The sequence below is a fragment of the Amblyraja radiata genome, chromosome 14 (assembly GCF_010909765.2).
Source record: "Amblyraja radiata isolate CabotCenter1 chromosome 14, sAmbRad1.1.pri, whole genome shotgun sequence".
Lineage (NCBI taxonomy): Eukaryota > Metazoa > Chordata > Chondrichthyes > Rajiformes > Rajidae > Amblyraja > Amblyraja radiata.
The window spans coordinates 58,768,319-58,821,669 of NC_045969.1; the positions used below are offsets into that span (position 1 = coordinate 58,768,319).

Here is a 53,351-nt window from a genome sequence, read left to right on the forward strand (position 1 = left end):
TCCACCAGCTGTGCCACTATATTTTATTTTCCAACACACACAAAATTATACGTTGATAACTTTGGTTACTAAACAAAAAGAAACTATCCATTTTCAGTCTTAAATCTCTAAGTGACGCTATGTCCCCCTTTACAGCTACTGTATGTTTTAATTCAGTTCAAGACTATGGAGCAGTACATTGGCCATAGAGTCGCTGCCTAAAATTGCCAGAGACCCGGAATTGATCCTGAATATGGGTGCTGTCTGTGTGGAGTTTGCTCCTTTTCCCTTTGATCGCATGGGTTTTCTCCGGGTGCTCTTATTTCCTTCCACATTCCAAAGATGTGCAGGAACCTTTTTCAGATCCAACCCAAAACGTAATATTTTCCTTTTGTCCAGAGATTCTGTCTGACCTGTTGAGTTACTCCAGCTTTTTGTGTCTATCTTCAGTTCTTTCCTACATACACACACAATACTATACGATAGAACTTTATTAATCCAACGAAGGAAATTGTGTGTGTGTGCGCGTCTGTGTATATAGTTATATATTCATATATAAATATAAGCTGTTTTGTTTTCTCATTGATAACATTGTTTACAGAGTACTTTGTTTACATATTTTATTGTGCTGCTGCAAGTAAGGATTTCATTGGGACATGAGAGAATAAAACACTCTTGACTCTTGACTTACGTCGCTAATGTGTGGGATAGAACAAGAGTACGGGTGATCGGTGATCGGAGTGCTCAGTGGGCCGAAGGGCCTGTTTCCACGCTGTATCTTTAAATTAAACTAAAACACTAAAACCAGAGGAAATCTAAAGGAGGGCCTCTACCCGAAACGTCACACAATTTCTTCTATCCAGAGTTTCTTCTATGGAGTTCCCCCGCACAATTAAAGCATGGGATAGCCTTCACCCAACCAGACGCAATTAAATTTAAGGTAGTACTTTTTTTCCTCAAGAACCCTTTTTTGTTTAAGTCCAAGTCAAGAGTCAAAGAGAGTTTTAGTGTCATGTGTCCCAGATAGGATAATGAAATTCTTGCTTGCTGTAGCACAACAGAATATGCAAACATAATACAGAATAGGAGATAAAAGTTCACTGTGTCTATATACCATACCCGTTGGGTCCCATGTTCACACGGGAGGGCTGGGCCCCCAACGCAATACTTAACCTCTCCACCAATTCCAATATTGGTGGCCAGTGGGGGGGGGGGGGGTACGGCTTTCTGGAGAGCTGGTATGGGTGTTGTTGGCTGCAGGGACTACTGGTCTCCAGAGGGCTAGTATGGACATTGTGGGCCAAATGGATTCTTGGGGTGGCAACTCAGTCCCTCAAGCCTGATGTGCTGGCAGCTCACTCACAGCTGGTGGGCTGGCAGTTGACTCACGACTATTCCTTGAAATTCCATTTCAAGCAGAGTGCTAGGCCACCAAATTCAAATCAATTTTCCTACCATTTCAAGCAGGGTGCAAGGCCACAAAACTCAGGTTCAGTTTCCTACCACTTCAAGCAGGGTGCACGGCCACCAAATTCAAGTGCAGTTTCATACCACTTCAAGCAGGGTGCAAGGCCACCAAACTCAGGTTCAGTTTCCTACCATTTCAAGCAGGGTGCAAGGCCACCAAATTCAAGTGCAGTTTCATACCACTTCAAGCAGGGTGCAAGACTACCAAATTCAAGTGCAGTTTCATACCACTTCAAGCAGGGTGCAAGGCCACCAAATTCAAGTGCAGTTTCATACCATTCAAGGAGGGTGCAAGGCCACCAAATTCAAATGCAGTTTCATACCATTTCATGCAGGGTGCAACAACACCACATTCAAATGCAGTTTCATACCATTTCATGTAGGGTGCAAGGCCACCATATTCAAATGCAGTTTCATACCATTTCAAGCAAGGTGAAACCACCATAAAACCACACAAGACACCACACAAAGTTCAGTAAGACATTCAGTGTGTTCAGTTGATTCACAGCTCAAAGTTGTGACCTCTCCCTCCCCCATCATACAGAGACTGAGCCACACCCACACTTCAGGGTTTTATAATCCCTCCCCCTTCCACCGGAAAAGGTGTGGCCTTCATGGTGTGATTGACAGGAGAGAGATTCTCAACATTTTTTAAACACCATTTTTTAACAACCATTAGCAGTGCATTTTTACTTCATTAGCAGTGCATTTTTACTTCATTAGCAGTGCATTTTTACTTCATTAGCAGTGCATTTTTTACCTCATTAGCAGTGCATTTTTTACTTCATTAGCAGTGCATTTTTTACTTCATTAGCAGTGCATTTTTTACTTCATTAGCAGTGCATTTTTACTTCAAACCAACAATATTTTCATTTTCAAACCACATTAAGGGCACTCACAGTTGAGTCGACATGTGTTCAGTGTTATTCAGAGCTCAGAGAGATGTGACGGCTTCCTCCATCTTGCAGAGACTGAGTGAGGCACACCACTTCCTGGTTTTATAATCCCTCCCCCTCCCACCAGCAGGGGCAGCAGAGAGAATGGCAAATTATTTTAAAACATTAATATCTCTCTGATTTTTCATCGATGGAAAATATCCTCCGGCCAGGAAGGCCGAGGAGGGCTCTGAGCGAGGTGGCCAAAAACGACGGCCGTAGGTGGCGGCGTTCTCTCGGAAATAACAGCACAGCGAGCCAAAAGCGGTCAAGATCAGACTTTTAGTGATATATATATATATTATACACACACAATAAATAAACAGATAAAATGCAATAGGCTGTTATTTTTCAGAGTTTGGTGGTGATGTTTAAATTCCATTTCGATTATTTTTGGAGGACCAGGAAACCAAGCAGCAAGAGTTACTTCAGGGAGTTACTCCAGCTCCAGCGAGTGATTCTGCATTGGTTTTCAGTGGTCGCGGCGAGTGGACCGCAATGGCAGCCAGATCTCCCACCATGCAAAGGGAGGGAGAAAGTGGCCGACCAGCTGCCGCCCTGCACATGCGCACAACCATGGCCGATGATGTGCTGGTCAAAGATCCTCGCTATAGGATCTTTGGTGCTGGCCATGGTTGTGCGCATGTGTAAGACGGCCGGCCGTGCCGGCGGACGAGGAGCGGGCGGAGACCCGACACACGGACAGCGGGCGGAGACGGAGAGTGTCAGAGAGAGAGAGAGAGAGAGAGAGAAAGAGAGAGGGGGATCGCTTGCCAAGCCGAGCAAAATGGCATGGCTTTTAGGTTGCCCCGCGGGTCTGTGGGTTGCCATTGGCAACCGGGCAACCGCTAATTTCGATCCCTGTGAGGAAGGGTCTCGACCTGAACGTCACCGATTCCTTTACTCCAGAGATGCTGCCTGAGCCACGAAGTTACTCCAACATTTTGTGTCCATCTTTGATAATCTGGTGTATATTATGGATATAATGTAACTGAAGAGTTCAACTTCATGGAGCTGAAGAGGATTCTGAAAACATTCCATATAATTACACTCATCTTTTTTTCAACGCTACGTCAAACTAAGTGGGAAAGTCATTATTTTGTTTGTACTGAATATTTTAATACTTGCACACTTTTTAAAATAAAAATGTTTTTATTGTACTCTTTGCAAAGGTCAGGATATACAACTTTAAATAGCATTGTGAGTTTAAACGTGTCCGATAAATTGGTCTCAGGTATACGGTCAAAAGTCAATGTGAATTTTATATTTTGTTTATTTTCAGAACTAATAAATCTTTTGCAGTTGACATTTGTTAAAAATGAAAGGACTTGCAATTCTATGTTACCTTCCACCCTATTCCAATCAGTCTGAAGAAGGGTAACGACCCGAAACGTTGTCTCCCCATTCCCTCCACAGATGCAATTGACCCGCTGAGTCCTATCTGTACTCTGTGGTTTGCCCAATGATAATATTTGAAAACATTTCAACATGCTGGATGAACATTTCTTCCTCTGCTGCTTTTTGGAAATAATTTTAAGGATTTTCTAGCACAGGCATTGCAGACCAAAGTAAATGTTCTTGAATATATGGTGCCACCATTGTGCAATATCCTGCACCTTCTGCTGGGCGGGAACAGGGAGAAGAAGGAATGACCGGGGTGGGACAAGTCTTTGATTATGTCGGCTGCTATCCTGAGGCAGTGTGAAGTGCAGTTGGAATCAATGGTGGGGAGTCTGGTCTGTGTGATTGACTGGGCTACATCCACAACTCTGCAATTTCTTGCGGTCTTGGGCAGAGCTGTTCCCAAACCAAACTGTGATGCAAACCGATAGTGTGTTTTCTATGGTGCATCTGTAGAAGTCAATGGGTAGCTCAAGCAGATTGCTGCTCAACAGTCCACCCAAACTCCTTCCAACTCACCTTCACCTGTTGCATGTTGTACATCATCCATCAAGGAGTGAGCTACAAGCCAGATGACAAGAAATCCACCACAGGGCAGCACTGGCTGATGTGGCGAGCTTGCAGTAGAAGATAAGAACTACCAACACTGCATACCTCCTGCCCGCAACCAAAATGTGATTGTTCCAAATAATTCCCATGCCTCATTGTTGTGTGACCATGAAGGACATAGTCTACCTGAGCTCCACTTTTGCTCAGGAGCCTTCTTCAAATGAAGAAGGGTGCTGACCTGAAACGTGGACTATCCATTTTCTCACGAGATACTGCCTTTGAACAACCCCCCCTCACCTGTATCCACCAATCACTTGCCAGGCTTTGTCCAGCCTCCCCCCTCTTCCAGTTTTCTCCTTCCACCCCTACCACAATTATAACCATAATCATACTTTATTAGCCAAGTATGTTTTGCAACATATGAGGAATTTGATTTGCCATACAGTCATACCAATAAAAAGCAACAAAACACACAAAATACATTTTAACGTACACATCCACCACAGTGACTCCTCCACATTCCTCACAAGTTCAATCTCTTCCTTTATTTGACCTCCCGCGGTCGGGGGCGTTGAGCTTCCGTTGTCGGGACGACCTTGGCTCCCGGAGCCAGCGGTCGGGCCCCCCGCGTCGGGGCGATCAAGCTGCCGCAGCGGAGGGATCTCAGTTCCCCGCGCCGGGCGATCAGACCCCGGGTTGGGGCTGGTCGAACCTCCTGTGATTTTGGAGCTTCTCGCCATCGGCCTCTACCCGAGACTGCGAGCTCCTCGATGTTGAAATCCACAAGCCACGGTTGGAGCGTCGATCCCAGGCAAGGGATCGCAGGCTCCGATGGTAAGTCCACGGCCCCGCGGTGGGGCTCAAAGTCAGTCTTGAGCAAGGCCTCCAGCTCCATGATGTTAGGCCGCAGAGTGACCGGAGATACGATCCGGAAAACAATCGCATCTCTGGCAATTTAAGAGATTGAAAAAAGTTTCCCCCGACCTCCCCCCCCCCCAACCCCACACCAAACAAACCAAAGAACATTAACACATACTTTTTAAAACACACTAAAAATAGCAAAAAAGACAAAAAGCCACAGACCGTTGGCGAAGCTGCCATCGCCTACAGTGCCACCCGGTGACAAATTGCAGCAAATTGCCCAGACCATCACACAAACCAACCTCTCTTCTATTGAGTCCATTTATACCTCACGCTGCCTAGGCAAGGCCAGCAGCATAATCAAGGAAGGGTCACACCCTGGCCACCCCCTCTTCTGTGATGTTTAAAGAGCAACAGAATATGACTAAAAAGACAATACTGGGAGAAAAGATGAGGTACGAAGGTGAGCTAGCCAAGAATATAAAGCAGGATAGTAAAAGCTTCTTTAGGTATGTGAAGAAGAAAAAATTAGTTAACACCAAAGTTGGACCCTCGAAGACCGAAAAAGGTGAATTTATTATGGGGAACAAGGAAATGGCAGATGTGTTGAACAGGTACTTTGGATCCGTCTTCATTAAGGAGGACACAAACAATCTTCCTGATATAGTAGTGGCCAGAGGATCTGGGGTGACGGAGGAACTGAAGGAAATCCACATCAGACAGGAAATGGTGTTGGGTAGACTGATGGGACTGAAGGCTGATAAATCCCCAGGGCCTGATGGTCTGCATCCCAGGGTACTTAAGGAAGTGGCTCTAGAAATCATGGATGCATTGGCGATAATTTTCCAATGTTCTATAGACTCAGGATCAGTTCCTGTGGATTGGAAGTTATCCCACTTTTTAAGATAGGTGGGAGAGAGAAAACTGAATTATAGACCAGTTAGCCTGACATCGGTGGTGGGGAAGATGCTGAAGTCAATTATAAAAGATGAAATATCCGCACATTTGGATAGCAGTAACAGGATCGGTCCGAGTCAGCATGGATTTACGAAGGGGAAATCATGCTCGACTAATCTTCTGGAATTTTTTGAGGATGTGACTAGGAAAATGGACAAGGGAGAGCCAGTGGATGTAGTGTACCTGGACTTTCAGAAAGCATTTGATAAGGTCCCACATAGGAGATTAGTGGGCAAAATTAGGGCACATGGTATTGGGGGTAGAGTGCTGACATGGATAGAAAATTGGTTGGCAGACAGGAAACAAAGCGTAGGGGTTAACGGGTCCCTTTCAGAATGGCAGGCAGTGACTAGTGGGGTACCGCAAGGCTTGGTGCTGGGATCACAGCTATTTACAATATACATTTGGATGAAGGGATTCAAAGTAGCATCAGCAAATTGCAGATGACACAAAGCTGGGTGGCAGTGTGAACTGTGAGGAGGATGCTATGAGAATGCAGGGTGACTTGGACAGGTTGGGGTAGTGGGCAGATGCATGGCAGATGAATAATGTGAGGTTATCCACATTGGTATCAAAAACAAGAAGACAGATTACTATCTAAATGGCGTTGTTGGGAAAAGGGGAAGTACAACGGGATCTGGGGGTCCTTGTTCATCAGTCTATGAAAGTAAGCATGCTGGTACAGCAGGCAGTGAAGAGAGCGAATGGCATGTTGGCCTTTATAACAAGAGGAGTTGAGTATAGGAGCAAAGAGGTCCTTCTGCAGTTGTACAGAGCCCTAGTGAGATCGCACCTGGAGTATAGTGTGCAGTTTTGGTCCCCTAATTTGAGGAAGGACATTCTTGCTATTGAGGGAGTGCAGCGTAGTTAATTCCCAGGATGGCGGGACTGTCATATGCTGAGAGAATTGAGCAGCTGGGCTTGTATACTCTGGAGTTTAGAAGGATGAGAGGGTATCTTATTGAAACATATAAGATTGTTAAGGGTTTGGACACGCTAGAGGCAGGAAACATCTTCCCGATGTTGGGGGAGTCCAGAACCAGGGGCCATAGTTTAAGAATAAGGGGTAAGCCATTTAGAACGGAGACGAGGAAACATTTTTTCTCACAGAGAGTGATGAGTCTGTGGAATTCCCTGCCTCAGACGGCGGTGGAGGCCGGTTCTCTGGATACTTTCAAGAGAGAGCTAAATACGGCTCTTAAAGATAGTGGAGTCAGGGGATATGGGGAGAAGGCAGGAACGGGGTACTGATTGGGGATGATCAGCCATGATCACATTGAATGGCGGTGCTGGCTCGAAGGGCCGAATGGCCTACTCCTGCACCTATTGTCTATTGTCCCCTCTCCCATCAGGCAAATGCTATAGAAGTGTGAAAACGCACACCACCAGATTCAGGGACAGTTTCTTTCCAGCTGTTATCAGGCAACTGAATCATCTGACCAAAAACGGAGAGCGGTGCTGAACTACTATCCACCTCTTTGGTGACCCTCAGACTATCCTTGATCGGACTATGCTGGCTTTACCTTGCACTAAATGTAATCATGTATTATCTTTCTGCTGATTGGATAGCACGCTACAAAAGCTTTTTGCTGTACCTCGTTACACGTTACAATAAACTAGACTAAAATGCAATATTGGACCCTTTACATTTGTAAAGATTCAATGCCTCTTTTAGATTGCTTTGAAATAAACAGTATTGAAACTGTTGGTGCTAGGGTTTCATACACGTTGATCAACCAGATACAAAAAACAGGCTGAAAAGAAATGGATTTTAAAATGTCCTTAACTTGTCTGATCCTTTACTCAAGGGCCAAGAGTGTGTAAGTGTGACATGCACTGGTAACAGAACAATGACATTCTTACTTGCGGCCGATTTGCAAGCACATTAGTTCAATAATACAAATAAATAATTGATTGATTCATTAATTGAAATAATAGTAAGATACAGCTTGGAAACAGACCCTTGGGCTCACCGAGTCCACACTGAACATCGATCACCCATTCATACTAGTTCTATGCCATCCCACTTTCACATCCACTCCCTACATTATAAGGACAATTTAAGGAGGCCAATTAAACTGTACATCTTTCGGATGTGAGAGAGAAACTGGAGCATCCGAATGAAGCCCACAGAACGTACAAACTTCACACAGTCACACCCAAGGTCAGGATCGAACCCTGGTCTCTATCGATGTAAGGCAGCAGCTCTAATACCTGCACCAACTTGCTGCCCCACTTCATATGGATGCCTGGTGCACCTGGAAAGTGACCCAACTCTAGAATGATTAAGAGAACAGTAAGATGCACTATGCTGAGGGCAGCATAGCTGGTAGAGCTGCTCCCTCACAGCGCCAGAGAGCTGTGTTCGATCCTAGACCTCGGTTGCTGTCTGTGTGGAGTTTGCACATTCTCCCTATAACCGCATGGCTTCCTTCCAGGTGCTCTGTACGTTTTGCTGTGACCTCCCATGTCCCGAAAACGTGCGGGTTTGTAGGTTAATTGGCCTCCATAAATTGGCCCTGGTGTGTAGGGAGTGGATGAAAAAGTGGGATAACACAGAACTAATGCGAACAGGTCTGGACTCGATGGGCTGAATGGCTGTATCTCTCAACCAAACCTAACTTCCTGGCTGTGTTTGTTAGGCACATGACATGATTCCTTGTCGTGCCCATGAAGCGGGTGCACCAAGGTACAAGTTTGCTGCATACACTGATGGTTTGTGGCTTTAGTACCGTAACAGCACAGTCACACGTCACAAGCCACAGCTCTGCATCGGAACTTGGGCTGTGCTGAGTAGTGTTGCATTTGGTAGAGGCGGCTACACATCTCGATACCTTCATTGTACGGCTCAGTTTCGAGGGGAAGAGTCCTATTTAAGAAATAACCTGAAGACTTTTCTCCTGCCGATCCAAAGTAGTATTTTCAAGCTTATTTATTGGCCATCACTGGTAAGTAATGTTGTGGATTTAGTTATTGTATACAAGTTGTATAATAAGTATAACATTTGTATGTGCTTTTGCTCAATGCTGTTAAAAAGATACTTGGACAGCTGCATGGGTAGAAAAGGATTGGAGGAATGTGGACCAAATGCAGTCAAATGGGAGTAGCTTCGATCGGGCATCTTGGTCGGCATGGATGAGATGGATGTGACTCTATGACTCTATGCTCAATGCTATTGGCAACAGTTGAAATATTTCAACATACATTTGATTTTAGATTGGAGGTACAGCACAGAAGCAGGCCTTTCGGCCACTGAGTCCACGCAGACTATAGATTATCCGTTCACACTAGGTTTACGATATTCCACTTGCGCATCCACTCCTTTCACACGAGCAATGTGCAGAGGCCAACAGTCTGAAGAAAGGTCGCAACCTGAAACTTCACCCATTCCTTCGCTTCAGAGCTGCTGCCTGTCCCGCTGAGTTACTCCAGCATTTTGTGTCTAACCTAAAAACCCCCACGTCTTTAGGACTTGGAAGCAAATTGAAGCACCTAGAGGAAACCCACACGGTCACAGGGAGACCACGCAAACTCCACACAGTCAGTAATCCCAAGGTCAAGATCAACCGCAGTCTCTGACGCTGTGAGGCAGCAACTCTATCAGCTGTGCCACTGTGCTGCCCTCAGCATAGTGCATCACACTGATATTTATTTAACGTAAAACTGAACTAAATCGTACTGTATTATAAATTATTGTGTGTATTCAAGAACAGATGAGTTTACAGCCTCTTCAAAATCCAAAGCAAAAAGACTTATATTAAACAAAATAAATAATTTGTTTGAGGGCAGCACAGGGCAGTTTTAGGGCAGCACAGCTGGTAGAGCTGCTGCCTCACAGCACCAAAGACATGTTTTATCCTGATCTCAGGTGCTGTCTGTGTGGAGTTTGCACGTTCATCCTGTGACGCGTAGGTTTCCTCCGGGTGCTCCATTTTCCTCCATATATAGAGGGTGCGCGACCAATCTACAAGCTGTCAACAAAGCAACACCTTACTGCTTTGGAAATAACTGAGCTGAAAAGAATTGTGTCTGTAAGGCTTTCCTGCATTCAGCTGAAATACTCTCCCTTCATCAGAGAGTACAATATACTAATTCATTCAAACAGTACCTGTAGACAGGTAACATTTAATAACAAGGAACTGCAAAAGCTAGTTTACCAAAGGAAGACACAAAGTACTGGAGTTATTCAGCGGGTGAGGCAGCATCTCTGAAGAGCATGGATGGGTGACGCTTCGGGTCAGGACCCGTCTCTTTTCCCAGGCAATAACATTCCTAAAAGATATTAATTAAGCTCCTTGTATTCATTCTACTTTCCCCATGGTGTTCATTAAGTCATACAGCACAGAAACAGGCCCTTCATAAGTTCATGTCATAGGAGCAGAATTAGGCCATTCAGCCCATCGAGTCTATTCTGCCATTCGATCGTGGCTGATCTACTTTTCCCTCTCAACCCCACTCCCCTGCCTTCTCCACATAACCTTTGGTGCCCTTACTAATCAAGAACCTACCAATCTCTGCTTTAAAAATAGCCAATGATTTGGCCTCCAAAGCCATTTGTTGCAAAGAATTCCACAGACCTCTGACTAAAGTAATTTCTCCTTTCTAAAGGTAGGTCCTTTTATTCTGAGCTGTGCCATTTGGTCCAAGACTGTCCCACTAGTGGAAACATGCTCCCCACATCCATTCTATCCAGGCCTTTCATTATTCAGTAAGTTTCAATAAGGTCCCCCCACATCGTTCTAAACTCCAGCGAGTACAGGCCCAGAGCCATCAAATACTTATCATGCGTTAACCCAATCATACTGGGATAATTCTCATAAATCTCCTCTGGACTCTGTCCAACGCCAGCACATCCCTTCAGCTCAATTCATCCATGCCGACCAAGATACCCCATCCAAGTTTGTCTCACCTGCTCGTGTTATGTCCACATACCTCTAAACCTTTCCTATCATATACTTGCCCAAGTGTCTTTTAAATTTAATTTAAATTAAGTTTAAGAATAAGGGGTAAGCCATTTAGAACGGAGACGAGGAAACACTTATTCTCACAGAGAGTGGTGAGTCTGTGGAATTCTCTGCCTCAGAGGGCGGTGGAGGCAGGTTCTCTGGATACTTTCAAGAGAGAGCTAGATAGGGCTCTTAAAGATAGCGGAGTCAGGGGATATAGGGAGAAGGCAGGAACGGGGTACTAATTGTGGATGATCAGCCATGATCACATTGAATGGCGGTGCTGGCTCGACGAGTCGAATGGCCTAATCCTGCACCTATTGTCTATAAATGTTGTCATCGTAGAAGGAAAATGGAACATTTAAAAGAAGCCAATCACAGAGAAAACATGGGAACTCCACACAGATAGTGCTTAAGTTCAGGACTGAGCCTGGTGCTCTGCAATGAGAGAGAGTTTCTGCAGCTACACCTCTGAGATGTTCAAAGAAGACAGCACAGAACGATTATTGAAAATTTACTCAACATGCAAACACATTTCAGATATTAGAAACGCCACAAGAATTATAGCTTTTGGAAGGAGAGAAATAAAAACAAAAGAACTGCAGATGTTAGTTAATACACAAAAGGACTCAAAATGGTGGAGTAACTCAGCAGGTCAAGCAGTATCTCTGAAGAACATGGATAGGTGATGTTTTGGATTAGGTCCCTTCTTCACACTGATTCTTTGGAGGTGGGGAAGAAATTTGGAAGAGAGGAGGAGCAGGATAAGGAACTGCAGATGCTGGTAATACACAAAAGGACACAAAGTGCTGGAGTAACTCAACAGGTCAGGCTGCATCTCTGGAGAACATGGATAGGTGACGATTCAGGTCAGGACCCTTCATCAGAATTTTGGAAGGAACTACACAATAAAAACCACACCACTCAAAATTCCAGAGTAATATTGTCCTCCCCATGTTCAATGCTCCTTCGAAAAACATAACAAAATTTCCAGATAATTTTAGGGAAGACAAACTTGCGTTTAGTTGCTGTTGACTGCTGCGAAATAGATTGTAACTAGTGGTAACTAGTAGGTATTATATGAAGATGGAAAAGTTAGTTGGCCAATCTGAACCACATCCTCTTGCTTATGCCTGATACTTGCTGAAAGTAGCTCACCGCGGTCAGAAGAAACTAGTTTTGAAGAGTTAACCCTTTTGGCACTATTTCTACCCAGCATGTGGTCGTACAATCAACAACAAATGCAGTCAAGGTTTTGCTTGGACGGCTTCATTAGACCCTGCTGTTCTAACCATTTCTGTTAAATTATCCCATGAGAGGCATACTGCACGGAAACAGGCGCTTTGGCCCAATTCATTTATACCGACCAATAAGCCCCATCTATGCTGGTCCCACTTGCCTGCATTTGGCTCAAATTCCTCGCAAAACCTTTGCAATCCATGTAACTGTCCAAGTGCTTTATTAAACCAAAATACTGGGCCTCTTTTAAACGTTGCCATCATTTACTTCAGTTTAGAGATAAACTACAAGGAAACAGGCCCTTTGACCCACTAACCATCGATCCGCCCTCTGTTCACATTAGTTCCAGTTCCACTTTCACATCCACTCCCAACACACCAGGAACAAGTTTAGAGTTCAATTAACCTACAAACCTGCACATCTTTGGGCTGTGGAAGGGAACTGGCGCATCCGGAGAAAACCCACAGGGAGAACGCACAAACTCCACACAGACAGCAGCCGAGGTGCGGATCGAACTGGGTCTCTGGTGCTGTGAGGTAACGGCTCTACCGGCTGCACCACCATGCCAACCACTATATAAATCCAATGTCTGAGACTTCCTTGGACCTTGGATGTCCTTCCACAGTAATTAGTTTGTAACTGCGAGTTTAAAGCATAACTTAAGCCTGCTAAAAATAGAATCGGACACTATCAGTCTCTTCCCCCTACCCCTATCTGACCACAGGAGCCGACAAGAAATATCACACGTCCGCCTTATAGTCGCTCCCATGATCACCCGCCTAGATGTTTGCTCATTGTTGGGCCTGTAGAGGAAGAGGTGCTAAACAAGTAACTTTGACTTGCTAAAGTTCCCATACTGACCTGCCTGCCCTAACCTCTATCTTCATCCACTGCCTCCAGTGTTCCCGATGTAGCCTCTTGAACATCGGTGAAACCAAGCATTCACTCGGTGACCGTCTGGCCGAACACATAAACTCGCTCCACCAAGGACTGTTGGATCTCCCAGCTGCGAACCATTTTAACTCCCCTTCCCATTATGTCATGACCTTTCTTTCCTGGGCCTCTACCATTTTGAGAGTGAGGCCACAGTCAAGCTGGAGGAACAACACCTCATATTCCACTTGGGTAGCTTACAACCCAACGGTATGACATCAAATCCTCCAGTTTCAGGGAACACATCCCCCCTTTTACCCCTTCTCTTTCCTGTCACCCTTATCCTTGTATGCACCCATTTCTCCCACTATGCCACCCCTCTTTCCGCCCACCCCATCCCTTCCACCCATATCTCTCCCACCTGCCTCTCATTTCACTCCTCTCCTTGTCTGATACCCTTTTGTCTCCTTTTCATCGCCAGCCTTCGTCTGCCCATCTGCCAATCAAACCCCTCTTTCCTGTATCCACCTATCACTTGCCAGACTTTGTCCTGCCCCACCTCTCTTTTTCAGCTTACTCCCCCCCTACTCCATCAGTCTGAAGAAGGGACCCAACCCAAAACGTCATCCGTCCATCCCCTCCACAGATGCTGCTTGACCCACTGAGTTCCTCCAGCACTTCGTGTTTTGCTCAAGATTCCAGCATCTGCAGTGCCTTGTGCCTCTGAACGTAGACTTGGAGTTTGTAAAGCAGTTGGCATTGCGAGTTGTGAAGAATTACCTCCTTGTTCCTATTCTCAAATCCTCTGGTTATGAAGGCCAACATACCATTTGCTTTCTTCACTACCTGCTTCACCTGCATGCCTACTTTCAATGACTGATGAACAAGGACTCCCAGATTCCGTTGCCCCTCCCCTTTTCCTAATCTGACACCATTCAGATAATAATCTGCCTTCTTGTTCTTGCCACCAAAGTGGATAACCTCATATTTATCCACATTATACTGCATCTGCCATGCATCTGCCCACTCACCCAACCTATCCAAGTCACCCTGCAGCCTCATAGCATCCTCCTCGTAGCTCACACCGCCACCCAGCTTTGTGTCATCCGTAAACTTGGAGATATTACATAGAAACATAGAAACATAGAAATTAGGTGCAGGAGTAGGCCATTCGGCCCTTCGAGCCTGCACCGCCATTCAATATGATCATGGCTGATCATCCAACTCAGTATCCCGTACCTGCCTTCTCTCCATACCCTCTGATCCCCTTAGCCACAAGGGCCACATCTAACTCCCTCTTAAATATAGCCAATGAACTGGCCTCGACTACCCTCTGTGGCAGGGAGTTCCAGAGATTCACCACTCTCTGTGTGAAAAAAGTTCTTCTCATCTCGGTTTTAAAGGATTTCCCCCTTATCCTTAAGCTGTGACCCCTTGTCCTGGACTTCCCCAACATCGGGAGCAATCTTCCTGCATCTAGCCTGTCCAACCCCTTAAAAATTTTGTAAATTTCTATAAGATCCCCTCTCAATCTCCTAAATTCTAGAGAGTATAAACCAAGTCTATCCAGTCTTTCTTCATAAGACAGTCCTGACATCCCAGGAATCAGTCTGGTGAACCTTCTCTGCACTCCCTCTATGGCAATAATGTCCTTCCTCAGATTTGGAGACCAAAACTGTACGCAATACTCCAGGTGTGGTCTCACCAAGACCCTGTACAACTGCAGTAGAACCTCCCTGCTCCTATACTCAAATCCTTTTGCTATGAAAGCTAACATACCATTCGCTTTCTTCACTGCCTGCTGCACCTGCATGCCCACTTTCAATGACTGGTGTACCATGACACCCAGGTCTCGCTGCATCTCCCCTTTTCCTAGTCGGCCACCATTTAGATAATAGTCTGCTTTCCTGTTTTTGCCACCAAAATGGATAACCTCACATTTATCCACATTATACTGCATCTGCCAAACATTTGCCCACTCACCCAGCCTATCCAAGTCACCTTGCAGTCTCCTAGCATCCTCCTCACAGCTAACACTGCCCCCCAGCTTAGTGTCATCCGCAAACTTGGAGATATTGCCTTCAATTCCCTCATCCAGATCATTAATATATATTGTAAATAGCTGGGGTCCCAGGACTGAGCCTTGCGGTACCCCACTAGTCACTGCCTGCCATTGTGAAAAGGACCCGTTTACTCCTACTCTTTGCTTCCTGTTTGCCAGACAGTTCTCTATCCACATCAATACATGCCTTCGTCTAAATCGTTAATATATATTGTAAATAACTGGGGTCCCAGCACTGAGTCTTGCGGCACTACCTGCCATTCTGTAAAGGACCCGTTAATTCCTACTCTTTGCTTCCTGTCTATCAACCAGTTCTCTATCCATGTCAATACCCTAACCCCAATACCATGAGCTCTAATTTTTTACACTAATAACTTGTGTGGGTCCTTGTCAAAGGCTTTTTGAAAGGTCTGATACACCACATCCACTGGCTCTCCCTTATCCATTCTACTTGTTACATCCTCAAAACATTCCAAAAGATTAGTCAAGCATGATTTCCCCATCATAAATCCATGCTGACTTTGACCGATCCCGTCACTGCTTTCCAAATGTGCTGCTATAACATCTTTAATAATCGACTCAAGCATCTTCCCCACTACCGATGTCAGGCCAACTGGTCTACAATTCCCTGTTTTCTCTCTCCCTCCTTTCTTAAAAAGTGGGGTTACATTGGCTAGCCTCTAGTCCACAGGAATGGATCCAGAGTCTATAGAACATTGGAAAATGATCACCAACGCATCCACGATTTCTCGGGCCACCTCCTTGAGTACTCTGGGATGCAGACCATCAGGCCCTGGGGATTTATGTGCCTTCAGTCCCAACAGTTTACCCAACACCATTTCCTGACTAATGTGAATTTCCTTCAGTCCCTCCCTCCCACTAGCTCCTCAGTCCCCTAGTATTTCTGGGAGATTGTTTGTGTCTTCCTTAGTGAAGACAGAACCAAAGTACTGGTCGGCCATTTCCTTGTTTCCCATTATAAATTCACCTGTCTCTGACTGTAAGGGACCTACATTTGTGTTCATTAATCTTTTCCTCTTCACATATCTAAAGAAGCTTTTAGTCAGTTTTTATATTTCCCGCAAGCTTTCTTTCATGCTCTTTTCCCCCTCATAATTAAGCCCTTTGTCCTCCTGTGTTGAATTCTAAATTTCTCCCAGTTCTCCAGTTTGCTGCTTCCTCTGGCCAATTTATATGCCTCTTCTTTGGGTTTAACACAATCCCTAATTTCCCTCATTAGCCACGGTTGAGCCGCCTTCCCAGTTTTATTTTTACGCCAGACAGGGATGAATAATTGTTGTAACTCATCCACGCGATCTTTAAATCTTTGCCATTGCATATTCACCGTCAACCCATTAAGTATCATTTGTCAGTCTATCCTAGCCAATTCCTGACTCGTACCTTCAAAGTTATCTTTCTTTAAGTTCAGGACCCTCGTCTCTGAATTAACCGTGTCAGTCTTAATCTTATTGCAGAATTTCACCATATTATGGTCATTGTTGCCCAATATGTTGCCTAATTTGCAAAACAAGATTGCTGACTGGTCCTTCCTGATTACACAATATCCAGTCTAGGGTGCCCTGCCCTCTAGTTGGTTCTTCTGCATATTAGGTTAGAAAGCCATCTCATATACGCTCCAGGAAATCCTCAGGAACTCAGCAGGTCAGGCAGCATCTATGGAGGGAATGGACAGATGATGTTTCAGGCTGGGACCCTTCTTCAGACTGATTGGAGAAGGGAGGAGGGGGGGGGGGGGGAAGAAAGCTTCTTTAGAAAACTATGGACTCAGTCTGAAGGGTCCCAACCCAAAACGTCACCTGACCAAGTTCTCCACAGATGCTGCCTGACCCGCTGAGCTCCTCCAACACTTTGTGCTTTTTTGTTGTAAACCACCATCTGCTGTTCCTTGTATCTATAGAATAAGCATCTGTATCTATAAGCACATTCAGACCTAGTTTATTTTCTTTAAGTCAGCACAATGGAAATCTGTCTGTCTGTCTGTCTGTCTGCCTGTCTGTCCATCTGTCTCTAACTAAAATTCTGATCTTGTGCTCTTCTGGTTTGCACGTTTTGTTTATTTGTGCAAAAACAGTACGCGAATAGCGCTACGATTTTTGGTCAGCTCACTCACCGTCCTCCTGTGCTGCGAGTACGACAAGATTTGTTCCAATCGGTAGTATATTGTAAAAGTTAGCAAGGTTTAAAAATCGTAAAAACCGTGCGTGCGTAGATCGATCTCCACTCCTGCCAGCCAGCGCCGCGCGGATTGATCACTTCTCCTGTCACACCCCCGGTAAGGTCAGCCCCTTCCTGCGCAGCCTGGCCCTGCGTCGGAGATGTCGCCAAACGTAAAGCGGAGAGTCTGATCCCGGCGGAGGAGAGAGTCCACTGCCCGCTGTGAGTCCCAAACGCACTGCCATCGCAACGCCCCGCCGCTCCAGCCCCTTCCCCTCTGGTCCCCCTCGCTGGCTCCTGCCCCCTCCCCCGTGATTATCCCCTCTCCCCCATGGCTCTTCCCCCGTCTTTTCTCCGAGCTCCGGGAAATGAGCTGCGCGTGTGCAGTTGGGAGCTATGGGTGAGTGGCGGAATATTGCTTTGGGGGACCAAGCCTCCTGTTTGACTGGGACCCAACGGGTCCCACTTAGTCCAGTACTCTGACCTTGTGCTCTTCCGGTTTAAACAGTTTTTCTACTTGCCAAATACGGTACTCGATAGCGCTACGATTTTTCGCCAGCTCACTCACCGTTCTCCTGTGCTGCGAGTGCAACAAGTTTAGTTTTGATCGGTGATAAATTGTAAAAGTTAGCGAGGTTTCAAAATCTTAAAAACTGCACGTGTGTAGATCGATCACCTCTCCTGCCAGTCAGTGCCGTGCAGTTTGGTCTCTTTTCCTGTCACTCCCCTGGACAGTCTGCCCCTACCTGTGCCATTGCGTCTTTACTGCAGCTGGATGGCCGGCAGAGGCCTCCAACCGGACACAATTTTCGGAGAGACCGGAAGCGGCGTGGAGTTGGAGATGTCGAGGATGTCGTCAAACGGAAAGCGGAGACTGATCCCAGAGGAGAATGACCAGCGCCCGCTGTGAGTCCCCATTGCACCGCCAGCTCCAGCCCCTTCCCCTCTGGTCCCCCTCGCTGGCTCCTGTGTGATACCGTCCTCTTCCCCCATGGCTCTTCCCCGTCTTTTCTTGCCCCCACACCACTACCCCTAACACCCCCCCTGCACCCACTCTTCCCCCCATACCACCCACCCCCACAACCCCCTGCCCACAGACCCCTCCCCTCACAACCACCCCCCCGCCCATACAAATCCCCCCACAACCCCCCCTCCCACACAACCCCTCCCTGCCCCCACATCACTCCCCCTGCCCCCATGCCCCTCCCCTCCACAAACCTCCCCCCTGCCTCCACACCCCTCCCTCCCCATAATACCCCCGCCCACGCACGCCCACACACCCCTCCACCCCACACCCACCCCCCCCACCCACACACCCCTCCCCCCCAACTGCTTCCTGCCCACACACCCCTCCCCCCACAAGCCACGCCCCTCCCCTCCACCCCATACACACACCCCTCCCCCACACCCCCTCTCTCTCCTCCCACCCATACACACCCCCCCACATCACACCCCCCCTCCCCCCACACCACCCTCTCCGCCCCCTACACTCCCCCGCCCACTCACACCCTTCCTCCCCTCCTCCCCTCCCACTCCACCCGCCACATACACCCCCTTTCCTCCCCCACTCCCCTTCTCCCCTCCCACACATGAAGAGGAGGGGAATGAAGTGCTGGAGGATGAGGGGAAATGAGCCTTAATATTGTGTTGGGGGAACAGGTGAGTGGTGGAATATTGCATTGGGGAATGGGTTGTGTTGGGGGACCAGGCCTCCCGTGTGACTGGGACCCAACGGGTCCCACTTAGTCTAGTCATTACTAAGATGCAAATAATTAAATGTGTTAAAGCTACACCAATGCACAATGATACACAGGAAAGCTCTATATGTAATAAATAATTTTGTATGTGGCCTCACTCCAACAGTGGACAGGACAGAAAGGTCAGTGTGGAAATGGGAAGGGAGTTAAAATGGTTAACAACCGGGAGTACCAGCAGGCCTTGGCAGACAAGTGCTCAGTGAAAAGGTCACCGAGTCTATGCTTGGTCTCGCTGCAATGAACAAGGAGCACTCTTTGCCTGAGGCACTCTTGTGAGAGCTTGTCACTGATTGAGGGGAGAGAAAAAGACACATTTCTCAGAACCAGATAATGTACTTCCTCTTGCAGCAGTTTGGTGCAGGAAACTGAAATTGCTTGCTTGTTTTAGGCCCCTTGTTCAAGATCTTATCTGCAGTAATACAAGCCAGAACCACAGAAGGCAGAACTGTGTGGGTAGCCAACAAAAGTAATTTAACTCCAAATTTATTGTAATTTATTCCTACACAGCACAGTGGTGCATCTGGTCGTGCTGATGCCTCAGCGCTAAATACCCAGGTTTGATCCTGACCTCGAGTGCTGTCTATGTGGAGTTTGTACATTCTCCCTATGAACACGTTGGTTTACTCTGGATACTTAGTTCAGAGATGCAGCATAGAAACTGGGTCTTTAGCCCACTGAGTCCACGCTGCCCATCGATCACCTGTTCAGACCAGTTCTGTTATCCCACTTTCTCATCCACTCCCTACACACCAGGGGCACTTTACAGAGGCCAAATTAACCGACAAACCTACACGTCTTTGGTATATGGGAAGAAACCGGACACGCAGAGGAACCCCACGGGGTCAAACCTGCAAACTCCACACATAACCAAGGTAAAGGTTCAACTCTGCTCTCTGGTACTGTGAGGCGGCAGCTCCACCAACTGCCCTTAAATAGAATAAAGCATTTTTATAAATGTCAGTGCCAGATCATAAATCAATTTTCATTTCGGAGATCCATGAAATCTATCGTGCACACCCTGGGGAAAGGATACATGGTCATAGTCATTCTGACAGTTGTCCTTATTGATGCAGTGTAAGGTGGCAGCTGTTCCCTGGCCCTAGTCTGCACCAGTCACAGCAACGGCCGCTTAATTAGAGCAGGTTTACAACTGACAGCAATGGGTGGCACGGTGGCGCAGCGGGTAGAGCTGCTTCCTCACAGTGCAAGAGACCCAGGTTCGATCCTGACCTCGGGGGCTGTCTGTGTGGAGTTTGCGCGTTCTGCCTGTGACGCTGTGAGTTTCCTCCAGTTGATCTTTCCTCCCACATCCCAATGACGCGCAGGGTTTGTAGGTTATTCGGTCTCTGCAAATTGCTCAGTGTGCCGGTAGTGGATGGGAAAATGGGATAACATCGAACTAGTGTGAATGCGTGACTGATGGTCGACGTGGGCTCGGTCCGCCGAAGGGCCCATTTCCGTGCTGTAATCGTTCAAACAATTAAAGGCATTCATTGATGGAATTCTTGTGGATGGGGGTGAGGGAGATGGTTGTGACTGTGTCACTGTGACTGGTCAGTATTAATTACAGCACAACTAAAATATTACAACAAACGCTGAATGATTAAGGTTGCCCTGTTTAATAATTGGAACATGGAACAGTACAAGAACAGGCCCTTCGGCCCACAATATCTGTGCCAAACTAATCTCCGCTGCCTGCGCATCACCCATATCCCTCCATATCCATGTGCCTATTTAAATGCCTCTTAAATGCGACTGTCACATCGAACAAAAAGCCTGCCATGCACATCCCCTTCACACTTTGCCCCTCTCAGCTCAGATATAAGCCTTCTAGTCTTTGACATTGCCACCCTACGAAAATGGTTTTGACTGTCTGCCCTATTTATGTCAAAGATTCCTGAAGCATAATTCGACAGTGATATTGCTGAAGCTGTATCAAATATTCTCTTTAATTTATATTACTAACATCATTTTTGAGGAAACTACAATCAGTTGGTTACTTACATAGAATCTAAACTGCCAATACCTAGACAGGGAATGAAAGAGAGAGGGAGCTAGTGAGAAGCTTCTGTCTAAAGCAGGCTTTATGCTCCTCAATCTGCCAGGTTTAGAAGCTGACGACATTAACTGGATCACGTCCTGCTATTTTAGGAGCATGTCTCCCAAATTAAGTTACCTACGGTGTGAGATGCGGTAATCTGAATGAGGGAACAGATTCTGTAAATGCATGACAGTATTGTTTGATCTACACAACCATGCCGTTGAAATGGAAACTCTGCAATAGCCCCGTTGAAAGAAGATTCATGGTTTCTGTTCTCAAGGCTTCCAGGGCAGCGAGTGTCTCTCCAACATACATGTAAGTTGTGTTTAATTCTCTGTCGGCAAGCATGCCTTGGTGATCAGATAACTGGAATGTGGCAGTAGGAGAAATCAGGAATTGATTAGAACTGCAGACTGAAAAAAAAAATGGTATCAAGAATAAAATAATGATATCTGGCAAATAGTAAATTCTGTAAGAATTCTCATGATACCTAGAAACAAGGAAATGCAGATGCTGATTTACAAAGTGCTGGAGTAACACAACAGTTCAGGCAGCATCTATGGAGAACATACACAGGGACCCTTCTTCAGAGGAGTGGTGACTATCCCAACCCCATTCTTGACTCGTGTAGGCTGGCAAACCAGAGGAGATTGGGAGGCCTAAGACTGAGGAATGGTCCCGACCTGAAACATCTCCTATCCATCCGTTCTCCAGAGATGCTGCCTGACTCACTGAGTCACCCTAGCACTTTGTGTCTAAGATACTACTTAATATTAATTTGAAGATTTGATAGAACATAGATCATTGTACCACCAGGGGCTACCGCACGATGGCTGTCTGTTTGTCTGTCTGTCTTTTCATTTTTAAAAATATTTTTATTGTGATTTAAAAGTTTGTGTTAATGTTCTCTGGTTTGTTTGATGTGGGGGTGGAGGGGGGGGTCGGGGGAAACTTTTTTTTCCAATCTTTTACCTTGCCGGAGATGCAAGTGTTTTCTTGATCATATCTCCGGTCGCTCTGCGGCCTAACATCATGGAGCTGGCGGCCTTGCTCGGGACTGACGCGGGGACGTGGACTTACCACCGGAGCCGTTCCCTTGCCTGGGATTGACGCTACAAACGCGGCCTGCGGATTTCATCATCGAGGAGCTCGCAGTCTCGGGTAGAGACCGATGTCGGGAAGCACCAAAAAACACAGAAGGTTTCGACCAGCCCCGATCCGGGGTCCGATCGCCCGGAGTGCGGAGCTGAGATTCCTCCACCTCCCCCCCCCCCCCCTGAGGCAGGAGCGTGATCACCCCGACGCGAGAGCCCAGACGCCGCCGGCTACAGGAGCCAAGATCACCCCGACAACGGAAGGCTCGATGCCCCCGACCGCGGGAGAACAAAGAAGGCAAGAGATTGAACTTTTTTTTTCACCTTCCATCACAGTGAGGAATGTGGAGGAGTCACTGTGGTGGATGTTTATGTTAAAATGTATTTTGTGTGTTCTGTTGCTTTTTATTGGTGTGACTATATGGCAAATGAAATTCCTCGTATGTTGCCAAACATACTTGGCTAATAAAGTATTATTATGATTACGATTATTGTGATTATGATGAATTGTGCAACACACCTGATAGGATCTGGTACTGTCAACCCCACATGTCCATAGATCACAACTTACTACAAGACAACCTGCTTGATTTTATATCAAGCTAAACCCTGAATCAAGGTCGCACAGCTTCATAACAGGTCCTTTGGCCTAATCTATCCATGCTGACCAAGATGCTCCATCTATGCTACTCCCCTTTGCCTGTGTGTGGCCCATATCCCTCTAAATCTTACCTATCCACGTAACTGTGCAAATGTTTTTAAATGTTGTTATTCTATCAACTACTATCTCTGCCGAGACACAAAGTGTTGGAGTAGCTCCGCGAGTCAGGCAGCATCTCTGGTGAACATAGATTGATAACGTTTTAGGGCGGGACCTTTCTTTAGACCCGAAGTCACTAATCTATGTTCTACAAGGAAGCTGCCAGACCCACTGAGCTGCTTGAGCATTTTGTGTCCATCCTTGATAATCCAGCATTTGCAGTTCTTTGTTTCTACCACCTCTAGCAGCTTGTTTCATTTACCCACCACGCTGTGTGAGAAGTTTGCTCCTCAGGTTCCTTGTAACTCTTTCCACTCTCACCTTGAACCTACCTACACCCTCTAGTTCTTGATTGAATTTAATTTTAGTTTTAGAGATACAGATTAGAAACGGGCCTAGTCACTACAGTTCTGTGTTATCCCCCACCCTGTGTTGTTAGCAATATATAATACACAAACACGGAAACAGAATTAAATGATAAACTGAAGCAAAACTATAGAGAAGGATGAGGGGTGATCTTATAGAGGTGTAGAAGATCATGAGGAGAATACATAGGGTCAACGCACAGTATCTTTCACTTGGTGCAGAGGAAACATGAACCAGGGGACATAGGTTTAAGGTGAGGAGGAAAGATTTAATAAGAACCTGAGGGACAACTTATTAGTTACACAAAGGGTGATAGGTTTATGGAACAGGCTGCCAGAGGAGGGAGTTTAAGGCAGGTACTATCACAACTTGTAAGAAACATTTAGACAGAAGTCTACAACAGAAAATGTCAATTTAAATTGTTTTCCCATCATCAGTAGTAAACTGGCAAAATGGAACTGAAAAATGGTGCCTGTAAACAAAGGGTGGGTTTTAGGCAAATAATGGATCGCCACACGTTTTGCATTTGACCTTGCAAAGGACTGAAATCGGCCAATAGAGAAAAAGTATTTTACCGCTGGAGACAGTTAATGTCTGAAGTCAATGGCCTTTCATTAGAACTGGGTGGCACAGTGATGCAGCTGGTAGTGCCACTGCTTCACAGCACCATAGACCCTAGTTCAATCCTCACCTTGGGTGCTGTCTGTATGTGGAGTTTGCACGTTCTCCTTATGACTGCGTAGGTTTCCTCCCACAGCCCAAAGACGTGCGGGTTTGTTGATTAATTAACCCTCTGTAAATTGTCCCTAGGGAGTGGATGAGAAAGTCGGACACAAAACTTGTGTGAACGGGTGCTCGATGGTTGACATTGGCTCGGTGGAACAGGGCCAGCATCCATGCCGTATCATTGAACCAAACTAAAACAAAGCAATGTAGTGTGTCTGACATTTAATCCCATTTATAGCAGTAAATCCAAATGCTGTTCCAGTATTTCCCTGTTCCAGGCGTACACCTGCCCGATCCCCCAATTCTACCTCTGCTACATTGACGGCTGCATTTGTTGCTACCTCCTGTACACAGGGACGGCCTTAGGAGGTCGGGCCCAATTGGGAACAATTTTGGTGAGACCCAGGTTCCCAGCCAAGGTCTGTCAGCTCTGTTATTTACTATATATTATGGAATTGTACACTAAGGTGCTATGGATTATACACTGTGTGAATCTCTCCTGCTCTCGTCTGACTATCAGTAGCTCCACTGGCTTCCAACCTTTACCGTAGCTGCTAATTACCATTAAACTGCATTATTCCACGAGTTATTTAACAAAGGTTTACTAATATTCTGTATGGGCTCTGCGGTTGCAACCTATGTTTTATTGCAATCAATGTTTCAGTCTGTGATCAGGGAGAATGTCGTCTCTGTACAGCTCCCTCCCGATGGGTGGGAATGAAGGGCAGGAAAGGCCCAGAGGTTGATGATGGGAGTGAGTGGGGAATGTGACCTGCTGTCACTGCCACCATGCTTTTGCCGCACGACTGCTCCCGGCAGCATCTCAAGCTTCAGCCTTGTGAACCTGATATTGACCACTTTGTTTCCGACACACTTGTTAGTTACTACATGTACCAATGGCAGCCTTGGCTTTCCACTGGGTCCTGTTTTATGCACACACACACACACACACGTTTTGTGTGCGAATGGGGGGAGAAGGGGACGTAATGCTTCCGTTGATACGACGGCTACAACAGGCCTTCATAGTTACCTGCAGTTCAGACCGTGAAATGGCGTCAACACCTGGCGACTATTGCATATAGACTCAGTGCGTGTTTCTGTGCATTATGTGCTAACCGGGCAGTGTACTTGGATACGGCCATAATCGCACTGATCTCTACGCAAAATAATTTTGCTGTACCTTGGTAGACGTGACAATGAAGGGACTATTGTGTCCACACGTTTATGCACGTGAGTGTGTGGCGTAAATCAAACGCTATTCCATTTGGTAACTGCTGCTTTTGGGAGCGGACGGCGCTGTTTGCTTCAGATGCACCTTGACTGACTCATTCCACTGCTCGGTCAGTGACTATCCACGGTAACATCAGGCGTGTGTACACATCCGCCGGTGGGATCACTGTACCTGTCTGAAGTAAAGTAGTAACGGGTCCCCGTGCCCCGGATGTAAAATACTGGCAAGTGTGGGTGCAGAAAGGGATACGGGAATACTATCCTGGAAAGTGATGACAGTATAGGGGGGTTGCACGCAAGGTCATCGGGTCAAAGGGCGTGACGCACGGAGCAGCTCAATCCATGGGCTCAATCGAAGGGCTGAATGGCCTACTCCTGCACCTAATTTCTATGTCTATGTATCTATGTGGAGGACAAGGCAAACTCGGGATACACTGTTAACACACGGAATGCGTACTCTCTCACCTGTTAAAAAACGCCAGAATGGTCATTTTTTGCTCTGTAAATAATTGTGGGCGGTGTCATTGAATGCAGGAAGGTATCAGGTTTAAACTGGTGTTATCTCGTGGTGTAGCGTCTTGAGCCCCCCCGTGGTTAGCGCCGCCCTCCACTTGGTCTCCCCGTGGGCCGCATAGTCAGGAGCTGTGGGTCAGCAGCGCCCACACACGGGGCCAGGTGGAGCGGGGCCGTGGCTCCGGGCAATGTCAGCTGCAGCAGAGTTCGGGTCGGTCTGCTCCCTCCACCCACCCAGAGTAACCGACCGTGCTGCATTGGCACCCCAACCTCATCCTCCCCCACCCCAGACTCCCCTCCCTAGGTTCCCCTCCCCGACCTCCCTCCCCAGACTGCCCTCCACCACCTCCTCCCCCCCAACATCTTCCCCCAGCCCCTCCGACCCCCGACCCCCTCCTCCCCCCCCCCCCACCCCCTGCCGCGGGGATAGACGGCCCGGGATCCGTGAGTGTGCAACCAGTCCGTATGCTGGGCCAGAAGAAGGGCTGGCAGCCATAGTAAACGCTTACCTGCAGTTCATCGCGTGTACTTCAGTTGGCGTTGAGTGGCAATAGTACGGTCACGGGTCGTGACCTCGACCACTTGCAACCTCCCTATTGAGAGTTAACCGCGGGGCTGTGTTGTTGTCAGTGAGGAATTTCACCTACTGGGGTCGCTGCTGAGCGGATAGCGTGTGTTGCCCACCAGCCTAGCGCGGGACCCCCTTAGGCAGGGGCCCAATTGGGAGCAATTGGTCCAATTGGCTTAAGGCCAGCCCTGCCTGCACCCATGCAGAACTCACTGACTTCATCAACTTCACCACTAATTTCTATCCTGCACACAAACTCACCTAGACCATCTCTGACATCTCCCTACTGTTTCTAGATCTCACCGTCTCCATCACAGGAAACAGACCATTGACCGACATCTACTACAAACCTACTGACTCCCATAGCTATCTTGACTACACTTCTTCCCACCCTGCTTCCTGTAAAGACTCTATCCCCTACTCCCAATTCCTCCGTCTACAGCACATCTGCACCCAGGATGAGGTTGTCCATACCAGGGCATTGGAGATGGTCTCATTCTTTAGGAAACGGGGGTTCGCCTCTTCCATTATAGATGCGGCTCTCACTGAGGTCTCCTCGATATCCCGCAGCTCCGCTCTTACGTAACGAGGACAGTCCCCCCCCCCCCGACCTCACCTTCCACCCCATCAGCCGTCGCATACAACATATAATCCTCCAACATTTTCGCCACCTCCAACAGGATCCCACCACTAGCAACAGCTTCCCATCTCCACCCCTTTCTGCTTTCCGTAGAGACCGTTCCCTCCGAAACTCCCTGGACAACTCGTCCCTTCCCACCCAAACCATCCCCCCCCCAGGTACTTTCCCCTGCAACCGTAGGAGATGCAACACCTGTCCCTTTACCTCCCCCCTCGACTCCATCCAAGGACCCAAACAGTCTTTCCAGGTGAGGCAGAGGTTCACTTGCACCTCCTCCAACCTCATCTACTGTATCCACTGTTCCAGGTGTCAACTTCTCTACATCGGCGAGACCAAGCGCAGGCTCGGCGATCGTTGCACTGAACACCTCCGCTCAGTCTGTCTTAACCTACCTGATCTCCTGATCTCCCGATCTCCCATTCCCAATTTGACCTTTCTGTCCTGGGCCTCCTCCATTGCCAGAGTGAGGCCCAGGGCAAATTGGAAGAACAGCACCTCCTATTTTACTTGGTAGACAAAAATGCTGGAGTAACTCAGCGGGTGAGGCAGCATCTATGGAGCATATTTCACTTGGGTAGTTTACACCCCAGCGGTATGAACATTGACTTCTCTAACTTCAGATACCCCTTGCTTTCTCTCCCCATTACCCTTCCCAGTTCTCCCATTAGCCTTCCTGTCTCTGAATACATTCTATCTCTGTCCCGCATCCTCCCCTGACATCAGTCTGAAGAAGGGTCTCAACCCGAAACGTCGCCCATTCCTTCTCTCCTGCCTCACCCGCTGAGTTACTCCAGCATTCTGTGTCTAATTCCAAATGCTGCTGTACATAAATGCTCTCAAGATCAAATCCATCTATACACGAACAGCGAACAGTACTCTCATCCTAATGAATACTGTGGGAATACAAATATCTGTAATTATATTCTTGCTAGCAGCAATATAATAACTGAAAAGGGATAATTTATTTTTATTTTCACTTATGCACTGCAATTTATGTAAATGTTTTTTTGACTAGATTAAACAGTAGTCTGTCAGCCAAACCAGTCATTTTCTGTGTAATAGGTTTCATGCTTTTTTCCAATTACAATTATCTGCAAGGGCGGCACAGTGGCGCAGCTGGTAGAGCCGTTGTCTCACTGCGCCAGAGACCTACGTTCGATCCTGAGCTTGTGTGCCGGGTGTTCGTTTCCTCCCACATCCTAACTGGATATTAGTCCACCGGGTGGCGCAGTACGATGGCAGGCTCACCAACAGTCTGTCTCGTCCGTTTCTTTCTTTGTTGTTTTTAGTATGTTGTTAAATGTATGTTTTTAGTGTATCTTTAGCTTTGTATTATGTGGGGGTCGGGGGAAACTTTTTTTTAATCTCTTGCCTCGACACATATGCGATTTTCCCCCCCGTAACATATCTGTGTCCACGCTGCGGCCTAACATCAAGGAGCTGGCGGTCCCTTGCTGGGGATCGACTTTGGGAGCTCCAACCATAGGAGCATTCGGACTTAACATCATGGAGCTTGCGATCCCTTTGTCAGGGATCGATGTTTCCGGCCTCCGGAGCTCCAACCGCGGGAGCCTACGGACTTAACATCGTGGAGCTCACGGTCCCTGGTTTGGTACCGACTTTGGGACCTTCGCTGTGGTGGATGTTTATGTAGTTGTGTGTCTTGTTGCTTTTTCCTGGTGTGACTGTATGGTAAATCAAATTTGATTGTACCTTAAATGGTACACAGTGACAATAAAAGGCCATTGAACCAATAAGTTGCCCCAAGAGAATAGAGAGTGGTTGCAAAAATGGGATAACATAGAACCAGTGTGAACATGGTTGGCGTGGACTCGAGGGGCCAAATGGCCTGTTTCCATGCTATATATTTCAATCAATCAATTAATCAACCAGGTTTAGAAATATTAACCACATTTTCAAAGAATATTTTGGAAAAGTTGAATATGTCTTATAAAGTCCTCTGGTGGGTATGTACCAGAGGGGTAGTTGAGGCAGGTACAATAATAACATTTAAAGCACACTTAGACAGGTGCATGAATAGAAAAGGTTTAGAGGCACATGGGCCAAACATGGGCAAATAGGACCAGATTAGATGGGGCATCTTAGAAACATAGAAAAAAAGGTGCAAGAGTAGGCCATTCGGCCCTTCGACTCAGCACCGCCATTCAATATGATCATGGCTGATCATCTAAAATCAGTACCCCGTTCCTGCTTTTTCCCCCCATATCCCTTGATTCCTTTAGCCCTAAGAGAGAAAGCTAACTCCCTCTTGAAAACATCCAGTGAATTGGCCTCCACTGCCTTCTGTGGCAGAGAATTCCACAGATTCACAACTCTCTTTCCTCATTCCAGTCCTTAATAGCCTACCCCTTATTGTTAAACTGTGACCACTGATTCTGGACTCCCCCAACCTCGGGAACATTTTTCCTGCATCTAGCCTGCCCAATCCTTCAAGAATTTTATATATTTCTATGAAATCTCCTCTCATCATTCTAAATTCCAGTGAATACAAACCCAGTCGACCCATTCCTTCATAATATGTCAGTCCCGCCATCCCGGGAATATGTCCCCTCCTCAATAGCAATAGGCCCTTCCTCAAATTAGTAAACCAAAATTGCACACAATACTCCAGGTGCGGTCTCACCAGGGTCCTATACAACTACAGTAGGACCTTGCTTCTAACCTCAAATCCTCTTGCAATGAAGGCCAACATGCTATTGGCTTTCTGCTGTACTTGCATGCTTACTTTCAGTGACTGATGTACAAGCACACCCAGGTCTCGTTGCCCCTCCCTTTTTCCTAATATGACACCATTCAGATAATAATCTGCCATCCTGTTCTTGCCACCAAAGTGGATAACCTCACATTTATCCATATTATACTGCATCTGCCATGCATCTGCCCACTCACCCAACCTATCCAAGTCACCCTGCAGCCTCATGGCATCCTCCTCGCAGCTCACACTGCCACCCAGCTCTGTGTCATCCGCAAACTTGGAGATGTTACATTTAATTCCTTCGTCTAAATCGTTAATATATCTGGTAAACATCTGGGGTCCCAGCACTAACTAAGCCTTGCAGCATCCCACTAGTCATTGCCTGCCATTCTGAAAAGGACCCGTTAATTCCTAATCTTTGCTTCCTGTTTGCCAATCAGTTCTCTATCCATGCCAATACCTTACCCCCAATACCATGTGCTCTAATTTTGCACACTAATCTCTTGGTAAGGACCTTGTCAAAGGCTTTTTGAAAGTCCAGATACACCACATCCACTGGCTCTCCCTTATCTATTCTACTTGTTACATCATCAAAAAATTCCAGAAGATTAGTCAAGCATGATTTCCCCTTCATAAATCCATGCTGACTTTGACCGATCCTATCATTGCTTTCCAAATGTGCTGCTATAACATATTTAATAATCGACTCCAGCAGCTTCCCCACTACCGATGTAAGGCTAACTGGTCTACAATTCCCCGCTTTCTCTCTCCCTCGTTTCTTAAAAAGTGGGGTTACATTGGCTAGCATCCAATCCACAGGAACTGATCCAGAGTGGAGAGAACATTAGAAAAAATAGCACCTATGCATCCACGATTTCTCGGGCCGCCTCCTTGAGTACTCTGGGGTGCAGACCATCAGGCCCTGGGGATTTATCTGCCTTCAGTCCCAACAGTTTACCTAACACCATTTCCTGACTAATGTGGATTCCCTTCAGTTCCTCCCTCCCACTAGATCCGGTGTCTCCTATTTCTGGGAGATTGTTTGTGTCTTCACTAAGGAAGACAGAACCAAAAGTACTTGTTTAACTGTTCTGCTATTTCCTTGTTTCCTATTATAAATTCACCTGTCTCTGACTGTAAGTGACCTACATTTGTCTTCACTAATCTTTTCCTCTTCACATATCTAAAGAAGCTTTTAGTCAGTTTTTATATTTCCCGCAAGCTTTCTTTCATGCTCTATTTCCCCCCTCTTAATTAACCCCTTTGTCCTCCTCTGTTGAATTCTAAATTTCTCCCAGTCCTCTGCTTCCTCTGGCCAATTTATATGCCTCTTCCTTGAATTTCCCTCGTTAGCCACGGTTGAGCCGTCTTCCCCGTTTCATTTTTTCGCCAGACAGGGATGAACAATTTCTGGAGTTCATCCATGAAATCTTCACCATTGCATCTCCACCGTCAACCCTTTAAGTATAATTTGCCAGTTGTCCTAGCCAATTCCCGTCTCATACCTCCAAAGTCTACTTTCTTTATGTTCAGGACCCTAGTCTTTGAATTAACCGTGACACTCAGATTCAGATTCAGATTCAGATTCAGATTCAACTTTAATTGTCATTGTCAGTGTACAATACAGAGACAATGAAATTCAGTCTCCATCTTAATGCAGAATTCCACCATATTATGGTCACTGTTGCCCAAGGGGCTTTGCACAACAAGATTGCTAACTAATCCTTCCTCATTTCACAATACCCAGTCTAGGATGGCCTGTCCTCTCGTCGGTACTTCTACATATTGGTTTAAAAAATCATTCCGTATACATTCCAGGAAATCCTCCTCTACAGCTCTGCTACCATTTTGCTTGGCCAAATCTATATGTAGATTAAAGTCACCCAAGATAACCGCTGTACCATTAATTGCTACATGCATCCCTAATTTCCTGCTTGCTTGGTGGTCTGTACACAACTCCAACGAGCGTTTTCTGCTCTTGACTATTTCACAGTTCTACCCATACCGATTCTACAGCATCCAAGCTAATGTCTCTCCTTGCTGTAGTATCAATCTCATTTTTAACCAGCAATGCCACCCCATCTCCTCTTCCTTTCTGTCTATCCTTCCTGAATATTGAATACCCCTGCATGTTTAGCTTCCAGCCTTGGTCACGCTGGAGTCATGTATCTGTAATTCCAACTACATCATATTCCTTAACTACTAACTGCACATTCAATTCATCCATCTTATTACGAATGCTCCTTGCATTAAGGCACAAAGCTATCAGGGTTGTTTTTCTTATCTCCCTTCTACCTTTTGCTCCTGTCCTCCTTTTATGGCCCTGTCTCTTGCATTGGTTCCCACCCCCTGCCCTGTTAGTTTAAACGTGACCTTTCCTACACACTCTTTCCCGTTAACTGCAAACATACGCTTCCATGTTGTTGACTCCATCTTGGTCGGCATGGACGAGTCCTGCTGAAGGGCTGTGTCCTTGCTGTATGAATCTCAGTATGACATCCTTCATTCTGAACACCACTCAGGTATTGACTAATTTAATAAAACCATTCACCTATTTTCTTCAATGCTTGAAATGGGTTAATTTATGAAGAATCATATCTTTACAAGAATCGTTGCAAGAATCTATCCGTAAGTATGTTATTAATCTTTTGCAATCCACTTTAGATTGAAGTACTGCTGATCAAGCTTGTGAATGAATGAATGAATGAATGAATGAATGAATGAATGAATGAATGAATGAATGAATGAACGAATGAATGAATGAATGAATGAATGAATGAATACGTTTATTGTCATTGCACAAACTGTGCAACGAAATTCCATTACATCTCCTCCGGTTAAAAAAATACAAACACGACAACCATTAACACATATGTACACTTATTAGTAAAAACTAATTGGTATTTTAAAAGAATTTAAAAGAATTTAAAAGAATTTGGCGGCATTTCTTGGAATTACATTTTGCTTCCCCAGCATTCTCTGTTGGAATTTAGCTCTTTTATCGCACATGGGTAGAAACTATTTTTTAGTCTACCGGTGCGAGCCTTCAGAGACCTGAATTGCCTCCCAGAGGGTAGCAGAGTAAAAAGGTGGTTGGCAGGGTGGGATGTGTCCTGCTTGAAATTTGTGGCCCGGCGCAAGCATTGGGCCCTATATATGTCATCCAAGGAGGGCAGTTGGGCGTTTGTAATGTTCTGCGCAGTTTTTATAATTCCCTGCAACGCCCTCCTCTCAGCCACAGTACAGCTAGCAAACCACACCAGGATGCCATAGGAGAGGATACTCTCCACGGCGCATCGGTAGAAGGACAGCAGCAGCGGCTGTGAGACGTTTGCTCTCCGCAGAGACCTCAGGAAATACAGCCGCTGATGTGACTTCTTCACGAGAGTGACGGTGTTCATTTGCCATTTGAGGTCCTGGTTCTGGTAAGTCACAGATGGCAGTGGGTTGAAAGATCAGAGACTGGCCACAGACTGTATGGAGCTGGGAGGAGTATATTTCTCAGCTGAATCAGCAATCGCAGCGGTGCTATTATAGGACAGGTTGAGGCCAGATGCTTTTCAACTAAAGAGGAAGTGGAAATTTAAAAAAACAATGATCTTACCCGAGGTCACTTTGGCAGAAGCTGATAGTTTGTCAAAAAGTGTTAAATATGCTGAAATCCAAAGAGAGAAATCAAACAACAGGAAATAACAATGTTTAGATGTTTCGAGATACAGCATAGAAACAGGCCCTTATTCCTAGCAAGTTAATGTCAACTATCCGTCGCCCGTTCACACTAGTTCTTATGTTATGCCACTTTCAGCATTGTAGATTTGGATTTGCTACTCGTTGCTGTAAATGGGATCTCATTTCGGACACACTGCACATTGTGTATTTTTGGTTTTAGTTTAATGATATCGCATGGAAACTGGCCCTTCGACCCATCGAGTCCACACTGACCATTGATCAACGATTCACACTAGGTCTATGTTACCCCATTTTCTCATCCACTCCCTACACACTAGCGGCAATTTTACAAAGGTCCATTAACCTACAAACCCGCACATCTTTGGGAAGTGGAAGGAAATCGGTGCACCCTGAGGAAACCCATGCGGTCACAGGGAAAACGTGCAAACTCCCAATGAAAACTCAGCAGCCTACACAATAGTCTTCTGATGTGGCACTGGCACCAGCATTTATAGGTTAAAAACACTCCAAAGAACTCCAATGCTGATATCTGAAATGAAACAGAAAATGCTGGAAGCACTCAGCACCTGCTGTGACCCTCCATCATTTTATGGTTCCATTTAAAATCCATCCATTGTTCCCATGCCAGCATAACTACAGTCTACACCCAGAAACAAAGATTACAGTGAGTGGTGAACATTGCCCAGCCCATCACAGGTACTGATCTCCCCACCATTCAAGGGATCTACAGTTGCCTCAAATGGCAGCCAGCATCATCATCAGAGACCCACATCACCCTGGCCACACTCTCACCCTCCGAAAAGGTGGTGAAGACGTCTGAAAACCATGACCACTAGGTTCAAGAACAGCTCCTTCCCAACAACCATCATGCCCTTGAACACTGCACAACACTAACCCCAGTAAATGTGTCTTTGGTTGCACTACGGACTTCGGTTTATGCACTATTATGGTTAACGTACTCCGGCTATTGATCTATTATATTATTGATTATGATATGTTATCTGTTATTGTGGATAAGCTTTTTCCATTGAGAGTAGGGAAGATTCAAACAAGAGGACATGGCTTCAGAATTAAGGGACAGAAGTTTAGGGGTAACATGAGGGGGAAGATCTTTACTCAGAGAGTGGTAGCTGTGTGGAATGAGCTTCCAGTGGAAGTGGTGGAGGCAGGTTCGATTTTATCATTTAAAAATAAATTGGATAGGTATATGGATGGGAAAGGAATGGAGGGTTATGGTCTGAGCGCAGGTAGATGGGACTAGGGGAGAATAAGTGTCCGGCACGGACTTGTAGGGCCGAGATGGCCTGTTTCCGTGCTGTAATTGTTATATGGTTATATGTTATATGGTTATTGTGTTTATGGGCCTGTTGTGCTGCTGCAAGTAAGAATTCCATTGTTGGAGCATATGACAATTAAACACTCTTGTTCCTTATGAATAATGATTTCCCTGTTGTCATTGACTATAGTGTCCGGCAACAAACGGGTTCTATTTTTACAGATATTTGTAAGGTGATGTTGCCTGCAGTCAGAAATATATAGTAACTACTCTATATCATAAGCATACTTTCACAGTATTGTAATAAATGGCACCAAAACTACATAAAGACTAGCAAGAAAGAACAATTACCAAAAGTGAATGGAGAGTAAATACTGGTTCTGCTGTTTGTACTAATGAACATTTGTACTTATTGAGTAAGTAAGTAAATAAGTAAGTTTATTGGCCAAGTATTCACTTACCAGGAATGTGCCTTGGTGCTCCGCCCACAAGTAACAACATGACGTACAGTGTCAGTTACGAATGACTCAGAAAACACTAAACAGTAATAATAATAAAACATTAATGATAAAACAACTTTGATCAAGCATGCGAACCAACAAAATACCAGATCAAAGGGAGGCTACCGATTTTTGGATGTTGGATAAAAACTGTTTTTATGTCTGGCTGTGGCAGCTTTGACAATCCGGAGTCGCCTTCCAGAGAGAAATGATTCAAATAATTTGTGGTCAGGGTGAGAGGGATCAGAGATGATCTTGCCCGCTCGATTCCTGGCCCTTGCAGTGTACGGTTCATCAATGGAGGGAAGGTTGCAGCCAATAACCATCTCAGCTGATCGGCCGATTCGCTGCAGCCTCCAGGTGTCGTGCTTGGTGGCTGAGCCAAACCAGACCATGATGGAGAAGGTGAGGACAGACTCTACAATGGCCGTATAGAATTGGACCATCATTGCCTGTGGCAGATTGTGCTTCCTCAGCTGCCGCAGGAAGTACATCCTCTGTTGTACCTTTTTGACTGTGGAGTCGATGGTGGCCCCCCATTCAATGTCCTTGGAGATGTGACTGTGGTGTTGTTGATGGTGAGTGGGGTGAGGGGAGGGGGAGCTCTCCTAAAGTCTACAATCAATTCCACTGGCTTAAGAGCATTGAGCTCTAGGTTGTTGCGATGGCACCTGGACGCCAGCTGTGACACTCCAGTCTGTAGGCAGATTCCTCTTCATCCTGGATCAGTCTTATCAGGGTTGTGTTGTCTGCAAACTTGAGATGATTGACAGAGGTGTCTGTGGAGGTGCAGTCGTTGGTGTGGAGAGAGTAGGGGAGAGGAGAGAATACGCAGCCTTGCGGTGCTCCTATGCTGAGCGTTTGCATGTCCAAGATGTGCTTTCCCAACCTCACATGCTGCTTCCTGTCTGTCAGGAAGCTGGTGATCCACCGACAGAGGGGTTCAGACACAGTCAACTCGGAAAGTTTGGAGTGTAGTAGCTCTGGCACAATGGTGTTGAATGCAGAGCTAAAATCAACAAACAGGATCCTCGCATAGGTCCCCTGGCGGTCTAGGTACTGTAGGATGAAGTGCAGGCCAGATTGACTGCGTCATCCACAGATCTATTGGTCCAATATGCAAACTGCAGAGGGTCCAGCAGGGGGTTTGTGATATTTTTCAGCTTGGCCAGCACAAGCCTTTAAAGGGACTTCATGACTACCGTGCGACAGGCCTGTAGTCTTTAAGACAAGTAATCCTTGCCTTTTTGGGTACAGGGACAATAGTGGAGACTTTGAAGCAGGCAGGGACAGTACATGCTTGCAGGTACTGGTTAAAAATATCTGTAAAGACTGGTGCCAGCTGTTTGGCACAGAGCTTGAGGGTAGAGGGGGAAACATTGTCAGGTCCTGGAGATTTCCGGCGTTTTCTGTCCTCTGAAAAGCCTCTCCACCTCTATTTTTATTGTTGATAATGGATAAGTGATGTTATGCTAGACTTTTCAATATAATATTTAATTTAGTTTAGAGATACAACATGGAAACAGGTCCTTTGACCCACTGAGTCCACGCCGACCATTGATCACCCGTTCACACTAGTTCTATGTTTTCCCACTTTCGCATCCACTCCTAAAAGGTTAAGGGCAATTTTTACAAAGGAAAATTAACCTATAAACCCGCATATCTTTGGGATGTCACAATCCCCTCGAGTGCAACACTTCCAACAAAGAATGAGGCCAGTTTCTTGCATTTTGAAGAGACATTTGGTTTGATATATTGTCACCTGTACAGAGATACAGCAAGATGCTTGTTCTGCAGAATATCCAGTCAAATCAAATCATATGCGAGTTCAATAGATCCTCTTCTGGAAGCAGAGGTCAGGATCGAACCCAGGTATCTGGCGCTGTGAGGCAGCAACTGTACTAGCTGCATCAAAAGCTGTAAATTGCAGGAACTCGTTCACATGTAAGGTTGCCATAAATTGATGTTCATAGCGCAGAAATGGTCTGTATAGTAATATGGTTATATATGGCATAGAATGTTCTTTGGACATAATATATTCTTATATATATGATATATACATTTTTATGATAATTATATTAAAGCAACAACATATTATAATATATCATTAGTTCAGTTCAGTTCAGTTTTATGTGTCATATGTAAATCCTGTATTCCTGTGTCCAAGATGGCTGCCGTGAAGGGAGAGTGGACGCTGGCGCGCTTTGGCTGCCGCTGCTCTCTCTTCACATTGTGTTTTTGATTTTCTGTTTTTGGACTGAATTCTGTTTTTAATTTGTGTCTCTGTGGTCTTTATTACTTATTTTATTCTGATTATATGTTTTTATTCCTATTAATCTATGTAAGGTGTCCTTGAGATGTCTGAAAGGCGCCCATTAAATAAAATGTATTATTATTATTATTATTATTATATGTAGGTTAACACAGGGTCAACGATACAATGAAATGTTTTTGACAAGACAACGAATGTACAATTAGATATATAAAATCATATCATTTATTATATATTGTAATGTGTGTGTGTAGGCAGGGTGAGAGTATGAGAATACGTCCGAGTGTGAAAGTGTGTCAAATATATTCTTATGGACATGATGTATTGTTATGGACAATGTTGGCAGACGAATTGCGTGTCACAGAATGATGGTGATCTCTATATCTAACTGCTCGTCTGTCTCTTATCCCACTCAGCTCACTGGCAGAAGAGGGCACCTTCCCTCTGAAAGTGCCACTATCTTGCAGCAGGATGGAAGACTCGAAAACTTCTCCATCCCTGATTTCTCTTGGAGGCCCTCAAACCTTCAACAGTGAGACCCACTGCTCAGCTGTGTTACAGGTAACCATAGATATCTTTATTGTCATGTAAAACGATCGATAAAGGCAGTTCCTTGTGGTCATCACTTCCGAAGAGTCCACCAGGGACTATACAGGAAGTTGACGAGAGCGGGTCTGGACCAGCGTGGGCTGTGCAGCCTGTGGGCCTGGATGGAGGTCTTAAAGGTTGCGTAGGTGGGCATGTCAACAGAGGATTGTGGGAGGGCATTCCAGAGGGAAATTGCTTCAGGGAAAAATGACTGGATGTTGGGAGTAGATGTGTGTTGTTGAACTACAAGTTACTTGGTGTGGCTTGTTGTTTTCTCTTTGACGTATAAGTCAGCGTCGAGGTCGATGTCCTGGTTGATGATCTTCAGAAGGGTAGTCGGTCTGAGCATCCGGCGTCTGGTTTCAAGGGAGTCCCAGTTTAAGTCGGTGACCATTTTGGTTACACTGGATTGTCGACTAAAGTGGCCGCACACAAACCGGGTTGCCCTTGGTTGAACATTTTGAAGAACATCTTTCTTGTTCTTGGTACCGGGGTTCCAAGCAGCGGAGGCATACTACAAGTGCAGTTCGACTATGGTTTGGTACACATTTTTTTTTGACAGTTTTAGAATAATGGTGGAAGTTTCTCTGGACGACGTTGAGCATCTTCGTGGCTTTGTTTGCAGCATAATGTGACTGTTTATCCCACTTCAGGTTGTTTTGTATAAAGACACCGAGATATTTGGCTTCAGTGACTTCCTGTAAGGTTTCGCCAAGCATAGAATACTTTGCCGATCCTAGTTTATGTTTCCTGGACACCCTCATCACTTTGCATTTTGATGCATTAAAACTCATGCCCCATTCTTTGGACCGGTTAACAAGGATTGTGAAATCAGACTGAAGAGAAGTTTCACCCTCTTCAGAATTGGTGACTTTATATATGATGCAGTCATCTGCAAACAGTCTTGTGGTAGATTTAACAACTTCAATAATGTCATTTATGAATAGAATCAAAAGGTGCGTGCCCAATAGAGCCCTGAGGGACACCGCTCAGGACTGGTCTCCATGATGATGCACAACTGTTGACTATAACCCTCAGGAGACAGTCAGTGAGAAAAAATTTAATCCACAGAGATTAATACCGTAAAACTTGAGCTTCAGCTGTAAGCACTGGTGAGGCACAGCATCAAACACTTTACTGAACTCCAGGATAACCATGTCAGTCGTCTGGTGATTATTATGGTTTGAAGTCAAGTCGTGAAGAGTTGCAATTAATTGTGTATCACAAGATCTGGATTTTCTAAAAGCATGTTGAGCATCAGTGAGAGTGTTTTGTGAACTCAGGAACTTCATAATTCAATTCAGTCAAAGTCAAAGTAAACTTTATTGTCAATTCAAATAATGCAACAAGTAGTTACACAGAGGATTGAAATTGCGTTTCCCCATACTCCAAATGTGCAAGTAATATTTATAACACAGACAGACAATATACCAATAAAGATAGACAATGGACATATACAATTATATAAAATATTCACAGTGTGCCAGAGTGTAGTAAAATTTTGAGGTATGTTATTAAGGTGCAATAATAAAAGGTGCAATATAGAAAAGTGCAAATAGCATACTGCAGACATTGAGTTAAAGTTATTTTGACAGCCAGTTGGTCTTTGTTTGTGTAATGTTCATGGAATTTTCTTGAGTGTGTTGAGTAGTCTGATGGCCTGAGGGAAAAAGCTGTTTTTGAATCTGTTGGTTTTGCTCCGCATGCTGCGGTAGCGCTTGCCGGATGGTAGGAGGGTGAACAGTTTGTGTGCTGTGTGGGTGGTGTCTTTGATGATATTGGTTGCTCTCTTGCGACAGCGAGATGGGTATAAGTCCTGGATTGCTGGTTGGGGTGATCTGGTGATCTTCTCCGCTGTCCTCACCACTCTCTGTAGGGCCTTCTGGTCAGCAGCAGAGCAACTGCCATACCAGACTGAGAGACTGCTGGTAAGAATGCTCTCAATGGCACCCCTGTAAAAAGTGGTGAGGGCAGAAGGGGGGAGGTCGGCTCTCCTCATCCGTCGAAGGAAGTGGAGGCGTTGCTGTGCTTTCTTGACTAGGGAGATGGTGTTGGTGGACCATGTCTGATCATCTGTGATGTGCACTCCCAGGAACTTGGTGCTTTTCACAGACTCCACTGCACTGCCATTGATGGTGAGTGGGGTGTGTGCTGTCTGTTTCTTCCTGAAGTCCACAGTTATTTATTTTGTCTTATTGACATTGAGTTGAAGGTTATTGATGTCACACCAGTTGATGAGTTGTTGTACCTCCTCTCTGTAGGCTGAGTCGTCATCGTGGCTGATGAGGCCCACCACTGTTGTGTCATCTGCGAACTTGATGATGTGGTTTGAATTGTGTTTGGCACAACAGTCATGTGTCATCAGCGTGAACAACAGAGGGCTCAGCACACATCCCTGTGGGACCCTGGTGTTCATGATGGTGGTCTCTGATGAGTTTTTGCCAACTCTTACTGTCTGTGGTCTGTCGGTGAGGAAGTCCAGTAACCAGTTGCATAGTGGGGTGCTGATGCCTATTTCGCCGAGTTTATTCACCAGGTGTTGGGGGATGACTGTGTTGAAGGATTCCAGAATTATGTGTTCCATCAGTTTACAACAGATACACGTCAATGAAATGGGACAATAGTTAGCCGGGTCGGACTTAGAGCCTTTCTGTTCAAAGATGAACTGCAGGGCAGGTGCTAACTCAGCTGAAACAAACTTCAGGGCAGCATTTGGTATTTCATCTGGGCCAACAGCCTTGTTTGTTTGAAGCGAGGCAAGCAATTTCTCGACACCATCAACAGTGCTCTCAAAGTCTGGCATATCTGGGTATGGACTGGTTGGTAATGAGGGAAGATTTATGTCTTCACTTTGGAAAACACTTTGAAATTGGTCAGTGAGTTTGTCAGCTTTGGTTTGGTCGTCTACAAATGTCTCATTTCCAATCTTCAGTGTCTGAATGCCAACATTGTCTTTTCTACGAGATTTTATGTAGTTCCAGAATGTCTTTGTGTCATCAGCAGAAGACAGGTCAGTAACATACTCTCTGCTACCTTTACAAAGTTCCTTGTCAACTTTATTACTGATTTTCTTGAATTGGTCCCAGTGTTGTTGATCACCATGATTTACAGCCTTCAAATAATAGCGCTCTTTTTCTCTACAATGTCTTTTGTGTTTCTGTGTAAACCAAGGTGGACATTGCTTGCCTTTTGCTTGGTTACTTGGAACATGTTTCTTAACCAAATGGACGATGGCATTTTTAAAGGTGCTCCAATTTTCATTAACTGTCTTGTCTTCCAGTTTGCTGACCAGAAAATCGCTAGTGAATTCTTGGGCATCTTCCTTGATACTTTGCTCATCCACTTTATTCCAAAGATAACCAGTTCTTTGTTGTTTCACTGGGATCGAAGTCTGGGTTTGTATTTCACCCATAACAGTACTGTGGTCGGCAAAAGAAGTGTGCGGGTAAACATTAACAACTGTTGTGAGGCAGAGATCCAGAGGATTTTCAGTCCCATTTGAATCTCTATGTGTTGGGAAAGTCACAATTTAATCCATACTGCAATCGTCTGTGATAATGACTATCTAGACTTGGAGAGGTCCATGGGCATCAATAGTTTCGGTAGTCCACGTCATGCTGGAAATATTAAAATCCCCACCTACTATGATGTAGGTTGATTTATTTTCTTGCTTGATTTTGTTCAGGCTATGGTCTGACAAGTCTGGGTCATCTCTGGCAGTTGGGGGACAGTAGTAGCTCCCAATAAAGGGCCTGTCTTGCTTGGGCGTCATTTGCGCATCACGCAGATAGCGCACGAGGATTTTGAGAATCACAAAATCCTGGGGCGCCGCACGCTACCACGCGTCACTGCCTATGCCACCATGCGCCATGCACGCGTAATGCACACCACACTGCGTTACGCGCGCATCACGACGCGAGCGTCATGCATCGTGACACGTAAATGATGTTGCATAAATGACACGCAAATAACACCCAAGTGGGGCAGGCCCTTAAAGATATTTTCGGGGCTCATCAGTGGCTAGCATCAAACTTGTTCAATTCCTTCTTGAGTCAAGTCAGGTCTTTCGATCCGCAGGATGGTGTCTTGGATGGCAATGAAAACACCGCCACCTCCCCTTGTGTTCCTGTTCTAGTCACTTGGTAATAGCTGGGGGAAACATTCTGGTCTAACCATGATTCTGAGCCAAGGATTATATCAGGAGAATTACTGTCAATGGAGGCATGGAATTCAGCTACCTTTCTCCTAATACTCTGAAAGTTAATGATTGCAATAGTTAAGCTCCTACATCTTGGATGTTTTGGTGCGATTTTATTATTGTTGCAACCAATGGTTTTAGGTGATGAAGTGCATGCTGGGATGGGGTCAGCCTCCGGATTTTCAGAGCTGACACTCGACAGGCTAGCCAAACTATGGTCAGGAGACAATGACTCAAGAATGTTCGAGATTCAGCAACATGGGCAGTACCAAGGTTCATCCTGTTGTTGTTGGTGATATTCATATGATAATTCAGAGCCCACAAGTCACATCCATTACATTGCATTGCTTTGTCATTGTTCTTCACTGAGAGTGCACATGGACATTTTGGTTTACGACCCCGCTTGACTCGGCCTGGGTTTAGTTCGATATTGCCACTAAGGATATTAACCAGTAAAACAGTGGCGTACAGTCCATTTGGTAGTCTTTGAAGGTTCACAAAATGTTTCACACCCTTTGCAAAACCCAGTCGAGATGCACATGAGTACGATATGAAGTACATCATTTGTAGTCTTGGTCTAACAGCATGATACAGCTCGGTACACGGTTAAGAAAAAGGAACATTCCTACCACAGTTTTGGTATTTTGTCACTATGTGGATACTCCCATTATCTTCATTGGCAAGTCTTATGGCGAGCAGCTGAAGTCCCAATGAAAACAACATGGTGTCATTCGCGGCGAGATTGAGTAGTAGCAGGTAATGAAAGTCGTCGGAGATTTCACAATTCCAGAGTAAAATTAAACATCAAAAATGATAAAATCACAAAAGACTAAAGTTCACGAATTTAGATAAAATAAACTAAGATGTGCGAGTAAGAAAAATCCAAAGTATCAGAGGGTTCTCAAAATACGTCCACTCTCGTCATATTTTGTAGATGTTGTTGATGTGGTGTTTAGTAAGGCACTTGACAAGTTTCCACACTGTAGGCTGGTTCAGAACGTTAAGACACATGGATCCAAGTTAGTAAGAGAATGAACCAGGGTCGTACCTTCCGCCCTCTCAAGTTTGGCTGTGGGAGGCGCCCCCGGGGCATTAAGGTGGTTAGGCGAGGAGTAGGGCAACGGTTTGCTAAACGATCCAGGAGGCGACGGCTGCAGGCCCTGCAGCAACCTGGGTCTCACCTGGATCGGGTGCCACTCCAGAAGACCAAGACCAAGACTGCAAACGGTCTCAGTGGACTATTTAGAAGCACTTTGTACTAATCGGGGTTTGGCAATACATATGGCAATACTTTACTGAACTGTGTGCAAAAAAGGAATTTCACTGTTCATGTGATAATAAAGAGCCATTGCAGTTGATATGGTTAATAAGATCTGAAATTGGATTGGTTATAAGAGGCAACGGATAGTGATGGAAGGATGCTATTTTGATTAGACTTCTTTTGTTAAAATTGTTGGACTTTCGTGCTGGTGGTGACGTTCTCCATCCTGTAAATTCTAAATTTTGTGTTGCGAATTTTTGTTTTACCAGGGATTTAACAGCCTGTGGAACTACGGTCTACTCTGTGATGTTACTTTAATGCCAGGAGATAGTGATGAAAGGTTCCTTGTGCACAGGGCCATGATGGCATCAGCGAGCGACTACTTTAAGGCAATGTTCACAGGTACACAGAACATAGAACTGTACAGCACAGGAACAGGCCCTTCGGCCCATAATGTTTGTGTTGAACATGATGTTAAAGTAATCATGGTAGGACGTACATGGTAAATGGTAGGGAATTGAAGAATGTAGGTGAACAGAGGGATCTGGGAATAACTGTGCACAGTTCCCTGAAAGTGGAATCTCATGTAGATAGGGTGGTAAAGAAAGCTTTTGGTGTGCTGGCCTTTATAAATCAGAGCATTGAGTATAGAAGTTGGGATGTAATGTTAAAATTGTACAAGGCATTGGTGAGGCCAATTCTGGAGTATGGTGTACAATTTTGGTCGCCTAATTATAGGAAGGATGTCAACAAAATAGAGAGAGTACAGAGGAGATTTACTAGAATGTTGCCTGGGTTTCAGCAACTAAGTTACAGAGAAAGGTTGAACAAGTTAGGGCTTTATTCTTTGGAGCGCAGAGGGTTAAGGGGGGACTTGATAGAGGTTTTTAAAATGATGAGAGGGATAGACAGAGTTGACGTGGAAAAGCTTTTCCCACTGAGAGTAGGGAAGCTTCAAACAAGGGGACATGACTTGAGAATTAAGGGACTGAAGTTTAGGGGTAACATGAGGGGGAACTTCTTTACTCAGAGAGTGGTAGCTGTGTGGAATGAGCTTCCAGTGAAGGTGGTGGAGGCAGGTTCGTTTTTATCATTTAAAAATAAATTGGATAGTTATATCGATGGGAAAGGAATGGAGGGTTATGATCTGAGCGCAGGTATATGGGACTAGGGGAGATTATGTGTTCGGCACGGACTAGAAGGGTCGAGATGGCCTGTTTCCGTGCTGTAATTGTTATATGGTTATATGGTTATGTTAACTTTCAAAAACAACATATTTTAAAGCCACTGTCCATCTAAACTTGAATTCACTTGGTGGCAGGTGGCATGAAGGAACAAGAGTTGACTTCTATCAAACTGCATGGAGTAAGCAAAATAGGACTGAAAAATATAATTGAGTTCATCTATACGTCAAAGCTGGCGCTCAGTGTGGACAACCTCCAGGACATACTAGAAGCTGCGAGCTTCCTGCAGATTATGCCAATACTGGACTTCTGTAAAGAGCTTCTAATTTCTCAGGTTGGTCTTATATCACTGGCACATCATCCAATGTTAATATGATAGGAGTATAAGGGGCAAGTAAAGGGCCTGTCCCCCTGAGACGACTTTTTAGGCGAGTGCCGGAGACTCTGCGCTCGCCTCATAATCGCCACATCGTCGCCACATGTTCGCTGGTGGTCTCTGGTGAGTCTCCTTCATGGTTGCGAGGAGTTCACGCATTCTGGGAAGTAGTCGCGGCCTCAGTATGGTCGCTGCAAATTTTTCAACATGTTGAAAAATTTTCTGCGACCAAAAATTGATCGCCATGGAGAAAATCGATAATCCTGTAGTAGGTGAAGTTGTAGTGGGGTCACCATGTAGTTATGGGTATTTGAGGTAATCGTAAGTAGTTTTAGTTGCTGACCGGGCATTTTCATTGGCTCATTGGGGGAAAAAAAACATAAACACGAGGTTTCAGAACCAAGAATAACTGACCGGTAATGTTAAATGCCCGCCGAACTTCACAGCTGTGTATCTCTGGCTTATTCAAAGTTGTCTGGCTTCTTAAGTGTCTCCACTCCTTATCCCCCCCTATTCCCACCCTTCTCCCCTCTTTTAAAGGACTTACCGTACACTGTGTTAGCCGCCTTAACCTTCCTGTTCTTCGCGGTGTGTGTCTATATCACCTTGGCTTTGCACCGTGTGAATTTCAGACAGCGCTCCCCCGCTTTCCCTGGCCCCTGCCTTTGCGATGTGTTTGTATGTGTGTTCCACTCTGACGCTCGCCATTCCAGTTCCTGGTTTTTCAGGCGAGTGCCGCAAACTTGATAGTCGCCGGCAGTCCGCTGAAAACTCGCCTAAGTGGGACAGGCCCTTAAGAATTTCATTGTTCTGTATGACATATGACAATAAAACATTCTTGATAGATGTCAAGACCACTTCACAGAACACCCTCTGTCCAGTCCACAAGGGTGACCAACTTCCAGCCCCCCCCCCCCCCCCCCCCCCACCTCACTTTAATTCTCTGTGCCATTCCCATTCTTACCTCAACCCAAAGTGCTGCCGGATCTCAGCGGGTTTGACAGCATCTGTGGAGGAAATTGACATTTTAAGTCAGGACTTTTCTTGCCACTCAGAGGTGTTCCTGTCCCAAAACATAATCTGCCCATTCGCTCCACAGATGCTGTGTGATCCACTGAGTTCCTCCGTTCCTCTAGCACATTGTGTTGATTGAAGTAAGATACTGCATAGTTCATGACATTGATGACAGTTTGTATATTACATAATCTTCCTTCTAACTTTACCAGGTCTTGGTTCAAAACGACTATTTAATCTTCCTTCTACACTAAACAGGTTGCGATTGCACTGTATTATATAATATTCATTGTTTAGTTTAGTTTAATATCATATGTACCAAGGTACGGTGAAAATCTTCCTTCTACGTTTACTAGGTCTTGGTTGAAAACTAATATATAATCTTCCTTCAATATTTACTCGGTCTTGGTTAAAAACTTTAATCTTCTTTCTACCTTTACCAGGTAGAAGATATACCAGATCTAATCTTAATTTTACACTTACCAGGCCTCGGTTAAAAAGTGTGTGATTATAGTCTTCCTTGTGCCTTTGCCAGGTGTCGGTGGAGAACTGTGTGGAGTTTGGCCGCCTCGCCAACGTCTTCCACCTGACCGACCTGCACGACGACATCCTGGAGTTCATCGTGAGCAACTTCTCCGCGCTGATGGCGAGCGGCGAGTACGTGAAGTTGAGCTACGAGCAGCTCGCCTTCGTGCTGGGCAGCGACAGCGTGCGGGGCTGCTCGGAGCTGGAGTTGTTCGAGGCGACGCGGCGCTGGCTGGAGCGGGAGGAAGGCCGCATGAGGCGGGCGGCGGAGTTGATGGCGCGGGTTCGCTTCCCGCTGATGGCGCCGCGGGAACTGCTGGAGCGCGTGCAGACGGTGGGCTTCATGCGGACGGACACGGCCTGCGTCAACCTGCTGCTGGAGGCCAGCAACTACCAGATGTTGCCTCACATGCAGCCCGTCCTGCAGACGGAGAGGACGAGGATCCGCTCAGACACCAGCCGCCTGGTAACTCTGGGCGGCGTCCTCCGCCAGCAGCTCCTGGTCAGCAAGGAGCTGCGCCTCTTCGACGAAGCCACGCAAAGATGGCGCCGCCTGGCCTCCATGGACTCCCCGCGCTACCAGCACGGCGTGGCCGTCATCGGAAACTTCCTCTTTGTCGTCGGCGGGCAGAGCAACTATGACACCAAGGGCAAGACGGCCGTGGACACCACCTACAGATACGACCCACGCTACAACAAGTGGGGGCAGATGGCGGCCCTCAACGAGAAGAGGACCTTCTTCCACCTCAGCGCCCTCGAAGGCAAGCTGTATGCGGTGGGAGGCCGCAATGCGGCTGGAGAATTAGGTACGTTCTGATCAAGGATTCATGGAGTTAGTCATACAGCACGCAAACAGGCACATCGGCCCCCCAACTCATCCATGCTGACCAAGATGCCCCATCCAAGCTAGTCCCCACAAGATGCCCCATCCAAGCTAGTCCCCACAAGATGCCCCATCTATCTACACTAGTCCCCACAAGATGCCCCATCTATCTACACTAGTCCCCACAAGATGCCCCATCTATCTACACTAGTCCCACAAGATGCCCCATCTATCTACACTAGTCCCCACAAGATGCCCCATCTATCTACACTAGTCCCCACAAGATGCCCCATCTACACTAGTCCCACAAGATGCCCCATCTACACTAGTCCCCACAAGATGCCCCATCTATCTACACTAGTCCCCACAAGATGCCCCATCTATCTACACTAGTCCCCACAAGATGCCCCATCTACACTAGTCCCACAAGATGCCCCATCTACACTAGTCCCCACAAGATGCCCCATCTATCTACACTAGTCCCCACAAGATGCCCCATCTATCTACACTAGTCCCCACAAGATGCCCCATCTACACTAGTCCCACAAGATGCCCCATCTACACTAGTCCCCACAAGATGCCCCATCTATCTACACTAGTCCCCACAAGATGCCCCATCTACCCTAGTCCCCACAAGATGCCCCATCTATCTACACTAGTCCCACAAGATGCCCCATCTACCCTAGTCCCACAAGATGCCCCATCTACACTAGTCCCCACAAGATGCCCCATCTACACTAGTCCCCACAAGATGCCCCATCTATCTACACTAGTCCCCACAAGATGCCCCATCTATCTACACTAGTCCCACAAGATGCCCCATCTACACTAGTCCCACAAGATGCCCCATCTACAGTAGTCCCCACAAGATGCCCCATCTATCTACACTAGTCCCCACAAGATGCCCCATCTACCCTAGTCCCCACAAGATGCCCCATCTATCTACACTAGTCCCACAAGATGCCCCATCTATCTACACTAGTCCCACAAGATGCCCCATCTATCTACACTAGTCCCCACAAGATGCCCCATCTACACTAGTCCCCACAAGATGCCCCATCTATCTACACTAGTCCCACAAGATGCCCCCATCTATCTACACTAGTCCCCACAAGATGCCCCATCTATCTACACTAGTCCCACAAGATGCCCCATCTACACTAGTCCCACAAGATGCCCCATCTACACTAGTCCCCACAAGATGCCCCATCTATCTACACTAGTCCCCGCAAGATGCCCCATCTATCTACACTAGTCCCCGCAAGATGCCCCATCTATCTACACTAGTCCCACAAGATGCCCCATCTACACTAGTCCCCACAAGATGCCCCATCTATCTACACTAGTCCCACAAGATGCCCCATCTATCTACACTAGTCCCACCAAGATGCCCCATCTACACTAGTCCCACAAGATGCCCCATCTATCTACACTAGTCCCACAAGATGCCCCCATCTACACTAGTCCCACAAGATGCCCCATCTATCTACACTAGTCCCACAAGATGCCCCATCTACACTAGTCCCCACAAGATGCCCCATCTAGCTACACTAGTCCCACAAGATGCCTCATCTACACTAGTCCCCACAAGATGCCCCATCTATCTACACTAGTCCCCACAAGATGCCCCATCTACACTAGTCCCACAAGATGCCCCATCTACACTAGTCCCCACAAGATGCCCCATCTATCTACACTAGTCCCACAAGATGCCCCATCTACACTAGTCCCCACAAGATGCCCCATCTATCTACACTAGTCCCCACAAGATGCCCCATCTACCCTAGTCCCACAAGATGCCCCATCTACCCTAGTCCCACAAGATGCCCCATCTATCTACACTAGTCCCACAAGATGCCCCATCTATCTACACTAGTCCCACAAGATGCCCCATCGATCTACACTAGTCCCACAAGATGCCCCATCTACACTAGTCCCACAAGATGCCCCATCTATCTACACTAGTCCCACAAGATGCCCCATCCATCTACACTAGTCCCACAAGATGCCCCATCTACACTAGTCCCACAAGATGCCCCATCTACACTAGTCCCCACAAGATGCCCCATCTACACTAGTCTCACCAAGATGCCCCAACTACACTAGTCCCACTAAGATGCCCCATCTACACTAGTCCCACCTGCCCTTATCCCTCTAAACCTTGTCGGAGTTTCTCCCGCTGAGTTTGTCCAGCATTGTGTGTCTTCCCTCCAAACCTTTCCTATCCATACTTGTTCAGATATCTTTTGATAGTTATAGTACCTGCTTCATCTACCTCCTCTGACAGCTTGTTCCATATCTGTGAAAAAGTTGCCCCTCAGGTCCCAACTGAATCTTTCCTCTCTCATCTTAAACCTATGTCCCCTGGTTCTTGGTTCCCCTGCTCTGTGTAAAATATGTAGGTGTGCAATGGAAGAATTAGCGCAGAGTTAATTATGAAATCAAACGTTAGTGCTCACCACTAGCTATCGTTCTAAATGAAACGATTCTTAGGGACTGTAACTGTCAATGCTTTCTGCTTGATTAGTTTTAGTTTAAAAATACAACGTGGAAACTGGCCCTTTGGCCCACTGAGTCTGCGCTGACCAGCGATCACCTGTGCATGCATTAGTTCTATCCTACACACTAGTGACTATTTACAAAGGCCAATTAACCTACAAACCTACACATCTTTGTAGTGTAGGAGGAAACTGGAGTACCCGGTGAAAACACATGTGGTCACAGGGAGAAATACCGAACAGACAGCACCCGTAGTCAGAATTGAACCGGGGTCTCGGCCGATGTAAGGCTGCAACTCGACTGCTGTGCCACTGTGCTGCCCTGATTACAATTTAATAAATGATTGCAATTTAATACTACTGCTTTTACAGTGAAATTAAGACATTATATTCAGTAATTTCAGTGAAATTAATATATTATATTTAGTAATCTTGCTGTAGGTTAAATTTTAAAACAAGTGTTTTTTGTTATAATCAGCCACAGTTGAATGCTACAACACAGCTGTGAATGAATGGACGTACGTCACAAAGTTAACTGAGCCACATTATGGACATGCTGGAACAGTTCACGGGGGATACATGTACATATCAGGTAGAGAAACCTAAAGACTTCTATCTTCTTTGGTAGTTCTGTAATATAATTAGAGCAAAGGTTTTTGTGTGATAAGGGTATAGAACATAGAACAGTTCAGCTGAGGCCGTATGGTCCACAATGTTTGTGCCGAACATGATGCCTACACAAACTGATCTCATCTGCCTACACATGATCTGTACCCCTCCATTTCCTTCACTTCCATGTGCCTATCTAAACGTTTCTTAAAGGCACCTTCGTATCTGCCTCCACCACTACCTCTGGCAATGCTTTCCAGGTACCCACTACCATCTGTGTAAAGAAACTTGCCCCACACATCTCCATTATACATTCTCTCTCTCACCTTAAAGCTATGTCCTCTCGTGTAGGACATTTCCATCCTGGGATACAAGTTCTGACTCCAATGTTCCAGTTATATTGTATTCTAATCTCAACACAAAGTTCTAAGGCTCTCTCCTATTAAGATGCTCCTTATATCCCACTCATTTTAGCCAACTGCTGTAATATCTTTTTGTTAGCTCTTCTGTCAAATTTGGTTCATCAATGCTCCTCCCTATAAAATGCATGGAAGAATTTTACCAAGTTGGTGGAGATGTAGAAATGATTGTTTGGTTGAAACTAGAGATTTAGCATGGATATAGACCCTCAAGCCCACCAAGTTCACATCGATCATCGATCACCCGTTCACAGTAATTCTATGTTATTTCACTTTCTCATCTGCTCCCTACACATTAGAGGCCGTTTACGGAGGCCAATTAACCTACAAAGCCACACGGTGTGGGAGGAAACTGGAGCATGCGGAAGAAACCCACACGATCACAGGGGGAAAGTGCAAATTCCACACAGACAGAATGCGAGGTCAGGGTCGAACCCGTGTCTCCGGCGCTGTGAGGCAGCAGCTCTTCCAGCTGTGTCACTGTTGCTGCAAAGCGTTTAAGGGTATATCATTGTTTCCAAATATGTAGAAGCACCCAAGTTATCTCTATAACTGTGTTGTGTGTAAACCAGGTTGGCATCAAGCTACTAAATTATTATGCTAATGTATATTATTATTTCACTGTTATTTTCATGAACATTGTATATTTATACGGAATAAGTTGCACCCTTATTGCTTTCCAATGTATGCACTTCTATTTGTGAAGTATTATAAATAACTGGTATGTTCATGATGAACATTTGAAATTGCAATAAAATAATTCCCAATCCCTTTTCCTATTGTTTTCTGTGGGTGAGACTGTTTTCTGAGGAATTGAACAAATAAGCAAATTATTTAAGACTGCCATCTGAAATAATCAGATTTTGAAGATAGACGTTCTAGTCGGCCTGTTATAGGAAGGATGTGGAGAGGGTGCAGAAGAGTTTTACCAGAATGCTGACTGGATTACAGGGTATTAACTTTCGGGAGAGTATATAAGATTATGAGTAGCATGGATAGGGTAGACAGTCAGAAACCTTTTTCTCCAGGGCGGAAATATCAATGGCTAGAGGGCATTGCTTTAAGGTGAGATGGGCAATGTTCAAAGGAGATGTGGGGGGCGTTTTTTCAAACAGAGTAGTGGTACCTAGAATGTGCTGCCAGGGTTAGTGGTGGAGGCAGATACAATAGTGCCATTCAAGAGGCTTTTAGATAGGCGTATGGAAGAGAAAATAGGGATATGGTTTATGTGCAGGCAGATGTGATTAGATTATTTTGGCCTCATTGACACTGAGCTGAAAGGCCTGTTCTTGCACTTACTATGTTTTATCTTGGAATCATGTTTGACGCAGACATTTTGGGCCGGAGGGCCCGATCCAGTGCTGTACTGTTCTATGTTCCATATTCTAAAATGAATTGGTGACCAAATAAGCTACCCAATGCCATTGAGCTAATCATTTGTCCCTTTATTATAACACTAATGATCTCTACTTGCAATTGCAGGCGGAATTACGCACGACACATTTCAGAGAGAGCTACAACGCTACAACCCAGAGAGTAACAGCTGGTCACGGCGATGTGACATGTCCACTGTGCGCGGCCTCCATTGTATGTGCACGGTCGAAGATCGCCTTTACGTTATCGGAGGGAACCACTTCCGTGGGACCAGCGACTACGACGACGTGCTGGCTTGCGAGTACTACTGCCCCGTTGCAGATCAGTGGACGGAGATCGCCCCTATGCTTCGCGGACAGAGTGACGTTGGCGTGGCCGTCTTCAACAAGAACATATACGTTATTGGCGGCTACTCATGGAACAATCGCTGCATGGTAGAAATTGTCCAGAAATACAACCCGGAGAAAAACGATTGGCAGAAAGTCTTTGACGTCCCAGAATCACTTGGTGGAATACGGGCATGCACCTTGACTGTTCACATGCCAGAGGATGAGGCCGAAAGTCCATCTCTGGAATCTTCGTTTCTTGCAGTAAGTTCAATCAGTTGAGTGACTAGCTTTAATATTAAATGCTGACTGCGAGGGATTTTTCCTTATAATGCTAACTGTTTTTTTTTTGTTTATTTTATTAGAAGTTAATACAGTACAAAACAATACAGTGGAACCTAATTTTAGGTGCCAACTATGTCATACCGTAATCCATTCTATGTACAACCTCTAGTTTTATGTTATGAGAAGGAAGTAAGCAAGACAAGAAAAAGAAAACAATAGAAAGGGGAAAAAGTGGAAAAATAGATGGTAGAGAGTAGAAAAACGTGAAGTGTGTATAT

The 53,351-nt window shown here is 45.8% G+C and overlaps 1 protein-coding gene across 2 annotated transcripts; it reads left to right on the forward strand.

The window, feature by feature from the left end:
• The first annotated feature begins 9,015 nt into the window (after positions 1-9,015).
• LOC116980847 (kelch-like protein 13) lies at positions 9,016-53,108 on the forward strand. 2 transcript variants are annotated; one of them, XM_033033464.1, is made up of 7 exons: positions 9,016-9,097; positions 38,010-38,154; positions 43,910-44,042; positions 44,962-45,158; positions 46,750-47,545; positions 50,539-50,652; positions 52,571-53,108. In XM_033033464.1, the coding sequence occupies exons 2-7, from the start codon at positions 38,065-38,067 to the stop codon at positions 53,068-53,070; spliced, it is 1,830 nt and encodes a 609-aa protein (XP_032889355.1). In that variant the 5' UTR covers positions 9,016-9,097; positions 38,010-38,064; the 3' UTR covers positions 53,071-53,108. The 2 variants fall into 2 exon arrangements, with proteins under 2 accessions (XP_032889355.1, XP_032889354.1); XM_033033463.1 differs by lacking the exon at positions 9,016-9,097 and adding an exon at positions 21,312-21,557.
• Positions 53,109-53,351: the final 243 nt, after the last annotated feature.

Excerpts from the sequence above, each read along its gene's own strand:
- LOC116980847 (XM_033033463.1), top strand. The coding sequence starts at position 21,457 with ATGCCGTTGAAATGGAAACTCTGCAATAGCCCCGTTGAAAGAAGATTC. Across the intron at positions 21,558-38,009 it reads AGTGTCTCTCCAACATACAT|CTCACTGGCAGAAGAGGGCA; the intron begins GTAAGTTGTGTT and ends TATCCCACTCAG. Across the intron at positions 45,159-46,749 it reads AAGAGCTTCTAATTTCTCAG|GTGTCGGTGGAGAACTGTGT; the intron begins GTTGGTCTTATA and ends TGCCTTTGCCAG.